The 58,853-nt window shown below is 35.1% G+C and overlaps 5 protein-coding genes and 1 pseudogene across 7 annotated transcripts; 2 read left to right on the top strand and 4 right to left on the bottom strand.

Moving 5' to 3' along the window:
* Nucleotides 1-1,564: 1,564 nt before the first annotated feature.
* LOC145586965 (uncharacterized) lies at nucleotides 1,565-13,449 on the bottom strand. Its single transcript, XM_081643956.1, has 19 exons — nucleotides 11,666-13,449; nucleotides 9,763-9,848; nucleotides 9,261-9,653; nucleotides 9,082-9,165; nucleotides 8,556-8,936; nucleotides 7,221-7,275; nucleotides 6,823-6,967; nucleotides 6,560-6,660; nucleotides 6,277-6,486; nucleotides 5,857-6,104; nucleotides 5,520-5,750; nucleotides 5,176-5,394; nucleotides 5,036-5,089; nucleotides 4,818-4,883; nucleotides 4,265-4,408; nucleotides 4,120-4,173; nucleotides 3,332-3,391; nucleotides 2,530-2,925; nucleotides 1,565-2,171 (listed from the first exon to the last, which is right to left on the bottom strand). The coding sequence occupies exons 1-19, from the start codon at nucleotides 13,029-13,031 to the stop codon at nucleotides 2,010-2,012; spliced, it is 4,455 nt and encodes a 1,484-aa protein (XP_081500082.1). The 5' UTR covers nucleotides 13,032-13,449; the 3' UTR covers nucleotides 1,565-2,009.
* Nucleotides 13,450-19,363: 5,914 nt separating this feature from the next.
* Nucleotides 19,364-22,383, top strand: LOC145586964 (small nuclear ribonucleoprotein SmD3b-like). Its single transcript, XM_081643955.1, has 5 exons — nucleotides 19,364-19,647; nucleotides 21,564-21,616; nucleotides 21,698-21,764; nucleotides 21,861-21,917; nucleotides 22,000-22,383. The coding sequence occupies exons 1-5, from the start codon at nucleotides 19,489-19,491 to the stop codon at nucleotides 22,057-22,059; spliced, it is 396 nt and encodes a 131-aa protein (XP_081500081.1). The 5' UTR covers nucleotides 19,364-19,488; the 3' UTR covers nucleotides 22,060-22,383.
* A 251-nt stretch (nucleotides 22,384-22,634) lies between these two features.
* On the bottom strand, nucleotides 22,635-30,894 carry LOC145586963 (cell division cycle 5-like protein; annotated as a pseudogene). Its single transcript, XR_014101050.1, has 4 exons — nucleotides 30,407-30,894; nucleotides 27,878-29,565; nucleotides 25,611-25,889; nucleotides 22,635-24,379 (listed from the first exon to the last, which is right to left on the bottom strand). The product of XR_014101050.1 is annotated as a cell division cycle 5-like protein (transcript).
* A 1,770-nt stretch (nucleotides 30,895-32,664) lies between these two features.
* Nucleotides 32,665-40,162, top strand: LOC145585900 (histone acetyltransferase of the MYST family 1-like). The gene is made up of 9 exons (XM_081642608.1): nucleotides 32,665-33,002; nucleotides 35,056-35,144; nucleotides 35,511-35,570; nucleotides 37,238-37,447; nucleotides 38,684-38,752; nucleotides 38,938-39,099; nucleotides 39,185-39,278; nucleotides 39,474-39,616; nucleotides 39,785-40,162. The coding sequence occupies exons 1-9, from the start codon at nucleotides 32,690-32,692 to the stop codon at nucleotides 39,986-39,988; spliced, it is 1,344 nt and encodes a 447-aa protein (XP_081498734.1). The 5' UTR covers nucleotides 32,665-32,689; the 3' UTR covers nucleotides 39,989-40,162.
* A 7,354-nt stretch (nucleotides 40,163-47,516) lies between these two features.
* Nucleotides 47,517-52,068, bottom strand: LOC145585899 (vacuolar protein sorting-associated protein 9A-like). The gene is made up of 5 exons (XM_081642607.1): nucleotides 51,644-52,068; nucleotides 50,456-50,603; nucleotides 50,180-50,350; nucleotides 49,037-49,216; nucleotides 47,517-48,657 (listed from the first exon to the last, which is right to left on the bottom strand). Exons 1-5 carry the CDS (start codon nucleotides 51,751-51,753, stop codon nucleotides 47,746-47,748), a joined length of 1,521 nt encoding a protein of 506 aa, XP_081498733.1. The 5' UTR covers nucleotides 51,754-52,068; the 3' UTR covers nucleotides 47,517-47,745.
* Nucleotides 52,069-52,459: 391 nt separating this feature from the next.
* LOC145586962 (beta-1,3-galactosyltransferase 7-like) lies at nucleotides 52,460-57,275 on the bottom strand. 2 transcript variants are annotated; one of them, XM_081643953.1, is made up of 11 exons: nucleotides 56,839-57,275; nucleotides 56,602-56,698; nucleotides 56,433-56,491; nucleotides 56,118-56,332; nucleotides 55,974-56,037; nucleotides 54,747-54,819; nucleotides 54,542-54,662; nucleotides 54,307-54,394; nucleotides 54,060-54,185; nucleotides 53,631-53,740; nucleotides 52,460-53,028 (listed from the first exon to the last, which is right to left on the bottom strand). In XM_081643953.1, exons 1-11 carry the CDS (start codon nucleotides 56,931-56,933, stop codon nucleotides 52,880-52,882), a joined length of 1,197 nt encoding a protein of 398 aa, XP_081500079.1. In that variant the 5' UTR covers nucleotides 56,934-57,275; the 3' UTR covers nucleotides 52,460-52,879. The 2 variants fall into 2 exon arrangements, with proteins under 2 accessions (XP_081500079.1, XP_081500080.1); XM_081643954.1 differs by having other exon boundaries at nucleotides 56,118-56,323; nucleotides 56,839-57,272.
* Between the last annotated feature and the right edge of the window lie 1,578 nt (nucleotides 57,276-58,853).

Genomic DNA, 58,853 nt, shown 5'->3' with positions numbered 1-58,853 from the left:
ATTTATCAACACTTGACATTTTGATTATAAAATGTTCAACAAAACCATACTAAAGCCCAAACTCGATAATCATATAACATGGGTTTTATCTTAGGCTAAGTCATTCAAATTTTACAGAAAAATTATGTTTTTAGGTGATATTGGAATGTTGTAGGATAATCACCTTGCAAGATCACAATTTGTTTCCTAGTCTTGTGGGCTAAACGTTTAAATAAAATTACCATATTATTTACATTTATATACTTATTTATATGTTGAAAAATTATTTATATAGCCAAGGGAAATTATCAATATATGTATTATTTATATTAAATAAAAGTAACAAATAATTTAGGTATTACTTATATTAACTTTACCTTCTTAATGTAAATATTGTATTACACAGGTACAACTTTTTAGAATAAAATAAATAAATAAAATATCAAACCTTAATCCCATTTTTCCATTCAAATCAAACCTTTAATACCTATTATCTTTAAAAATAACGGCCCTAATTTGTTTTGCATCCAAAAAGAAGTTTCTTATCAAGGTCATTACTCATTAGTATTTACATGTATTATTTAAAAAAAAGTGTTAACATGTTAGCATTATGCAATAATTTGCCGGCCAAAATCCACCGGAAAGACATTATTCAAATAGAAATACAAGTATAAAAGAGCATACACCGTAATAGCTCCCTAAGTATCTTTTACTTCGTACTTCCATAGGATCTCTACCAACAATAACAGAAGGCCCTTTCATAGAATTTCCATAGGATCTCTACCAACAAGTACAGAAGGCCCTTTCATAGAATCTACAGCAAAATATAGAAGTGATAACAGTAGCCGAAAATCACACAACCAAACGAACGCAACATTCCATAGGAATATGAGAGCACCCTGATCTTCCAGAGTACTCTGTATTACTCAGAAAGCCAAAGCCAAAGCAAAGCAATGCTCACACAAGTGAACTCAGGATTAAGCAATGGGAGAATTTAATAAGCGAAATCTTGAGATAGTCACCACTTAATCTCTTCCTGGTATTTCCTAAACAGCTAAACCAGAGTCGCACCAATTTTCTACATAGAAAGATTCAAAGTTAAAACATCTCTTACCAGAAGCTAACCCCAGCTACTCAGAGAACTGTAATGATCCGAGGAAACCGCTACTCAGAAAACTGTAATGATCGAGGAAACTACAGCAGTTTCTGTGCAAGTACTTCGAACTGATAGTAACATATATCTCATACAAAACCTTCAAAATAACACCACCATGGGCACCACTCTTCCAAAAAAAATGAAAGGTAAAATACATGAAGCAACTGAGCATCTCCTTTCCCAAGTCTGCGCCATTCAACAGGGGCCTTCAGATCACAAGTAGAATAAAGCCAGTAAAGAAAATTCACAAATTAGCTAGAATGCCAAGATTGAACTTACCTTGCTGATTTTATCAAGATTGAGGCTCCACAAAGATAAAACTGACACACATAGATCGATGGAAAGAGTGCATCTAATAAAAATATAAATAAACAAAAACCTATACAGGTGCAAAGAGAAACACAAATTTACTCAGATCTCGATCAACAGTGGTCAGAAAAATAATTTAATTTTTGTATTGATCTGATGTCCGAGCGATTACTTCGGAACACTGTAAGGATATATACACTAACTTTACAAAACATTAACAGCAGGTGTACCCTTCTAGCTTGCTTACAGTTACAAAGGCAAAGCAAAAGAAGCATCTTGCTATCAGGATATATCAAGGGAGGAAGCACTTGCGGCCCCATAAGACAAATCAAAGATCAAACCCTCACCCACTGTACAATTGCTCTGAGAACGAATATACAACAAATGATGCCAAAATTTCTCTAAACAAACGAGAACTTCATGTCACGAGATGAGCCCAAACCTTCATCCAGGCATCAATTTGAGGCTCATGCTAGGACAAATGCAACCACATGAGCATCAAGAACAGTGTAAACCATGATATTTCACCCAGAAGCACAAGCCATGGAGTAAAAACCTTGCCAATCTAATCATCTACTTCTTCTCTTTCAACAGAATTATGCCTGACCGGCTTCCCATTGGAGAGATAATCAATAGGAACATAGATATATCCCTTTGGTAACCGCCTATTTTTCAAAGATGCTTGGTCAGAAGTCATAACCAGCTCCTTCTCAAATGTTTCAAGGTGCTGCATACAGGCATCAAATAGATACATAAAACATTAAACATAACAGCAAATTCCTCGAAAAAGTACCACCTAGGCTCCAAGTCTTCCAAAAAAAAAAAAAAAAAAAAAAAAAAACACCAGTCTAAAACAAAATTAACTAGGCAAAAGAAATAGCTTGAGTTTTGAGGAGGATTACGATGCTAAAGATTATTATGCAGCTTTAACATAAAAGAGGAGATTTCAAAATTCAGAATATCCACAAATTAGATATTAAAAGCATTAACCATTTCTTATTAAAGTAGTTGTAAGCCAATTAACAGAACTCTCCTATAGTGAGAAAGAACAGTTGGTACAACAAAAAATAAAACAGGTTAAATACCTTTCTGGAATTTAATGAATTATCCATGCTTTGTGAGAAATCACGACTTGCCAAGGCTGCTCTAACAGGAATTTGCTTCCCAGCAAACGAACCCCTGTCTGGCGGCTTTGGTACATGATGGCGTGATGTTGAACTAACTTCAGTTTTTTGATCATTATCTATAGACCGCGGAAGCCTGATACACCGCTTTGTTGATAATGCACTATCAACAGTGATGTCATCAGATCTTTGCATTGCATCGCTGCATGACCTAGAACCATCCACATGCCCCTTAAGGGATGTGGTAGCCGAGTCGGAACTTTCATGAGATGAGAAGGGACGGTGTACAAGCATGGAGAAAACCAAAGAATCTCGTTTCGAAGCAAAAACGTCATGGTTGCAAATAACCAATTCTCGCTGCAATCCATACAACTGGTCAGGAACTCAAAATAAAACAGTCCCGGGTTACCTCTTACCAAAAAAAAAAAAAAAAAAAAAAAAAAGAAATCAAAGAAATAATCGACTATCTCAAAGAGCTCAAACAAAATAAACAAGATTCACATGCAAAACTAGTAAAAGAGACAGCAAATGCCAAATTCCAATTACTTGCATGAAATGGCTGATATTAAACCAGTAACACCCCACTATCCAACGATAATTAACTTAGTTTGAAAAACCGGACCTACGATCACAATTCATTTAAAACCATACAACTACTATCCAAGTTACTAAAATAATCTCAGGCAAAAACAACAAAAAAAAATGCAAAGCAACATAAAGGCCATGCATACTAAACAAAAAGAAAGGTGCATTCCTCAATTACCTTCAGCTTTTCCCGTTTAACAATCCTCTCACAAAGGAGACGTAATTTTTCCAGCTCAACCTGACCAAAACAAACATAATAGTTTCGTTTAGAAATTTACTTTGATTATAAAATAAAATGATCTAGTTCACATGCATTGAGGCAACATTTTTCAATCGAGATAAGTACAAAACACAAATGTGCATGAAAAAATCAGCAGTCATTGTTCCATGCCCACAAAAAGAAAATAAAGGAACCAGCTACCAAAAATTCTACCAGATATTCTAACAGAGAAAATAAAACACATCAAAAGTTTATGTTATCACGTGCAGGTATTTACAATCGCAATACCAAATATTAAGTGTTCCAAGAATGAGAAAGGAGTGCCGCATTGTATAAAATTGAATCTGCAAGGTCCTTTACAGACTCAATTGTCAAGTAATTCTAAACTGTTGAGACTAAATCATTGACCTTTGACAATGACATCATGCAATAATAACCACCAACATAGGGGTAAAAAAATCATGTCACAAACCACTTAACAAATTGCAAGGAAAGATCTAAGAGCTAAGTGAGCAAAAGACAAGGTCCATCCACACAAGAGAGAGAAACTGCAATCTGGTAAATCTAACAGGTTCAACAGATGGTGTATAAGAGCAAGAAAAAAAAAAAAAAAAAAAAAAAAAAAAAAAAAAAAAAACTACTAAAATTGCAAAATCTCCAGGAACCAATCAGTTGAGAATAGACAATATCATAACAAGCAACAAGAGCTTATGCGATAAACAATGCAAAAAACTTCCCCCACTCACCCGATGTTGCTTAACAATTTTTAGGTCTTCAACACCATGCTTCTGCGTTTCAGCCTAATTACCAAATCATGAGGAACTAGTCACGACAACATTAAAGAGCAAAACAAGTATGGAAAAGACTGAGAAATAAAAGTTAAGACTTTACTTTTGTTCTTTGCTCCAAACTATGCTTACTGCAATAAGCTTTATGCTGCATCTTGCCTCCACCAATGTATTTGGTATACATATAGTAGTCAGCAGACCTGGCACATGATGGGTGGAATGTAGACTGACAATTGCCATAATTGCACTACACAGCAAGTGTGAAAGGAAAGTCAGCTTTTAACAGCCTCCGCAAAGGTCAAAGCAATTTTTTCTACTTAAGAGCATGTTTTGATTGAAAATAATGTATCAAGGTGATAATGAAAGACAAAAATAAAGAAAGGGGTGGAAGAAGATGGTTCTAGAAGGAATGAGGTCGTAATTGTATAAGGGAGGTATGAGGGAATTATTTCCCTAATTTTGGAGTCAATGGTTACCTAAAATCACACTAGGGTAACATATCATCCCTAAAATGGGGGTAGTAGACCTAGTAGTTATCCCACCCTCATCAATTATTACCACACATCATCATTCTCAATATTGTCTTCATTACCCATTTAATATATTACTCGCAATCCTAGCGTGCCATAAAAAATTAAAAACTCATAGACATTCACCTTTATGCAGACACCAAATTTCTTATGACAGACACAGCACACGTCATTCCCCTTCGGCACTGTTTCCTGGCATCAAAAGAGTTGCAAATTTAACAAGTGCTAAAAGAAAACAAATACAAGGAATAACCTTTTATATAAAACTACAACACTGGAAACCCATTAGAAAACATAGACACGGAAGATGTCAGTAGAGCTGAATTCAAATAGTGGAGACATACCATTCCTATAACAGGAGACACCTGACCTCTTCTGAAGGTTGAATCAAACACCCACTACACAGATAAATAGCAATAGCAGAAATCCATTAGAGCCTTGTAAGAGAAACAAGCAAATGACAGCAAAAATTTTCATATTTTACCTCAGCGCAGTATGCATGGACCCATTGACCATTGCTTGATTTTCTAATCGCACCATTTGAAGCCCCACATAATCCACATTCTTCGATAGGATTTGAATTCTCCCATGAATTAACGGTAGCTCTAGAAACCTTGGACAAAGATGATTCATCACATAATTCGCAATACCAGGGACCGGTAGATTCCTTGACACTGCGATAGCAATTTAAATGAACTGCAACCTGATAAACCCCCCCAAAAAACCAAAAAAAAAAAAAAAAAAAAAAAAAAGGAAAGGAAAGGTGTCACAACAATTAAATTAATAGAATCAAGTCAACAGGTAAAATATGATTTAAATTAGGCATACCTTACAACTAGAACACACTAATATAGGATTCAGTAAACTCTCAGAGCGTCTGCATATGTCACATGATTTTGGATGTTCTTTTGGAGTCCCGGAAGAAAACTGAAACACGTCAGAGTATCCGTCTGATTTTGCCTTGGGAGCATCCAAGGTAGGGTTGGACACCTTCGTGCGTGGAACTGACAGTGATGATAGGTTTCCACGAACCCTGCCACTTTCCACCTTCAATAGATTCTGAAAGGGCAAATGATAAGACATCAATAATTACACGAGTGAAGGGAATACTGCAAAATGGCTACTACATGACAACCAACAAATAGAATGGCTTGTAATTTAAAACCTCTTGCTGTGAAGATTCATCAACCATGTCTTTCCTCAAAGATGAAACTCTAGACGAAGCAGCAGCAGCAGCAGTGGCAGCAGCCAGTACAGCTTGGGCTTCCTTGTGCCTTCTCTCCTTTCTACCCTGCTTCCTTGCTTCTTTAAGCTCATATATGTACTGGTTAACATGAACAGAATCCCATCTACGCTTCCTTACTGAATCCATTTCATTTGGCAAACTATTGACAATCTTGCAAACTAGCTGATCTGCACAAAATGATGACCAAATTAAATGACCCAGCAATTAACAAAATGAAAACAAACACTGGGAAGCAGAATCAAAAAAGGACTCGGAAGACAATGTTAATGATGAAACAATAAATCAGACATCAAATCACCCTCAAAACTAGAAGGAATACTACTGGAACAAGGAACTGACCACTCTTACGCTTCAGAGCAACAGTATTGCATAACAATTGCTGCTGAAAAAAGATTATTTCTCCTTCCAATTCATTTTCCGGGGATAGGTCAGAAACACCCATCTCATCAGCCTTCACTTCTCTTTCCCCACCCTCGCCATTACATACTGAAACTTTCTTTTCAGCATTTACAGTCTGCTTCATAGCCAAAGACTCCAGTTCTATACAACCTACAAATACAAGTAAAGTTTACATTCATCCTACTTTCAGAAATTGAGCACAGACAGAAAAATGAAACCCAACCATTAATATCAGGAGTTCTTCGACTAAGCCAACTTTGCACTTCATCTAATTTCTTCTGGATGTAAGGGTGCACAGAAGAATTGATTCCAGGTTCACTAGTTCTGCATTGTAAAATGAGATTTGCTAAACAATTCACCCCAATGAAGAGGAAAATAAATTCTAAGCCTATAACAAGCACAAATATTCTAGTAAGATGAACTCAAAGAGACATGAGAACATATATGTGAAAAACTGAAAACTAATAGTTTGACAAAAAGGCTTACCCATCACAATAGCCAAATGTATAAACAGAAGAGCAGGAAGGAGTATCCTGGTCCAAATCCAACAATGAACTCTTTCCAGAAGAAGTACCCTCTTCTGCTCCATTATAATCAATATCAAAATGGCTGTTTGGTTTCAATATAGTACCTGAACAATATGTGTGAGCCATAAAGCTAGCAGGCAATCCATACAGCACAAACAATTTTATAAATTACTAGAAATTTTTTATAAAGATTAACGCAACCAAAGTTTGAGCAACAAGATAGAGAAAACACAAATACTGAACATAGACTAACTAGTTTACCAGAAAACAATTACTTATACCAAGTGGTCTTATTCAATAATTTTGACTTATATACTAGAGTATAATTAACAATTACATTTAAAAGAAACAACATACTATCAAATGTAGGCGAAGCATCTACTGTTGGACGTTCAACATCAACAACCATAATCTGCAAAAAGATAACATAACCAATTTCAACAACGATACACTCATTGAATCTTATAATCATAAAGGTTACCACAAATTTTGAACATAAAAAAGTGATAATCAAAGTGCTGAACAAATTCAAAGTTTCGACAAAATTATAGATCAATAATGAGTACCACCAAATCCAAAAGATGAACAGAAACAAAACAAGTGTCTCTTCACGTTCCCTTAAACTTACAAATTGAGATCACGAAACATCTGGACAGGAAGCACGTGGGAAACCAATTTTAACTGATGGCAACTATGACGACAACTTTACTTTAATGCCTATAAAGAACATCCTTCACAGTAAAGAACCAAACTTTCAAAAGGTGTTGACCGATTCTTTTGCGTAGTATAGTCCTCTCAGGCACTCTCTCTTCATTTGACCCTCATATTGTTTGTCATATTCCCAATTACATTACCAACTTCTGACTAAAGAACTCCTATTAAAAGAAAAGGACTACCTCCAATCACATTTTCATTTCTCTCTCCACAATATACAATTACCAACTCTCTTTAATTACATGAAGTCAAATCTACTTTCTCTCTCAATATACATTTAATCACTCTCTTAAATCACAGGAATTTACATCTAATTCTCTCTCAATAGAAATTACCTACAATCTACTTTTTCTCTCAATCCAGTAATCTGTCTCAATTCAATTTGTGAGCCAAGCTAAACTTGTAAGCAAAAAACTGTTATGGGCTTATCAAATTAATAGATAAGTACATGTGATAGGAGATAATGGGAAAAAGAAATAATTAAATAAGAGAAGGGGTAGAGCCCTAACTTTCGGTGGTGAAAAGAGAGAATCAATATGGGAGTAAATATTAGTGGGACGATGCCATAAAATGAAGGGTGACATTTAAATTGGAACAAAAGAGGGTATAAATTGTATCACCCACATCTACTTTTAAGCTCGGATATCAAAACATAGACCCACCAAATGCTTACTAAAACACTTGAACATTCTGAATGTGTAAACTAGTTTGCACTTTGCAGAGATGACATCAAATAGCAATTTCATCACAGATCACAAGTTCACAACCCTAATGTCTTCATCAATAAGACTACATAAAGTAGGATGCAGGCTTATCATAGGATCTTGATACAAGAAAAAAAAGAAAAAGTAATAATGTTGCAAAGAAAAAAAAAAGCTAACTTAATCGACCCATAATATAATAAATCAATAACCAAACCAAAACCAGATAATACACTTAACACAGAGAAATTGACAGCAAAATGATACAAGATGTCACCTCTTCAATGCTATTTGAAATTGAATCTTTACTCGGTTTTTCATGATCATTCATATCTTCATGCTCTGTTACCTCCTTAGTTGATGCACCATTCCCCAGTCTTTTATCATTGCACAAGGATACATCTTTGTCCTCATTCAGAATTCTGATATTTCCAACTGTCCTCCTCCTAGGAGGAACTGACTTGACAGGAACATCATCTGAAATATCAAAGTGTCTCAAAGTAACAGCATCAGTCCTGTCATCAGTATTTAACTCAGCTTCTGATGGCATAAAGCAGCGAAGTTTCTCTCTCCAGTCCTTTGCTGTGGTATCCAGGTAAGAACGACCTTTAAGCCACTTTAATAGCTTGAAGTACAATTCAGGGCTTAACTGATTATCCTGCAATAACAATTTGATTGTCACACACAATGAGCATTTGATTACAAGTGTAACTTTATAGCAATGAAGATAGACAATGTATGTTAAGCTAAATTCATATTCTATCTGATCCATAAATTGTCATATAAAAAGAACTGGAAATTACAGTGAGCCTTGCTGCCAAAGAATCCTCTGAAATGCCAATTTGAGAAGCAATGTGTTCCAAACTAACTTTTCCACGATTTATTAGCTGAAAAAGGGAAGGAAAAACATGTTACAACAAATCTATGGAATACAAACAGAACCCCAACTGAGTGCTAATAAAGTGAAACTAATAGCACGCACCTTCTTAAGAACCAAGCCAAGATCAAGAAGGCGAGATGTCTTGACATCCTCACATGCGCCTCCTAAGCCTATATCACTTAACTTCTCCCCATCACCTGATCCTAATTCAAGATTTGTATTGGAGTTTGCATCTTGTCCCTGGTCCTGCCACTCTCTTTCTCCCAAATTATTAGAATCAGCATCTGCTACTCCGATTTGTAAAGTAACTTTATCTCCATTTTTACAGCCTATTTTGAGTTTCTTTATTCTATTCTCCGGCAATGAAGCTGATTCAATTGAGGAACCAAGTAAATCACTGCCAACAGCATGATTCTGTTCATGACTCTCTAAGGCAACACTGTCATCAGGATTAAAATTCCCAGAGTGTTTAGAACAAAAAGCCCGTAGTTCAATCTGTCAAGACAACAAAATAAAGCAGTTTCAGCCATCATCAAATAGGCTGAGACTTGTAGTTAATCGACAAAATATTACAATTCCAGATTCAAATGTAAAAATTGCTTACATCATCGCAGCCAAACCTTCCCCAGACCTCAAGTTTATGTTTTGCCTCCCTAGCACAAAGAGGATGGAATGCAGTTCTGCATGATCCTGCACAATAAATTGCCCCTTCAAAAATGTAAAACTGGAATACAACAGACAACATTATGACAGGAAATGTCTATGATGGTAAGACTGCAGATTAGATTACCAATCAATAGAAGTGCATGCACACTATAGAAAGCAACTATTATGCTTGGGAAAATTCAAACCAGCACAATCCAAACAATAGATAACCCAACCTACAACAGTTTATGCAGCTTAGGCATACCTCACCAGGAGACATTTTATAGTATCCAAGCATGAAAACTTTGGTACAGAAATAATTGCATTCATTCATTCATCCATCCCCTAAAATTGGTTTAGATATAAAAAATAAAATAAAAAAATAAAAATTAAGCACATTCCAGCCCTAAAAAAGCCTCGAAAAAAAAAAAAGATCTTAGTGGAGAATAAAATTGCATAGATATTAAAGACAGAAGCATCCAAGAATATAATACAAGCCTTGCTCTCTACTACCTCTCCTAGCTCACCACTCACCACGTCACCAGCATGAATTTTCAGTATGAAAAAGCAAAGATAACCTCCCCTCTAAACAGAGCAAAGTACATCCAAAGAACTCACTTGTGCTTTTAGTATCCAATTCTCAATTCAACTGTTGAAAGGCTTTCATTTTTGGTAATAAGGCATTTGATCAGAAACAAGAACAAATTAAGTAAGCAAGGTCAAACAAACAAAAGATCGGTAAACAAACAGAAAACAGAATCCAAAGAATGACAAGGGCACAATAAATGCCAACCCACCAAACAGAAAAAATTAAACAAAATCTCCGGATACTAGGTTTCCATAACATTAAATATCCATCAAAAGGCTCACCAAACTATTACATTTAATGGTATAATTGAGGAATTGAAAGGAAATTATAATAAATTAATCCAACAACTAAGCCTTTTACATGAAGCCAAAAGTATAAGCGCCAAAAACCTAAATTCCGAGTAAAGGCCACTCACACAAGTAAAGATAAATCTTTCACTATGTGAAGAGTTTTGAGAAGCACGCCAACAAAGACAAGAACCATTAACGTTTATGTCACCACTCCTCTCATTCCAAGTCTCCAAGCCCATAAAACTCATTCAGACACAAAATTGAAATGTTGTCCACTTGATATAAAGATTTATTAATGCTGATGCGCATAATCAAATAAGCATGACAATTGTTTAAAGATTAGTTTGATTTAGTGCGTCAAACATAGAAGATAGCTAGCATGACGTTCTCTCTCTCAAAGTGTAGATTTAATTTGCAGCATTACAAAGGTTCACCTGTAATTTAATTTTTAATCCATATTATCAAATGAAACAATGCTCAAAATCTAATCGCCTAGGCAAGCCTTTACTTATACTACAAGTGGCCATAAACCATACCAGTCCTGGAAATAAATGCACAGCACCAGCAATGAGTATACATTGTACAGTTGTTCATTTAACATACTAACTCTAGAAATTCAGCACAAGAAAACAGGGTGAATGAGGTAAGCTATTAGGAGCATAGTTGAACTAGGTGCTAGATAAAAATATAAATACAACTTTCTTGTCTTTTTGAGGCTTGGCAGAGTGAATATACAAGCTATCTACATAAAAGATTCTATTTGGTCCACATTTACTTGAAAAGGTAGTTAGGCTTGAGACTATATAATATGGCACCAATTCAAGTAGATATATATTGAATGAGATAATTTTTGCATCAATATGGTTTACCAAATCATCGATAACAAATCTGCATTGAAAATGATTCCATACACCATTCTATAAAAGCTTCATTATAGTGAAACAGTAACAGAGCAACATAACTAAGCAAGCTACTAAACATACCATCACTGCATCGGACACATGAACCGAGCTTCAATTTGCATAAATTACACACTAACTTCCCCCGAACATCCTTCATTCCCTGACATAAAACTGGCTCCATCAGCCTGGTGTCATCTATGTAAACCTCTGGCATCCAAATACTGCAAAACAGGTGAGTAAACTCAGCAGAGTCGTCGTTTCCCCTCCCTGCATTCTGAAAAGGTTTCAAAGCCCCTCCAGTCTTTGGACAAAAAACACATGGTCTATCACTTCCTGGGGCAGGTCCAGCTTGAGCATCAACAATGTTTTTACACCAGGAACACAGCCAAGAACCATCAATCTCTCCTTGTACCCCGTAACACTTCTGGTGAACAACAACTTTACATGAATTGCAAGAAACTAACTGGTTCAATTGGTCCCCTGAGTCTCCCATACTACAAACATGGCATAAACTGGAGCTTCCTTGACAAGGTTGAGCAACTATAAGTCTTTCCAACCCTGCATTCGAACCTAAAAGCTTTCTTTTCTTTGTAGGACGTGTTGTAGTCAACAATACCCTGTTCCTAGAACCTAAAACCCATTCTATGCTGCTACAAGACGGCAAAGTATACTCCAGCGATGGACCTTTCTCAACTACATTCAAACTTTCACTACTTCCATCCTCAATTTTAACATCCGGCAGCCTATCAATATCTTTGTCATCCTCCTCCTTACCTTGCAAACCTCCAGCATCTGGCATTGGAACATCATCATCCAAAACCACCTCCTCTTCCTCCTCCTTAATCGTAGCAGCTGCAGGAATATCAACATGCCCATTTTCCACCTTTTTGATATCATCATCATTATTACTACTACTCCTAAAACCATTTCCTAAAGCTGGAATTTTTAAGAGTGAATTACTACTATCCAATAATGAATCAAATGAAGTAGAGAATCGATGCAACCTCTCAATATCTTGCAATGTCAGCTCCCTAAAGTAATCCTCCAGCTCAGTCCACAACGCAGAGTTCTTAGACTTCTCAGTAGACCCTTTTCGAGATGACGACTTGGTTTCCGAATGTGGCCGCTTATGCTTCTTCTTACTATCAGACTGTTTCGACAACAAACCTGCCAACCCACTAGGGAGTGTGGCAACAGTTTTAGCCAAAACCTCATCAGAATCAAACGGTGACCGCTCCGACAATGCCTTCAAAGCTTGCGAATAAAAGTCTACACCTAAATTAACAGCTTCCAACTTTTCCGTCGAAGTCACCGACGCCGGCACCGGAGAACTCGCCGGCGGCGAACTCCGACTGACCGGACACGGCTTCTCCTCCGTTCCACAGCCTCCTTCGGCTCCCCTACCCATCATCTTCCCGTGTCCCTGACATCGGCTATTATCGGTCATCAAATTCCACCACCACTCGGAAATTCCATCTACAAACCCTAACCCTAACCCTAATTTTTCGCCACCTTCTCAATAACAATACAAAAAAAATCGAGATTCCTTCCACAAAAATTGAAGAGAGAGTAAGACAAAGAATGAAATCAAAGGAAGAGATTTAACGCGAAGAGGAAGACGAATAAGAGGATAAGTTTTGCGATTTAGGGTTAGGGTTTCGATTCGATTTGATTTTTATTTTTTTTGGGCGGAATATTTTGTTTTTTCTTCAGAGTTCGATTTCGCTGTCGAAAGGAAGGGCGGAGAAAATAGAGAGAGAAAGTGAGTAATTTTAGAGAGAGAAAGTAAAAGCGGGATTGAGGAGAGAGAAAGAACGGTTCGTGTTTTTTTGCGGAGGGCGGGTAGTTTCTCTCAGAGACGTTTTCTTTCAATTTTTTTATTTTTATTTATTTATTTAATTTGGGTGTGATATGATACGATGTGTTTCATGGTAAGATACGGTGTACTTTTTTATGGGAGAAATAAATTGGAGATGCTAAATTGGTACACGTGTCGTATTTAAATTGGATTAGAGGTCGTCATCTTGTAAGAGCATCTAACAGCTGGCTCTTTTTCTTTTTACCGTCGGTTTTTTTTAGTAACTAACTCACCAAGTGACTATTTCAATTGCACTATAATAAGCAACTAGTTTGGAACTCAGGCAATGGGCAATGCCCGGATTATGTTAAATACAAAATGAAAAAAATTATCTTGAGTTCAAATAATATTTTAAAACCAATATCTTAAATTTAAATAATAAAATAAAAATGGTAAAATTAGTTGGGGATAGAAAGAGAGTTGTAGTGGAATTTGTTTTACAATTAAGTAAGGAATTACATACTCGTATAATGCTTAATGAAAAGTTACTCCTCCGTCCCCAAAACTTCGACCCTTTTGGCCTATTTTTAGTCCCCAAATTATTGACCCATTTGCATCAAATACCCACCAATTTATAACAATATTTGTGCAAAATTAGCTTCCCCATGTAAAATTTTGTTTTTTCATGTATTTTTAATACTTTATCACTCTATTTTTTTACAAAACCCATATAAATTTATCTTTCCAATATGTTTTTATTTCCTTTTATTTAAGTTTCTTAATAAATGAGAAATCAATTCAAAAGGGTCGAAGTTTTGGCGACGGAGGAAATACTAATGTGTTGTTATGTCATCATATATGTGACGTTATGTCATAAATGTTATGATGACAAAGTATGACACATATCATCGATATGTTAATCCCTTAGGTTTTAATAATATTATGGTCATGGTCCACTAAAAAAAAAATTAAGGTGATGTTTTATCCGTCTTATTTTTATACTTGTGTTCAGATGAGATTTGAAAAATAAGTTCTACTACGTAATATACTTTATTATTATAGGTTTTTATTGTTAAACCAGGTTAAGTCTCGTGTCATGCACGGTCATAATTAAATTTTAAAACAGATAAATAATAAATCAGTGGCGGATTGAGGGGCATTTAGTGGGGTCCCTTGACCCCAGTTGAATATTAAAAAAAAAAATCCTTTTAATTTTTTTTTATATATAAAAATTACCTATATTTTTAACCGAAGGACCCCATAAATATTTATCAAATGCATTTTGACCCCGTTAAATATTAATTCTGGATCCGCCACTGTAATAAATAATGATAAAAAAAAATTTGTCACAAAATAACTTGAATTTTAATTAGTTTATACCAACACTAAATACGTAAAGGTTATTGAATTGGATTGTATAAATAAATAAATAAATATAGTAATAGAAACTTAGAAGCTATAAGGTTTTATATGGGAAAATTAAAATATTAGCTTAGTTTAGTGCCCATACACGAACTCATATACATTTGTCCTTAAATTGTTGACACACTTTGATCGACATAATATGAAAATTTAGTTGAGTTCATTTTACTTTAGGATAAATAGTATTCAATAATCAACTTTTTAAATATATCTTTATTGAGTAGTAGAGGTTTTTATTTTTTAAATAATCACATAAATATTTCGAATGACTAAATAATTTTCCAATATATGTTGTGTACGAAGTATACTATAACAAACTTATTTTGTTCTTGTAAATGTTACGTATAATTTTAAAATTAATACAAAGTATGCTACCAAAATGATTTTTCTTTTTTAATTAAAATAAATTTTATTATCAAATGATAAAAGTTGGAGAAAAAAAAATTGATAATGATAATATTATAATAATTTTGGAAAAGAATATATTCCAATACATTATTTTTAATTAATGTTAGTATTTTTGTAACTAAAAGTTTCCTAGTATATTTAATTGAATATAATTGGATAAAATATGTTGGCAAAATACTAAAAAGGAAAGGAAAAAAAAAAGGCGGGATAATTTTTAACCAGGAAATGACAAGTGTCATTCCTGATTTCGCCTTTAGTATAGGTTTATTTATTTATTGATGATTGATTGATATCTTTAATTTATAAATTATGATACTTACTTACTAATAGAATACATATTACTCCGTATTATGAATCTAGTAATACCTTTTAGTCGAGTCACTCAATCAAATCAAATCAGAAAAAAAAATTAAAAAAAAAAAAATAGATTATTGTGTAATAGACTAAACATCGTACCCTTTTTTTTCTCTTTTTAGATTTAGATTACCCCATCAAAAAAAGATTTAGATTACACAGTACATATATGTGGTAGAGAAGTAAATGCCACCGTAATATTACCATGCACTACACAAAGAAAAATCTAATCAATCTTTTTAATTAAAGTTCAAAAGTCAAAACATAATTTATACGAAGTATATATATTTAAAGATTATGATTGTATTTTTTTATCTAGTTCCCAAGTATGTTAAATATATCAATTGCCTCATTTTTTTATCTTAAGTAATATCTCACCAACTGGTCAATCTTTACTTCCCATAGTTATTTTTATATCTGTTATTAAAGCAAGTTTAGCCCCAAGTCTTAAAACTTGGATGTAACATTATTTTTGGTGGTCCCCATTGAAAATGATGTCATCAAATTCTTGTTAAGACTCACTAAGACTTATACAAATTTATCACTTTAGCCCTAAGACTTAAATATTTGACAGGTTATATGTAGAAAAGTGTAAAAATTAAAAAAAAAAAATAATAAAAATAAAAGTGAAGTGGGTCCCAATCTCAAGTTTTAAGTTGAGTCTTGAAATTTCAAGACTCAACTTGAAACTTGCTTGAGATTTTTGAAGAAAAATGGGAAAAGTCTTGAGCATAAGTTTTAAAACTCAAAATAATGATGTCACCCCAAATCTTAAACTTGCTCCTACTCAATTCATCATCCTCACGTTCAAGTCAGTACCTATGGATGACACTAGAAGTTTACCACCATTTATTATGTTGAGCAACACCACCAATATAACCAATCCCTCATTCAAATTTCTCTACCACTCCTTTCTATACAAAATCACATATCGAATTTGTAAACCTTGAGGGTTGGAAAAAAACTACTTTCACGTAGCCCATAGTCCATACATGTGTTCCCATTGTGCCGGAAGCGCCAAAATTCGAGTCACCTTAACCCATAGTGCCTGAAGTGCCAAAATAAAAGGTGCCAAAGATACCTGAAGTACCAAATCCCACAATATCAAAGCCTCCCAAACTTGCAATACCATAATTACCTGAGCCAAATACCCCAAAGAAACAAGAGAAGCCCACAAATGCCTTAATTAACTGCTTAGACAAAATCTTTGCTTATAGTTAGGACTTAGGAGTGCATCTTGGCGCATTACTCTTATGTGTTTTAAAAACAAAAAGGAGAGGTAAAATAGTCATTTGACATTCATAAAGATATTTTTTGATGGTTCAGTGATTTTTTTTGTACTATTATGCATGTATATTATACCATTAGACTATAGGCTGTCTTAATAGCATTGTTATATCTCACAATAGTATAATATTTGATGTATGATTTACATATACTTATTTGTACCATTAGAAAAATGTTTATATCACTGCAACATGCCAACATTTAATGGAATTATTTACCTATATGATGGTACTTTATGCTTATGTTAATATTTACAACTTAGCTATCGTATTTGTTCTAGGTGTTATGCGCCAATGTTTCTCCCATAGTTAGCATTCGATGGACCTTATTATACTTTATTATTGTTTCTTCGGTCACTAAGATGGTCCTATTTATTTTACCCGAGGGTAATCTTGTTGGGGTTTGGTGAGTCCGACTCACCGCGGAAACAAACCCAAAATCAAGATCGCACTCGCAATAAATAAAACCATAAACATAATTAACTTAATGACAAGATTAAGATAATATTTATACCTTTGACGCGTGCTTCGCCCGACCTCGAGGGGCTCTTACTTCGAAGGCTAGCCTCGAAAATACGACGACCTCCAACGGAAGTCCACCCACAACTCGAACATCGACTAGGTCTAATGCATTGGAGTTAGCAAGGCCCGACCGAAACCCGAGTAATTGAGTTCAAAGGTTTTCACAAAGGTGATGCCTTTTTCAACTCTTGAGTTCAAAGGTTTTCACTACTAGTGATGTCTTTTCCAACTCTTACTCAAGTGCTTTTCCCAATACCCCAAGTTGGGTATTTATAGGGAAATGCAAGTGTGTGAAAAGCTCTCCCATCAATGTGGGAGAATTTGATTTTTCCATTTTATTTTAAAGCTAAAATAAAATTAATAATCAAACTAGTAATAAATCAACAAGTGGCAAGCTCACAAAGAGGAGTAGGTGAGGACCATTTGGAGGAGGGGGGACCAAACTTGCCCCCCACTCTCACTCTATAACCGGCCACCTCAACCCCATAGCCCCAAATTAAATTGCGCCACGTGGCACCCACACTTGGGCACCAAGGCACCCAAGGTGGGCTGCCATGTGCTACAGCCCAGCAGGCCACGCACCAAGTGCGGGCTGCTTGGCCGAGGCTAGCTGCCAGCACGCCGCGCACAATGTGCGGGCTGCTAGCTGCTGCCTGCTAGTATGCCTCGCACATTGGTGTGGGCTACTAGTTGCCACAGCCTAGCAAGCCACGCACCAATTGTGCGGGCTGCTGGCTGCCGTATGCTAGCACAGCCACGCACACTAGTGCTGGCTGCTAGCTGCGGTATGCTAGCCTAACCCCGCACTTGGTGCGTGCTGCTAGCATTTGCCGCGCCCCTAGCACTCGGTTTTCCGATGCTAGGGGTATTTTGGTCATTGTTAATTTATTATTATTTTCAGGTCTCGTCTTTTTATTATTTTCGACTCGACTTCCGACGCTCCAAGCTCGAATTTCCGACGTCTAAATATTAATTATTCGGTCAACTTATTAATTAATTCGTCGCTTCGGCTCGTTAGTTGCTTGGGTATGATCCGAAGGGTTCAGTCAAGATTAAGCTATAATATTAATTATGCATTAATATTACTGATCGGAAGCGGCCTTCACCCAGACATTCCGATCACTTGACCATACTGAAAAATTAGCTTTCTAATAATTCCGAACCCCCTATCAGAATAATACACTTGTTCGAAGGACGCTATTCCTTTCAAATCTTACCCTTACAAGTCTATTACGGAGTAGTATCAAAGGTCTCAAAAGGCCCAAATAAACTAAATAAAGTACAAGAGCTCATTATTAGGTTTTCACATGCCACCATATGTATACCATTAGGAGCCAAGATTACTCGTACTATATAGGAGAACCACCCACCACCTCCCATCAAGTTATACATTATTTGACATCTAACTTGAGCGTTGAAAACTTTGTTTGGGGTTCATATCGGGACTCAATGTTCATATTGCAGGTTCGTATGTGACCCAGATTTGAGGCCTACAAGCAACCCTTCATGGCCACGATAGTCTTGGTGCATTTGTGGGCAAATGGGCATGGTAACCATGAAAATCCACTAATTCATGGTTATGGTATTCAACCACGAAAATGGCTCAAAAATGATAACGAATTTAGCTCCAAGATCTAATTTTCTTTGCTAACGACAGTATATACCTCAAAAAAAGAATACGAGTTATTTCTCTAAAGGTAAATTTTGAAAAAAAGACAATTTTAATTTATTCGCATATAAAAAACTACTAAAAAATTAATGTCTTGTTTAGTTAAACTTATTTTTAATTAATTTTTCTAAAAATGGTTATGATCAGAAAAAATAAGTTCAGATTAAATTTGATCAAAAAAACAAGTCAATTAAATTAAAATCAGATTAGATAAATTCAAATCAAATTAAACCAAATCAGATTAACAAAAATAAAAGGCCTAAATTAATAAAATTCCCATTATCAATTATCATACTCCGTTTTTTTTTCCTTCTTCTCCCTATTTTCCCGCTAACACTTTTCTGTAAAAAAAAAAATTCTCCCGCTAACAAACTATTTAGGGACTAAATTAGGGTTTTGGCGTCCAGAAAATATTCGCTGATTAAGAGGAAGAAGAAGACGAAAGATGAGTAGAAGCTTGGGAATTCCGGTGAAATTGATGCACGAATCCACAGGTCATGTGGTTACTGTTGAGCTCAAAAGCGGTGAACTTTATCGAGGTACCATGATTGAGTGTGAAGATAACTGGAACTGTCAACTTGATGCCATTACTTTCACTGCTAGGGTACTTCATTTTCTCTCTCCTAGGTTTTCCTTTTTTAGGGCTTTTTATAATTGCTGGCATTAATTTGTTTGTCTTTGAAAGTAGGGTTCATTGATGTTCTAATTTCATATCTTTTTATGGTTTTGGAATTTGATTATAATGTTATGCTTGATGATGGTATTTAGAATATGGTTGATTTTCATGAGAGTTGGGAGTTTGTACTTGAGTTCAAAGAAATATTGATAATGTGAGAGAATTAAGTTGAAATTAGTTTTATTTTGTACTTACATTATGTTCTAATGTGATTTGAGTGATAATTGTGTGTAGTGCATGCTAAGGTGATTGATTAAATTTGGCCTTAGAATTTTCTATATTAAGGGTGTTAATTAGATGAAAAGGCAAGTAAAAAGAATTGGAGGCTATAATCAGTAAATCAAGGAAGTTTAGAGACTGGAGACTGAATCATGACTGTGCTAGTTGTTCCGTGGAACGAGGTCTACTGTGGCTGGTATTTTAGTAATTTTACACTGGTAATTTCTGCTTAGAATAAGAGCTCGCCAATTGATTTCTTTGGAACTTTGGTTCTGATCACTCCTTCCGGTAGTCAATGTCACCATCACTTTTAATTTTAAGAATGAAGCTTTCTTTTGGGTTGGAAATGGTTGCAGGGTTAACATTCAAGATGCTTAAGAAAAACTTGGAAGTGTTCAAGAATGGGAGGGTATAATATGCGTATTAATATGATCCTAAGGTTTGGAAACTTGCTAATTGTAGTGGTTTATTGGGTCATCAAAGAACTGTTGTAGGACTCCCACTTTATCTCTGTCACTGATGAGGGCTTTTTTTATTTGTATGATTAAGAAAATGTGTCATGATCTGGTTGATAGGCTTGTGTAATTGATGCACGGATCATAACAGTTGGGCATAGCTGCTTAGCAATTGAGATAGGGGAAGGTTTGGAGAGGTTATCCTAATAGGTGCATAGATGAGTTAAAGGACGTTGAGCTGTAGGTTGTAGCCAGTACATTGAGGATTTTGGAAAAATTGGCCATGAAAAATGATTATGGACTTTCTTGTGATTGTATAGACCAAGGGCTATTGTGGCTTGATTATTATGAAGTTATATTCTAGATTTCAAATTTCCTACCAGGAATTTGTAGACCAAGGCCTACCAGGGCTGATGAATTTTCCTGCTAAAAATTTGAGTTGTGTCTGATGTTTACTACTTGCTAGGATCGTTTTTAATTGATATTTCTTTGGTAGTCCATGTCTCTAGCAGGATAATCAAGGACCAAAAAGTGGCATTTGAAGTTGTAGGTAGTTATTCAAAAAGGTTGCATTCGGGTCGTTCAGTCTGGGTCTATTTTGGTCGTTCAATTTCCAAGTCTAGTTCTAGGGGTGGTGGGGAGGGCCAAAGGGATTGCTTTATATGGGATTCATGTGAGTAATATATTTTGTAGGCTTGAAGAGTGCTTGTAACTTGAAATTGATGAAAGGAGAATGATGCTTACTTAAAGAAACGGGGCGGGGGGGGGCGCTCTGAAGTGTCTATGCCCGGTAACTTGGTCACTTGAAAAACTGTGATTAGGATTTTTATGACTTGGTTATTTATTTGTGAGAAAGTGGCTGATTATAGATGTGTGAGCTGGTATGAATAGGATTTTCTGTATTTTTTAATAGCTAAGGATGGGAATTAGTATTAGGGCATGCTAATTACTTCCATAGGTTTTAATGAATTAAGGTACAATCTTTATGCTAATTATATATTGGTTCCCTAATTTAGTTGGAAATGGTGCTGAAATATATTATTCTCATGCCACTTGTTTTAGAATGTTTATTCCCGTTTGGAATTGTTAAAATATTTTTATGTGAAGGATCGGCTGATGAATCATGGAATTTCTTCTTTCTATCATTGATATTTGTCGTTTGATCTGTAGGATGGAAAGGTCTCCCAACTTGAGCATGTATTCATTCGAGGCAGCAGAGTCAGGTGAATATCCGTCATAATTATCCCCCCTAAGGTTGTGTATTTTATATTGTGAGGCTAATCGTGATCTGGAAATTCTTTCAGGTTTATGATTATACCAGATATGCTGAAGAATGCTCCAATGTTTAAACGTCTAGATGCCAGAATTAAGGTTTTTAGCTAATTCTAGTCTATCACTCTCCTTTAATCTTAGTAATGTCTTCAATACTATATCACATAATTGATTTTCCCTTAAAATTTCTCACAGGGCAAGAGCACATCACTTGGAGTTGGTCGTGGTCGTGCTGTAGCAATGCGGGCAAAGGTAAGATTCTATTGTTATTGCCTCTCTTTTTTCCCCCAATGTTTCCATATGCTAACGTGTCTGGTCATCTTTTCTTTTGTAGGCACAGGCTACTGGCCGAGGTACTGCTGGCAGGGGAGTTGTGCCACCAGTGCGAAGGTAAAAATCTGTTGGATAGCAGGTCCAACTAGTCAACGCTCAGAGTCTTGCTGCATCAGTGTAATTATACGAGGATTTTGGTGTTCAGGCTGAAATTTCTGTTTTGTATCTGAGTATACACCTGAACCCTAGTTGTAATCTGATTTCAGAATGGCAATATCTAGCTTATTTGTTCTCAACGTTCTGAAAGTGTTTTCATTTTTCTTGAATAGTTTAATATTCATAGATGAAGGTTTCACTTGAGACATCTGTCCCACTTTTGTGTACCTCATTTTGAGCTAGTGTGCAACTCTTTCTATTGATTCATGCTGAAGGATTCTCATTTTTATTACGGAGTAACAAAAAGTGATGGGCATAATAGCATATTACAAGTGCTGCCATAGGAAAGTATGGAGTATGATAGTGAAGGAACATGCATATTCGACTTGTGATAAATGACTCACTATCAATTGGTCTGTATTACCTGACCTAAATTTGAATTGTTCACGAAATAACATAGTACTTGATCTTGCCTGACTTGAACCAACCTAAAAGCCAATGAATAATACGTTGATTAACAATGAATCCCAATCAAACCCAAACCCATTATATTACTTAGAAAAATTTGGTATTCAGTAGTTAGTACCCAGCAATGCAGCATGGGCAAGTTTTTCTAGAAGCCGAATAGTTTGTTACCCAGCAAGGCTAATTTATACAGGCAAAAGCTCTTGCATGTTGGCTTTAAGTTGCCTTATGAAAGTTCAATTGGGCAATATATAAAACATATACAGAGTCAAATGTCAGGTATTTGAGGCACTGTGATTCAAATGTGCCAAATTCTGTACCCAAAAGTTTTATGGAAGCTCTATACATCATACTGTTCACACACCTCCATAACACAGCAGGAGGAAGGGAACGAAAAGAGAAGCCAGTATCTAATGCAGTATTGTAATATCACTGCAATACATTGGCCATGGCCGGGGCTCCGACACAAGAATGTACTGGTGAATTATAACCATCATGTAGACTTATCTCCAACATTGCATTCCCGTCCCTGACTAAGTTAACAAGATGGAAAATGGAGCACAAATCACGGACAGCAAGAACAGCGCAAATTTTTGACGCTTTACACATGATAATCAACATCCTCTTGTGCATTCTTTAACGTTCGAAAGTTTTTACTTAACTACTCTTTAACGACCAATGACCATGGATCATGTATCCCCTGTAGCTTTGATCACTGCTGCTCTCACCACCACTTTCACCTGCATAACCTGATTTTTAATGGTGCTTCTGCTTTTTTCCTTTTGAGGCTCCACTATCACTGATGCTACCATTTAGAAGTGGGTCATTAATACCACGAATCACTCTCCTTGGGGGTGAAGATGTGATACCCCCACACATTCAACGTATTTCAGAGGTTTTCTAATGGCAGAAGACCAGGGAACACGCCAAATACCATGGCATGGGAGGGAAGCAAGTTCAACTGTTTAAAATCCATATTCGCTAAAGAAACAATGCACAAGCAAAAATGAAAACCCAACAAACTTCAATAGTCTCAATAGATCATCTCTTCCACATCTGCTTTAATGCCTCTTTAACGTGCAGTGGGGTCCAACAGATAGCAACAAGCCAACAACCTACTACTAAAGTTGCAAGTCGGTGTCACACTTGGTTATTACAGGCATCATCTTCCACCCTTTCTACAGGCTCGCCCACATCTCCATCCATCATAAGTTATTCCCATCTGCCTCATTGATCTGATTACTGAGCTCCCCATCTATTCCTTGTGTCTCCAGTTTAGAGGTAGAAACAGGCTCTCCATTGACAAAACCATTATTTTCAAGAGCTTCCCCTACAGGATGATCTGTATCATGCTCCTCCGCAGTTTCAGATCCTTTAGCCTCAGAAGCAAGAGAAATGCTTTGTGCATGCGCATTTGATGCCACTTCACCATCCTCCTGTGATTTTACATCATCAGAGGAATCCATTTCCATGGCGCTTACAGGCTCCGGAGTTTCATAGCTCATTAGTGAAGCCTGATTAGCTGCTTTCTCAGCCAACTCTTCTGAGTGTTTCTTAGCTTCTATTTCTTCCACATTTCTGTACTGATCCATGAGCTGCCGGATCCTCTCCAGTTCAGCAACACGATCTCCATAACGTTTCAGCAGTGTTTTCTCTACCTCTTTCTGCTTCTGGACTTCTTCCCAAAGGCCCCCGATCCTAAATGAAGCTGCCATATTTTCCTGTCTCTGCAAAGCTAGGAAGCAATCCAATTCAGTCCCAGCAGTATTCATCTGTTTGAAAGTGAGCTCGATTTGTGTCTTCAATTTATCAGCCCGCATCTGAAATAAATGAGTTACCACAGCTTACCATCATCATGGTTACAGATACTACAACTACTACTACATCTACATGTGCTCTGTATAACAAAATAACTTGTACACAAACACAAAGATGAGCAAAGGCTGGCTGTGGTCTTGACCTATAGTCAGAATGAACCAGCAAGATAATAACTAATATGGTGAACACCCCATCAGAAAGCAATAAGAATTAGAGCCATGAAGAGCATGACACCTCACATGCAAAACCATTTATATGTGATAAATCTGTTTCTATAGACACAAACAAGCTAGAAAATCAATCAATTAATCAAAGCCTTAATCCCATAAGTGGGGTTGGCTACATGAACCAAATTTAATTATTCTGTATAATCATCGACAAAGATCCTCCTCCTCCATCCCTTGCGATCCAATGCCTCATCCTCAAACTAGAAAAGCATGCCAAAAAATTGTACATTCAAATCTTGTCATAGCCATCATATCCACAATGCTACAAGAAATTCGCTGTACACTAACCCTTCACATCAAACTTTACGCATAAAAGTAGCAGCTTCACAAAGAAAGTAATGTCTTCTGTCCTAATCTCCCTAATCCATAGTACTTGACTTAGTGTAAAAACAATTCTATATACAATAAATTTCTTGAGAGGATCCAAAGAAATTGGATTACCCTGTAATTTGTCTCTTTGGTTACAATGTGAAGATACATTGTCCTCTAAAGTAATCTGTTAATTGATTTATTAATATAATACTTTTTTCTTATTTTACAAAAACGAAGTCTATGTTGATCTTTAGATGCATAACATTTTTTCATTGGTAATCAGAAACCAAACCATTTCAATAAAACCTCAAAATTCCAAGGTAAAATGAAGAACTTTGCTGTCATCATAGTTGTTTGGCATATGTAACATAAAAGAAAATGTGACACTTCACTAGGCAAGTACTACTCATAAAACAGGTCTGGGATATGGCTTAAGACAGCCAGAAAGGTGATGTTCACTATAAGTACATGAAGTAGAATGTAAGAGGTCAGTGGCTCAATGACACGGTCTTTCAACCTATATGTGATGTCATGCAAATTAAAGTATGAAGTTGCTCAACGTATGCTGTCCTTACTGAGCAACCCCAACCCCCTAACTTAACACAAAAAATAAATATAAATAAATAATTGATAAACTGAAACAAACTGTGAATACAGAAATATCATTAAATAGAAATGTAACATAACAACCAACCTTATAACCACGAGTAAGAACATCAATCTTTTTCTCAAGCCGTTGTGCCTTTTTATTATCATCATCCATCTTCCTCTTAACATTTTCAAATTCATTTAAGGCAGCAAGTTTCTCTACAGTTCCAGCAACACTGGAGAGACCATAAGCATTACGAGTGGGGAAATACATCAAATCATTTAAGCAAGTCTAGTGTGCCTCAACAAAATCATCTAAGGTCTCTTCCTGATGTCCCATTGCTACACATAGATACTGCACCTCTTCCTCAATGAATGAACCAGCCTGACATAAAAAGTACAAGCCATTAAAACAAAAGAATATGAATTATACATATTTGATAATACACACAACATTGAACATCAGCAAATGAGGAAACTCGCGCACTTCAATAATATTAGATATATGCAGCAAATCGTTTCACAAATAATTCACCTACTATAACCAATTTGCTTGAATGTGCACAGTGCATGGAGCACAAAATATAACTCATACTTGAGAATGGATAACGGGGAAGCAAGGGGAGGCTGGGAGGAATCAGCAATACAATTCCATCATCATACCTATATAAGTGATGCATATGATGCAGATTTTTTTAATTTTTTTTTTTTGAAAGAAACAGTCATTAATTCAATATAAAATCCATATCTTCTCAATGATTACAGCAATGTACTTTGGCCCCGTTTGGCAAAATGTAGTATCACAGGGGTTGCTGTTAGTTTCTCTGTAGTTGTGGCAGTAGCGGTTAACTGAAAACATGATGTTAGCTGGGAAGATTGATGATTAAAGTATGAGTGTTCAATAAAGTAGCAGTTGTTAGTTGTTACTGGTAAAAATTATCAACATCTACTTGCCGACTCTTGCTAGATAAAAGCTACTCCATAATAATTTTAGCTTTGATAAAAGCTACCTCCACCACTAAAACTGGTTACACTACCCCTGACACTACATTGCTAGACACTCAAATCTTTTATCAAGTAATGGTTTGATTTGGTCAAACCACTAAAAGCTACTCAAAAGCTAGTGCCAAACATGCCTTACCAGTTTACACAGCTTCCAAGTTGGGCATAATTAGAATACAGACCGGATCCATCCGTGTAGCATCTAGAATTTCAATTTATTGCATTGTGTTTAGCCAATTAGCCTGATTGAAAAGTAAACCTACCGCCCACAATCAATTTCAAAATATTAACTTTCTCTTCCTGGATAATACTAGACTTTCTGTCAGCCATCAATCACTGAGAACTCTCATACAGAAGTCACTAATGGGACAACAACAACACAATGTAGAACTCAATTGAAGTTATCAACAAAACAAAACAGAACAAAAAAGGGACCATATGATTCTCTCACAACTATAAGATATGAACACACATTGCTCATCTCACAAATCAAAAAAGGTAGATATTCTCTCGTACATATTAATGATATACTACGCATTAGGAAATATTGAGAATCATGTCATTTAATAGCCAAGAGAACAGATGACATGAGCTAAAAGAACACAAGTGATCAAACCATGGAAAAGGGTTGTCTCATCATCGGTAAAAGCTCTAATGTTCCAATCTATTACCATTCAAGCAGATGGCTCAAAATTTAAGAATGAGGATTTTCAAATCTAAACCCAAGATTTGAGAGTGATATACTACGTATATATCTTCTTTTTCAATTTTTTTTTTTTAAAAACTTTTCTTAGACCACTAAAAGTATAAAACAGAAACAATACTTTGTCACTTTTTATTGTGTCTCAATTCAATGAGGTGTGCCTAAGGAAATCCCTATTACCTTGGTGAACCTTAGCTGCATTGTGCACCTTCAGCTTTTTTATACATTAACCAAATCATGTACCATCTTAGGCTTTCAGCAGTTTGATCCACTATGGGGTTTGGTATAGAGGTTCCTATTTCATTTGTTCCAGAAAAAGTACCATCAATCTCGAAACTTTGCATTGATGAGCTGATTAGTGACATGGATATTTTTGGGACAAGTAAAATTCTTCGAAAGACAATAATATTTCTGGGATGGAATATTAAAGCAGCTGACTGGTAGGAAAAAAAAAAGCTTCATCAAGGTTTGTTGTGGTGGCTAAATAGTTTGTGTTATCCTTAAAGATAAAGGTAGAGAATATTGCTTCTTAATTAATAGATTTTCAATATCATTTATGAGATTCATCATCTGATTTCCATGTTGCAAAAAATTTAAATAAAACCATTGTAGACTTAACAATTCAAATGGAAATGAACAAGGAAAACGGTACATGAATAGATATGTACCTCGTTCAGCTCATCCACTTCAAAATCCTCAATGACAGGTACTGTATTAGCACTTCGCGTATGTGCTTTCTTCTGCTCTTTCTCACTAAGTGGATACTTGGGTAGCAAACTCAGCAACTCTTTTCTTACCATTTCATCTGCCTGCTCAATGTCAGTAGGAGGGACAAATGAGCTCTTGTCTTCACCAGCTCTCATCAATGAATTCTTAATGAGCTCAACAGAGGCAGAAGGAGGTCGAGGAAGCTCCCTTTGCAGCACTTTCGACCTCTTTCTGAGTAACGCCTGCAGTCTTGCTTCTTCTGCAGCCTTCTCACGGGCTAACCTATCAGGCATATCTTCTTCAATCTTCTCCTCTGGATCCTCGGAATCCTCGGGTTCTGGGCGAACAACTACTTCATACTCATTTTTGGGGTCTGGTAGACCACTTAGACCCATACGCAGGTTCTTCAGTTCAGCTTCTCTGCGAAGTTCAAGTTTTGCACTATCATGCATATCCATTTCTTCATTAATACAAAGTTCATCCCTGATCCGAGTTCCTTTTGGGGTCATACTGAAAGAATTTAAATCCCTAGAGGGAGTCATACCAATTCTCGGAGTAAGACTTGTTCCTCCAGGAGTTGCTGAAGGAGTAAGCATTGGATTAGGAGTTTGAACATCCCTTTTCTTGGAGTGACGCCAGAAAAATCTGATGGATGCAAATCTGGGTTGTCTCCTCCAAGCAATGGTGTTTGAGATTCCCTTAGTCTTGCCAAATTTTCAGCTTCCATCATGATAGCATCACCCTTCCCAGCAGGGGTTCTCTGAGGAGTACGCATGGGTGTCATCCCCTGTCGAGGTGTCTGGGAATAATTTGCAAGAAGAGCATGGGTTGCACCACTCCCATCCGCAAGTTCCTGATTTCCAGCCAATAGATCAGTAGAATAACCCATTCGTGCAATTTCTTCCAACTCCTGGTCAAAGATCTGTGGAGGAGGAAGCATCAGTTTTGACCTTTTCCTAACTGTCTCTGGATCATTAAGTTTGTTGGCTTGCATTATCGCTCCTGGAGCGTCTTGCCTCTCAGCAATCTTATTCTTTGCAATGTCTTGTTTCCTTAATCGGGCTTCCCTATCCACCCTTCTCTCTCCTTCAAGTTCATCAATTGTTGTGGGAAATTTAGGTTGCTCTACAGGTCTTTCTTCTTGAACAACATCATAAAACCCTGGTGGAGGCCTTTTCTCAAAAGGGATCTCAGCATTATAATCTATCCCTTTTCTTTTCATCTTCCTTTGCCTGACGACTATACCAGCAGCCTTGAGTTCTCTTCTTTTTTGCAAAGAAGCAAGCCTCCTCGCCTCTTCAAGTTGCTTCTCTCTAGCTTTCCTTTTAGCCTTTTTACCCCTTGTATTGGCTAATCGAGCTCTTGCTTCAGAGAGCATTTCTTTCTCATCTTCATCCATATCAACGGGATCTGGTCGTGCCGGTTTAGACTCTGAATTTGGATCAATTTCTCCAGGACGCAATTTACGCGGGTCATCTCCAGGTTCATAATTATCGTCCTTAGTACAGGCTGCATCAAGAAGCTTCTCATAACGCTCAAGACATTGTGATGGAGTCCGACCAACAATAGGTGCTATAGTTCTCCACTGAGTTGGCATAAGCTTTGCAAGATGAAGTAGCTTTTCATCTTCTTCTCTAGTCCACTCTGTCTACAAGTTTCAGGGAGATTCATATTCACTCCTAAGGCTTGTTCAAGATAATTTAAAAGAAGGGGAGAACGTAAAAAAAAGCAAAGAAAAGCTTCATTAAACCTTTCCCAATGTACTTGCTACAAAGAATGGCAGAGTAATACTGCATTCAATTTAATAAACAAACAAACTGAAAAAGGCAAACCAGATTGGAGGAGTAAAAAAGTAATATCAAGAAGGCTATCAAGAGGTTTACCAATATCAGGCGCCTCCAACAACACCCCGGCTTATGAACTACACAAAATGCGGTCACATGCTCTGGAACATCGCAACAACTAACGTGTAATGATATCCATAACCACAACAGCTTTTCAAGGTATACAAAGTAAACTTTCGAACGTCCATCACTCCCATGAAATGATTTCCACTCCCCCTCATTCTCTCTCTCCGCCCTCCAATTAGATCAATTCTTCTATTTAATCACCATCTAACTTCTGCCAGAGTGAATGTGTGATTAGCATAACTAGGTTATCAGCATACATGATGTTACGAAATGCATATAACTCCGGAATCCAAGATCAAATTTAGCTAAGTAACCACATAATTACACTCATGATAAATAGGATGAACTGAAAATCAATCCTTAAGCTTTGAAAAACTAATGAAGAAGCACATTACAATCACCATCACCCTAACACTAATTCAACTTCATAAAGCATAAAAATCACCAGAAACAGCCTTAAATTACATAAAAATTAAACCCAATTAACTTGAAAAGAGAAGATAAATTTGATGGAAAATTCATAAAAACACTGAATAATCATTCAAAAATGAAGAGAGAGAAAGTAAAGAAGATGAATACCTTCTTAATGGAAGGGTCAAGCCACTCATACCAACGAGCTTTACGCTGTTTAGCAGATTTACGAACAAGAAGAGAAGAAATTCGAGCCCATTGATTCTTCCCATATTTCATAACAGCAGCTTTGAGGATTTCATCTTCAGTGTTCTTCCAAACACCTCCTTTGATCATCATCCTCATCTTGAACCCCTTTTATTAATCGGACCACAATCAAATTTATTTATTTATTTTTTTTTTTTTGTGATTTGATTCAGCGAAGTTCGAATTGAGGAAAACAGAGAAATTGTTCGCTTTCTTAATGGGATTTTTCTGGGGATGAAGCGAATTGATGGTGGATTATTTGGGTTAATGAGCTCAGAAATTGACGGCAATGGCGGATTCAGAGGAAGGGGAGTTGGGGAAGGGAAGAGAGAAAAGAATGGTCATTTTTGGAGCTTTCGTTGGTTTATCTCTTCCCTCACCCTTCAAATCCGGAACCCGAACTCATCACAAATTCACAAGGGTAAGAAATTACTCGTACCACTTAACAAAAATGGATCGATCCGTATAAATGGGCGTGGGTCTCATGCTAAGCGTGCCATGACTATGATTTGACCCGTTACAAGTCTTACAACATAAGAGGTTTATAGATATGTTATGACTTATGAGTACAAATTTTTCTCTTAACTCCTGGTCAAGCAACATTTCATACACTCTCACCCCCTATGATGTCGTATACCCATTTCTTAACACTCATCATCAATTTATTAACCCTTATATGTATTCTTTCTTGCTCGTCCAAAATACTAACAACGATTTACAAAGATATGAGAGCAAATTGAGGGACAGCGACACCAATTTCGTGTTTTGACAGCGTGGATAGAAAGATGCACTGACAATTGTTTTATCGACGGAGAAAAGTTCAACAGGAAGCTTATAAGCATATTTTAATAGCTAGCAAATTGCAAGCCTTACTGAAGCAATTACAATTTACAATGCAAATTGCAATATTGTTGAGACAGTAATGGAGGCGGGTCAAAGGAAGTCATTGTATCAAGCTAGCGAGCTCATTAGTCACCATAACACCATGTTCTATCCTCCCACAGATCCTTGAGAAAATTCGAAACATCAAGACTCTCTTCTTTTATGAGAATAAATTTTGAAATCCAAGAGATGGGATACAAATATTCAATTGTATGCAAATGAACATAAGAAGAATGAATATTTATTACTTGTATGTGGATACTTGTTGCGAGCCTAGTCCGTTAATTTATTGCAAATTATTATCCAATGAAGGCATTTAAAAAAACTGTTATGCGAAGTAATATGATTTTATTATTTTAGGAAAGTTAAAATAATACTTGTAATCCATAATCATTACGCAGTATTTTAGGGTGTGCATAGTCCGCAAGTTTATACTTGAATTTGCATTCAAATAAAACCAAATTATGAAATTCTACATCAGTTTTACGTTCCCGAAAAAACCCCAATGTGAGGTTTCTATTCCAATTTGACCCATATATTTAAAAAATTTATTTTTACAAGGAGTAATTTTTATAATTAGGCCCTGTTCACTTCACCTTATTTTTGCTGAACTGAAATTATTTTTACTGAAACAAAATTATATTTGCTGAACTTAAATTATTTTTACTGAACTTAAATTAATTTTACTGAACTGAAATTATTTTTGCTGAACTGAAATTATTTTTACTGATTTTCTATTATAATTCTTCTTTAAGAGAACTGGATTTTACTGAACTGAACTTATTTTTACCTAACATAAATTATTTTTACTAAACTGAAATTAATTTTACTGAACTGAACTTATTTTTACTGAAGTGAAATTAATTTTACTAAATTAAACTTATTTTTACTTAATATTATTTTTTAAGGTGAAGTGAAGAAGGCCTTACAGTGCAAGAGATTTAAAAGTATAAATACTCCGTAATAAACTATGTAAGGCCCTGTTCACTTCACCTTAAAAAAATAATATTAAGTAAACATAATTTCAGTTCAGTAAAAATAAGTTCAGTGAAAATAATTTTAGTTCAGTAAAAGTAAGTTCAGTTCAATAAAATTTAGTTTTGTTAAAGAAGAATTATAATAGAAAATCGGTAAAAATAATTTCACTTCAGTAAAAATAATTTTGTTTCAATAAAACAATTTCGGTTAAGCAAAAATAAGGTGAAGAAAACAGGGCCTAAATCCCACGATTGAAAAAAAAAAAAATCAATTAAAATAACTATCTAGACAAAATTTAGAGCGATAAACCGTTTATTGAGCCTTGACTGAAAGAGGAAAAAGAAAATGGGGTCCTTAGATCCACCCTCAAATGCACAAGGCGGCAAAACCCTAATTCACGACGATGTCGACGATAATCAGCAATCCACCGCCGATGTTCGACCGGTGCTTTCTCCGGCGGCTAACGAAGACGTCGGAAGTCCACCGGAAAACGAATGTTTGAAGAGAAGGAAGGTTGGAGTGCTTCCTTTGGAGGTCGGCACTCGCGTCATGTGCCGTTGGCGCGACTCCAAATATCATCCTATCAAGGTCATTGAGCGCCGGAAAGTGTCTTCCGGTGGTCCTAACGATTACGAGTACTATGTTCATTATACTGAATGTATGATTTCTCTCTCATTTGCTTTTGAATTCTTATTTTAATTTAATTTTTGGGCGTTAATTTGTTGATTGTGGTTGAAATTAGTGTTCGATGATAGTTGATTGTTCTTTGAGTGTTAAATTTTCATGACAATTGAGGTTTGTTTGGGTTGGTGCTGAATCTTGTAGTTATTTGAGTATACAATTTTTTATACGAAGCAGCTAATTTATTGTTGATTCGTTGTTTAGCTTAAGAATATCGAAGACTAGCATCGCGAATGCGAATTTGAATGAAACCATGTATTGGACTGCTGAGTTGAAATTGATTAATGTGACTTATATGGATTATTCTCTTAATTATTTTGCTATTGTTTTTAACTCCTGTATAGAAAGAAGCTAGTATGCCTGTTTGTAATGAAAATACGATCATGCATTGTAATTGCTCATAGTATTTGCCCAAAAAAAAAAAAGAAAAAAGAAAAAAAAATGAATATGTTCAAACTACAGAAGCAGATGATAATCACATACTCCTTTCACCAGGAAATAGATGTCATGTTTCTACTCTTCATCGATAGGTATACGCAACTAGACTTAAATAGGCATGGAATCCAATCATTTAAATCACGAATCATAATTATGTGTATGTCCTAGAAAAAGTGTCAAATCTTTATGACATCTTGAAATGGTAAATATGTTATTTACAAACAGAGAAGCATTTATAAACCTTCCATGGACCGGATCTATATTTATAACGCTTGGATATAAACACAGCTAACAACCTTTTTGGATAGCTTAATGGAAACATTAAAAAGGGAAAGAATTTAAGAGAGGGATTTTGGTTGTTTTGTATTATGTAAAAGTACGGAGTCTTGTTTTCTTGTTTTTTTTTTTTTTTTTTTTTTCCTAATTGAAAGTGAAAGAAATGAAAAGTCTGTCCTTACTCTCTATTTTCAATCATATTTCATTCTTCACTATTGTTTCCATATCCTCTTTTCCCCTCTCACCCATCCTCAGTCATTTGCCACCCACCTCAACCCTCATATCTGCCGCTGACTTATTCCCTTGCTTACATTGGCAAAGAATGGAAATTGAAGTTCATTGGTAGCAAACTGGAGGATAAATTTGACCTAAAGTTCAAACTTAAAACCAAATGACATGAATTTGTTTCTCTTCCCTTGATTTGGTTAGTAGGCAAGTTTTGACCGACATGACTGTATGTTTGTAGTTTGGGGCAGGTGGAGGGGAGGAGGGTTGCATGGTAGTTTTGTCTTGGAGACATTTAAGGTGATTGTTTTTGTTGTGAGAAACTGAGAGGAGTTGAGGTTGTGTTGTTTTTGGTGTGAGAGACTCTGAGGGATCAAGGCCTTTGCTTTTGTTGATGAAGGGGATGAGTATGTTGGCATCAGGTTGTGGGGGGCCTGATTATGAACTGTGGCTAGGCGCTTTTGGGTGTTCAGTGGCTTATGGAATGACCGGACAAGGGGAATTGGAGCTAGTGGTTTTGGGAATTATTAGAACGTCGCAATTTTTATAAAAAGGCTAACTAGCTCGTCTCCACAAATCCTATTTACGCTAGGTAACTGAAAACTCAAAAAGAGTGCTGAGTGGCTGCTCTTCTTGAACAGGGGTTCATAAGTAAGCAAGTAAACTGCCCTGTTTGTGGCTAAAAATCTATTGACTAGTAAACCTGGCTTAATGAAGGAGACATCAAAGCTATCTTAGATGTGTAATTGGCTTTGTGTTGGTGTTGTGAGCAAGGGGGAGGAGTTGGAATTCATTGGATGGGTTGGCTGGGGAATGTGGTTAGGGACTGTATAAAGAGTGCGAAGCACTAAGAAAATAAGCTGATCCCTGATTATGTCACTTCTTACCAAGCAGCACCTAGTTTGCACTTCCTTTTAGGATTTGGTGGGTGGAGTGGTGGTTGGGTAGTGTGTTGTTAATATATTGTGGAACAAGAATACATGGAATGTGCTTGAAATGGACTGCTTTCAGAGATCATTTCATCACGATTATCATACTGTCTACCTTTGATGAAGGTTGCTAATAGCATGGTCTTTTGTCATTCTTATCAGTTAATAGGAGGCTTGATGAGTGGGTTAAGCTTGATCAACTTGATCTTGATTCAGTGGAGGCTGTTGTTGATGAGAAGGTAGAAGATAAGGTAAGTCTATTTGGATACCGCTTTTATGTATTATTGCTGTAATAGAATGATGAATTTTGCTTACCTAAAGCTTCTTAAGCACTGCATAAGCTCTATCTCTGCTTAATGTTCTTTAGTCCTATGAAGGGTTATATCATCTTTAGCTGATTATTTCCTGGCAAGCCCCCTTGTTTTTCCACTGAATTTTCTTTATCTATATACCTGCTATTCTTGTCCTTTCTCCTCCTTGGTTTTTTCCCCTTTTATTGTTCCTCTTTCTCTAAAATGTTCTTTTTATCACATGTAATATATTTTGGCTTGGAATCTATTGCCTACCCTCCCCTTTTACCATGTTGAGGGGATTTTCTAACAAAGGGTTTCTCCTAGGTTACAAGCTTGAAGATGACTCGCCATCAGAAACGTAAAATTGATGAGATCCATGTGGAGGTATGTTTGATTACTGTATCTGCTTGAAGATGACTCCCTATATGTTATCTATGGTTAGTAGGATTGACTTGTTCACATATGATTACGATAGAGAAGTTGAACTTAGTGAGGATATGAACATGACTGAAGTGCAGCAACATTGTTCTAACTCTTTTCATGTCCATATTTCTGCAAATACTGCTGCTTTGATGTGCAAACTTTGTGCTCTCTGTAGCAATGATATATTGATATCTTATGTCTATGTAAAAATAGGCAACCTAGAGGGAGTAGTGATAGGTGAACTTGGTTTGCTTATATTTTCCTCATTATTTTCTATTTTGTTATGACGTTTGTATATCTGTTAAACTTACCATTGCCTTGAATCTTGAATGAAATGTGAAGTTCCTTTAAATCTTAAGATTGTATGTTAGGAAAAGCATATAAATGTGTCACGCTATATATTAGATTTACTAATTTGGGAGGTTCTCTATCAAGTTGGGTTTTACTTGGGGTGGGGTGGGGGAACTATTTTATTTGGTTGCAACCGAGGCTTTATCAGTTTGTGCCGAGTTATATCTCACTTTAATGGCTAGACTTAGTAGGATTTATTGGCTTTGGGATGTTCTTGGATCAGTAGGAGGTGTTTTGAGGGCTGTTCCATACTGTCAATTGTGGATTTGGCCTTTTGGGTGAGTTTTCTGTCAAATTGGTGGCCATGGAGAACCACAAGGGTACTGTGTTTCAATCTGAACTGACGTTTGGTGGCTGTGCTTGTTACCACAGTCGTGGTCAACCCTTAGTAATCAAATTGGGCCTTTTAGTCCTGAACATGGGTGTCTGTGTTCAAAGTTTAAATTATCTGCCACTTAAATTTGTTTGAAAACATTACAGACGGGTCCCTTCCTATATATATATGCTGATAAAATTATTGTATTGCTATTTCCGTTCATCAAAATTAGTTGTTGCTTGTCTTAGCAACTTGTTAGTTGGACTTTATGATTAAAATCTACATTGTACTTGCCAGTTTTCTTGTATCATTATAGCTATCCCATACAAATTGTTCTTTTGGTTTCCTCCTATTTTCTTTTAGAACCACATAGTTACGTCAAGGCCCCCTCACGTGTATTACATTTTACATACTATGTGATGCTGCATGCAATATCCTTCAGACTTTTCATCTTCGTGCTTGTCAACATTAAGGAATCGATATATCTATTGGGTTTAGTTTATATAGTATGCGATTTATCTTACTATGTAGTTTATAACTTTATATAGTGTGTGATTTATCTCACTATGTTTATGGGATAACCTAAAACTTAACAACGTTATGAAGTTGTTGTAGAGACCGGACTTAAATTTACATGTAAATACTGTGCTTTGATGGCCTGTCCTGTGTAGGTCTGTACTTGATACTAGCCAGTGAGTGTTAGAATTGTTTGGAGGAATTGAATTTTACCAGCTCAGCATATAAAATCTTGAGCAGTGAGTAGTATCATTAGTTATGGTGACATGTATTCAGAATTTTTTTTTTTGATCTCCACCATTGGTCAGTGGAGTTTAGGATGAATTGTTTGCCATAATAAGAATTTTTTTCCTAGTGATTTAGATGTCAGCTCTCATGCCTGGGTTTAAATATTTTCTGCTCAAGGTAGGTTGTGCTTATGAGGCTTTCAATACTTAATGTTCAGGGTCATGAGGAGCTTGATGCGGCAAGTTTACGTGAGCATGAGGAATTTACAAAAGTAAAAAATATAGCAACTATTGAACTTGGTAGATATGAGATTGAGACTTGGTACTTCTCTCCCTTTCCACCGGAGTACAATGATTGCGTGAAGCTGTACTTTTGTGAATTCTGCCTCAATTTCATGAAGCATAAAGAACAATTGCAGAGGCACATGGTAAGCTTTTTCCTACTCACTTTCGGTTTTTATGTCACTAGAGAAGTGATTGCAGGATTGGAATTGGTTTGTTTGTTTTACTTTGATTTAAATAGAAGAGTCAGCCTTCGATATGGTGTTTAATAATTTTGAAGAATTTTGCATTTATACCCATGACCTTACACGGGTATGGCTGTATGGAAAGATAAACGAAGGTATACAACAACATAGTTCTGGTTTTTTGGAGGATAGATTGTGTGTCTGTGTTTTGCTTGCTCTTTTCCTTTTGTTCCCATCCAACCAAAAAAACCCAGGTCATTGGCAATATAATCATATACCTCCTCTGTTCGAGTAATATTGTAACAAGGATGAAATTACGCATCCCAAAGCACATTTTGTATGTTAAATATCTGTAATTATATAAAAGTTGATATTATGAAAGTATAATACGAGACGAATATAGCAAGACCCTACAAGACATATTTTTCTTAACATACGAATAATAATAATATGTGGTCAAGCAAGAGTGATGAATAGTGCAAAAGTCCAATTGTTGCAAAATTACTAAAATGGTGGAAGTATACTTAAACGTTGAGCTGGTCTGATGTTTCTTTTGTTAATGTATAACGATTTTAAGGGTTTATTCTTATGATTGGTTGGAAGCTCATTGGGAATTTATTTAATATATTATGATTGTACATTTGGTAACTTCTGATCTGTGCTTTCTTTTGTTATTTGCTGAATTGTTGAAATTTTCTTTTATTACGTGTTTCCCATCTTCTGCAAATTACTTACAAGTACCAACAGTGGGGATGTTACCTGGATATCAGTTATCATGGTTTGTGCTTGGCTTGGAAGTCTTTCTAATTTATCATATAAGACCATACGTTCATGGCAAAGTTAGTTTAGGTCATGGTCACCTGGATATCACTTTAAGTCATGGTCACCATGATATTCAAGGTCGAATGTGTTTGATGACTGACTGGTCAGTCCTTAGTTTCTGAATTCATGATCGGTTTGGTTCTGCAATTTTTTTTTTTTTTTGATTCCAATTTACTCATATTTGTTTATAATCATTTTCATTCATGGACTAATTCAGTATCTAATTTGCTGCTGTTTTAATCTGAGATACATGTGAAAATATTAATGTTAAAATCCCCTAAAATGCCATTCCCTAATGTTTTTTGATCCGACCTTTTTTTTCTGGCAATATCAATCTTGTGCTCTAAATGTCTGATAATATATTTCTGATTGCAGAGAAAATGTGATCTTAAGCACCCCCCTGGCGATGAGATTTACCGGAGTGGAACTTTGTCAATGTTTGAGGTCTCTCTCTCTTCCCCTCCCCTCTGTAGTCTCTCCTTCTCTCCCTGTTTTGGTTTCCTTCTCTTGGGTAAGGGAGAGTGGAATTGAAGAGATTAAGAACTTTGGTTAAGTGAGATTTTAGTATCTTAATTCTTTCTACACAACTTGTGTTCTGATTTTCACATCATTTTCGATGCTTTATACAGATTGATGGCAAGAAAAACAAGGTTTATGGGCAGAATCTTTGTTATTTGGCAAAGTTATTTCTTGATCACAAGACGCTTTATTATGATGTCGACCTTTTTCTATTTTATGTTCTCTGTGAATGTGATGATCGAGGTTGTCACATGGTTGGCTATTTTTCAAAGGTAATGCTTTGCTATTTTATTTGTAACTGTTAGGAAGCTTCTTTTGAGACCCTCTAATCTTTGGCTTCACTTGCTAACTATGTAGGAAAAACACTCAGAGGAATCCTATAATTTGGCTTGTATTCTTACTCTTCCTCCTTACCAGAGGAAAGGCTACGGCAAATTCCTTATTGCATTTTGTAAGCCTCTGCCCTTATCAATTTCTCTAGTAATTTTTGCTCTTTTAGCCATATCCGGTTCATTGCTTCTAAAGTTGCAGTGCAGGAAGGGCTGTTACGGTCTTATTCACAATAGGGAATCTATACTTGGCATTTTGCTAATTTATGCATAGCCATTTTACACTTTTTTGCTAACATCAGCTGTGGATGCAACAGCTTATGAACTTTCTAAGAAAGAAGGTAAAGTGGGCACACCTGAAAGGCCACTCTCAGATCTGGGGCTGTTGAGCTACAGGGGATACTGGACACGTGTTCTTCTGGATATCTTGAAGAAGCACAAGGGAAACATATCTATTAAGGTTTGTAGAATGAAAACCTTTTTTTATCTCATTGTTTTGTAGACTTGAAACTTCTTAGGATCCCTGTACCTATTTTAGCGATAACCTATTTTAGTGATTTTGGCTAAAACTTTTGCACTTTTGTTTTCCTGCTCAATTGTGACGAATATTTGGTTTCTTGTTCTGCAGGAGCTCAGTGACACGACAGCCATCAAAGCAGAGGATATTTTATCTACTCTCCAGAGTCTGGAGCTGATCCAATATCGCAAAGGGCAACATGTTATATGTGCAGATCCGAAGGTTTTGGATCGTCATTTAAAAGCTGCTGGACGTGGTGGTTTGGATGTGGATGTTTCCAAGCTGATCTGGACTCCTTATAAGGAGCAAGGCTGATGGCTTCTCTTCATTGCCCCCCCTCCTAGCTAATGTAAATGTTCAATTAAAGTTCAACTAGTAGGAACTTAGAGATCGAGCTTAGTTGTTTTACTACTGACCCATGTAATATAGGTTCGAATAATGTATGTAAAATTGTATTTTGCTGATAATCCATCTGTTGCAGTGCTTTCAGATTCAATATAATCTGTTTGCCCAAGTTCCATTTTTTTTTTTCCAGTTTAGATTATATCATCACTCGATTAAACTGTCTCAGATCAGTCATTTTCCCCATTGATTATGTTCCTATCAACTGACATTCGCTATACGGAAAAATTACCCTGTGCAATTTATTTCCCAACAGATTTGCAGATCTGCATTACTAGTACATAATAATTGATGACATGTTTGAAAAATAAATGGTACTCCCTCCGTCCTTTTATTACATGCCTATTTCTCATTTTGCACGGGAATTAAAAAAGTTAAAGATTCCTTAAAATTAAAAATTGATAGTATAAATGTGCATGTGGGGTTAGAGAGAAATAGAGAAAAAGGAAAAGGTGGTTGAGAATTAGGAGAGAAAAAGTATTGGGAATTGATGTAAAGTACAAAAAAAAAAGAGAAAAATAATGACAAATCATCAAAACAAGAATAATATTGGCAAAAAGTACAACCTATAAATGGAAATGGGCACTTAATTTTGGTCACCCCAAAAAGGAATACAGGCATGTAATAAAGGGACGGAGGGAGTACATATTAAAGAGCACTGCATTACTAAAAAAAACTTGAATCAGTACTTTCGGTAAACTATATATTGCATAAGAGCAAAACCTATTCAAATTAAAGGGGAAAAAATCAACCAACTATTGCATTTACAACTTTATATCAATCCAAATTTTTGTTTCTCTCATAAGTCATACAGTAGTTGACTGAAGTAATAAAGTACAACTCTGTTGAGAAACTTGAAGCTGTAAACCCTTCAATGGAGCTCCACCTGATCTTCTCTTCCACAAACTCGCATTTTCGCCATTATTATTCTCCTGCTGCTGCTTCTGCTTCACTACTGGCAATGGCGGATCCAACTCTACCAAATTTACCAAACAACCCTTATCATTTTCATTATTACTATGATTATTACCACAATTCCCTACATTCTTGGATCTAGGTATTATAATACCATGATCATCTTTTACACTTCTAGCATTTAACCTTGTTCCTCTACTCCTAATACTATTATTACTACTATTATTACTATTTATAGTACTTCTTCCTGCAACGATCTTCCCTTTCCTAGGCACGGCAGCAGCGGCGATGGCGGTTTTTGGGCTGCTAGTGAGGCTTTTAGTAGAGAAGAATCTTATAAGGTTATGATACTTGACAATACTATTGCTGCTGCTGTAGTTGCTGCTGATCTGATCACTTTTCATGTTGTTACTAGGACTACTAGTATTACTAGTACTAAAACCACTAACAAAACTCATATTTGGAAATCCAACCACTTTGTTGTTCCTCTTCACTTGGCCCATGCACCCAACTCTAGGAGACAAAGGTTCATCAGAAACAGTGGAGGACGAGGAGGAAGAGGTGGAGGCGGTACGACGGTGCGAAAGCTTAATGACTTGTTTGGTTGATGAAGAGCATAACATTGGCAAGAATTTGCTCCTTTGATGGTGATGTTGTTGTTCATGTTCTTGTTGAAGTTGTTGGTGTTGGTTGTATTTGTTTCTCATTATGCTTGATTTTTTTTTTTTTTTTTTTTGAATGTTATCAAACAAATTGGAAAAACCAATTTATATGAATATATTGATGAGGTTTTTTGTCAAAATTTGTTGTTTCTCTAATCTAATCTTTGAATAAGAGAGGAAGAATGAAAGAAAAAAAAAGAGGGTAGAGAGAGATTGTGAAAATGGTGGGATTTGAAGAAAAAGGGTGTAAAGGTGAGCGAATTAGATGTGAAACAGTGAATGGAAAAGTGGGGGCCAGCTGATAAGGGGAGACAAGGTAACCCATTTAATAATACAATGAATTAGTCAATCTCGCTAATCTCTAACGGCCACTGTTACATTGCTGTTAATTAATTGGGCTGACCCTCTGACCGCGTTCATTTTTCAAATCATAATCAACCATTTTTTTTTTTTTTTTAATTCATGAATAACGATTAGTCGATTGCCTCCTTGTTTAATATGTGTCCCATTTGGCCTTTTACATCTTTTTCACAAATTTATTAAAAAAATAAATAAATAAAAAATGACTCGACTAGTTTTTAGTTTCTACTACATATAACAATAAGCTATTTTAAGTCTGTTGAATGATAAATCTCAACGTGTTCCTCTTAAAACATTAATGATTATAAGATTGTCTGACTAATAATTATTGATGTTATAAAGTAGGAGTAACTTTTTTATTTTTATTTTTGTGATATATGTTTTACTAAATTTTATTTTTTGAATGTTTTGGACACTGACACCAATTTACTAATTATCCAAAATGATGAAAGAGTAGCCATGAAGGCCCATAATCCATGATATAATAAAAGAAAATTAAAAACAGAATTAATCCATGATCTAATTAAACAGACACGGTAAAAGTAAAAAATTGAAAGTAAGGGACCATGACGTTGGAGACTGCATTAATTTGCCTGACTGCCAAATACTTGTGGCAATAAGCAAATGGTAAAAATGTAGCATCTCCCTAAAAATTCTTTTTTCTGGAGATTAACATGACATGAAGCAATCAAATTTTAACACTGTCATTAATGCTTGAAATAAACAATTAAATGGTGTAACAGCAAAGGTAAAATTTGTTTTACATATACTTGGAAAAAAGATTCAATTTTTAACTGGTACTTTAATAATGTACTTGTAGTGTTTTTTTACTGCTCTGCTCTCTTTGTTGCAGGGAACGTACGCATGGCCTGCAGCATGATGCCATCACAAATAATTTAATGTACTGGCCTACTACTACTATTATGCTAAATTATATGCCATCAAAATTAGATCAAAATTTTTAAAATTCAAAGTTTTTGGGAATTTGTAATGGAATGCCAAGCCCACCTTATGAGAAGTTTTAATCATAGCGTTAAATTTTGTGTGTCTTATTTTATGGGGCATCTGTCATTATGTAACACCAAACTCCGATCTTATTACGCATATGTTTCACTATGAATTGCTTATTGGTAAAACAATATAAAATAAAATTATGGACTACTATCTTCGTTTCTTTTTATTACATATATTATATTTGATGTTTTTTTATGCACTGAAGCAATTAAAATGAGAAAAATCTAAATAAAATTTATGTTGATTTATATTTACGTAGTATATTTTTAAGGATAATTATTATTCTTGTAATAGTAAACATCGAAAATCATTATTGTTATTGTTTTAACAATGATTGACACGCGAGTTAAACATAGATTATCGCTCTTAAATCTTTATTGAATAATTTGTGATGATATGCTTAGCTACATACCTTTGAATGAAGTTTAGCCCTTGTGACAATTGTTTTTTCCTGTTATGTTATCAAATGTTATAGACTATGGAGGGTGTATATTTTCACCCTTATCTTTTTTTTTTTTGACACTTTTTTCACCCTTATCATCAAGCATATAAAACTACACTCGTTAATTGAAAAAAGGCGACTTAATTTGAATGTAGAAGTTGAATTTAGTACAATAATATATATTACTCGTAAAAGATGTTGTGTCTATCTCTTAAAACAGTGTAACATAAATATTAAATAATAAAAACGGTAGATGGCTATTACGTATGAGAGAAAATCAAGGGAAGAAGAGAGAAAAAAAAGGTTTGATCATATGTCAATTTTAGCAAGTCTTGCCATTTCTCACTAATCTTGGTTGCCTATTCATACATACGAGTAATCAATAAATAACGTGATAAAATTTCGTAAAGTAGGTGAATACCTACCCTTTTCGACTTTAGTTAGTCTACGATAATGATATATATATTTGCCTTGATTGTTGACTGAATGGAGCAAATTACACGTTTATTTCAAATTTATTTCTTGTTTTTGGTGAATATATATGTTTAGTGACTGAGCTTGCTGAAAATGATGTAAGTCATGAAAATGTTCAAGAGTAAATAAGGGGTTTAACTTATGCCTTGAATGATTCATGAGCAATGATATGGACCAAATCAAATTTAATAAAGTATGTGTTTGTATCTAAACAACAACAAATAAGTGCGTCCAATTGATTGGTTTAGGATAATGATTATCAGTATTAGTAAGTCTCTCTTAAGAAGTCCATTGCTTTGTCTTATCTTTTGTGAATTAGTTGTTAGGTCAATTTATATAATCTTACTTTAATTTGTACATAGAGTGTAGTTTGATGGATATAGCTTTTGTATTAGGGAAAAAGGTAATTTAAGGAGTACATCCAATCCCTTAATAGTTAAATAGTTAATCTATAATAGCTTGTTACTTTGTTAGCGATGAATCTAATGAATGATGCATGAGTAATGATATAGGATGCATCATATATTCGATTTAAACTTTATTAATTCTGTCTCAATCATACCGTATACTATTTTTTTGAAAACAAAAATTGACTTATTATACGCAATTATTTCACTATTTTTATATGAAAAAATATTTAACCAATGTAGTTTTTATTAATTAACATCTTAGTGACAATCTCTACCAAAGCATGCATGATCTCAGCATGATGAGTTGTAATATGGAAACATTATAATTTTTAGCTTGCTATATTTGAAATCCAGTCAAATATTTTGAGACAATATGTAATAGAATTGTGGTCTATACATCATTGTAAGACAATATTACTAAATGCTTTCATAGAATACCAATTGAATATTTGAATTCTTCTATGAGACATTTACTACAATTAAACTCATAGTATTGTACCTATATAGTCTATACTTCTACAGTATATCAACATGCATGTGTAATGTGTACGCATATAGAAGGCTAAGACATAAAATCAATTTGATCTCCACACACCAGTGTGTAAACCACATCTCGTGTTTATTGGCTTGTACAAACTAGCAAGAGCACAGAGTCTTAATTCAACATATACAGTATCATTGAATTGCCGTTTCTTTAAGATATAATCAATATTTCACTAAGGTAGCTACGTACGAAATTCATGTTACGTTCATAAATTGGAAACTATAGATTATATAAAGTAAACGAGTTTGGAAAAAAAGTAGGAAACAAACTAAAAAAGAGAGTTGGTTGCATTGTATTGTAGTAAGTTTTAGTGGTTGCGAAATGTAAAGGCCATGGTTGGTGGAACAATGCACATGCAAAAGTACGCCGGTGTTATTTGATGTTTTGATTTCAGATATGTTCACATCTTCCCCGACCTTCTTCACATGGCTCATTCCTCCTTTCTTCTTGTTTATTTCTTATTTTATTATTGCTTCATTTTTCTAAGACCAACAATTAATTACAACTGCTCATCACTTACTTTAATTAATTACATGTTTATTGGGGTTTAAACTTTGACGTAATTTATATGCATGTTGACATGTTGTTCTCCAATTTCTAGCTTATTTACATTTATTGGCTTGAAGAATCTAGATCTATATACCAATTCAAGTTGATTATTATTTCCATCTTTTTTATACTACTATAATTGTTGTTATACCATGCTATTTTTTAATTTATAATCATGCCAAACTTCTCATAGTGTTAAGGATCAGATTATAACTTTCAACCTTAAGATGTGGATATCTACCTCATTATAATAGGGGCACTCTGAAAATAGAAATAATCATATACATTAGCTTTCACTTTACCCTACATATGTCTTGCCCGCTAACTTGAGCTAGGTTAGACCATACAATTAGCTAAGATAGCATGATGAATTGAATTAAAAAAAAAAAAAAAACAATGAATGTAGGGATAATGGGATGATTCAACAACATTAGATTCCACCTGAGAAACACAGATGGAGTGATTAAATGCAAAGTAAAGTGATAATTAGTTGTTAAGATACTGTCAATGGTTAAGTATTGAGTATCAAACAGTAATGCTGTGTTTGTCGGCCTCTTTTGTCACCCTAGGGCATCCCCTACTACATTAGGTTAGATTTATTTATACCATTTCATTCTAATAACGCATATTTGTAGGGTTAATTGTAATAAATAACAACCATAAGGTATAAATTATAGTAAATTAAATAAACTACCAATTAATTGCATGAGTTTGAATATTATATTATATGATCAACCATTGTTATGTATTTATGTGTCTCGAGGGATAATGTGACATGCTTTTTTCGTAGTATGTCAACATATGATGCTCCTAGCTACATACTTCTACCTTTTAATTATCTTTTTCTAAAGTTAATTTTATGTATTCAAGTCTACAACCTTTATTTTTAAGGAAATGAATTATGTACGTTTAGAGTCTAAACCTTCTAAGAACTCGCAAATTTTATATATGCAATCCTTGTAGCCTTCAAGAAATCAATTAGGCTTGATCAGTAGACCATTTGCCTATACATCTCGTGGCCTAAAGTTAAGTTTGACATACACTAGCTTTGACCAGTTCATGATCACCTCTAAAATAAAACATAACTTTTAACACTATTTATTAGTCGACTTTTTGTTTATTTAAAACCACATTCTACATAGCTGTTAATTAAGATCATTGGCCCAAACAAAACATTTGGATGTTCATTACATTCATACAGCTAGCTATTGTTTAGCGTTTGCTTAGTCGACTATAACGGCGCACGCATATGCTAATTAAGCATAAAAATATGTAATGAAGCTCAAAAAAATTGAAGTATTGCGATGTATTCTGTTACAATAGTACACCAAGGCAGCAACCAAAAGTAAAGTGGCAAACAAAAAAAAAAAGGATAATTGAAAGAATAAAATAAGAATAATGAAGTAATGAGACAAACGAATGAAACAAAGCTTGTTAGAAGACGATCAAGGAAAGCTCCTGTAGATTGAATATGGACAGCTTATGCAATCGAACATCATTTGTCCTCTTTCTCTTTGTCTCTTAACATTATTGTTATCTATAATGTTTGTGAATTGAATTTGTTTTTAAGATAATTTATCTTAGGCTTAATGATTGAATCTCTTTTCAATTATTCAATTTTTAAATTTATTGTCTTCTCCTTCTCACACTCATACACTTTTCTCATGTAGGAGAGATGAGAAAAGTGTATGATTTTCTTTACTTGTTCTTATATATGCTGCCTTAATTAAATACAACACTGTATATGGTGAAAATTTTACTCTGTATCAAAAGATAAAAGTTTAGCTATCTTTGGTGCAAGATTGAGCACCTCGTGTACAATACTCACGGTGTACCTAATAATGATTTTGCCCATAGACATGCTGATAAATGAAGATGTGACCTTGTAACCACGACCCAGATTTAAAAAAAAATAAAAAATTGTGTTAGTTTTGGAATCTAAATTTCTCTTTGGGCACCAACTCATGCATGTATGAGCTTACAAGCTATTGTATAATGTTCTGAAGGTTATGTTGCTAGGAGTTAAGCGATTGCTAGGAGTTCAATGTGGTCTTGAACAATTAGCTTCTGGCATAACCTAAGGTATAGTTACGAATTTCATGGTACCTTACATACTATCAGTCTCTCAGACCTAAACAAAATTCAATAATGATAGTCATAGGAGAGATTTAGAACAATTAAACTATAACTTACCATTCGTGCAAAGTAGTTTCAGGAGAAGATGGTCTTAATGTACATCTGACAACATTTTGCAAGTATATCAAAGAATTATCATTGTACATCATTTTGTGGTTCTTTGGTTAGTGGTGCAGCAGAATCCTTTTGTTGCTCCTTGTCGAATCTTCTTTAGGTGAAACCAAATCTTCATTTCTTTCTTCTTCCTGCGGAGAAGCATCAGCATCCTCATGTGGTGACTTGGATTCAGAAATTACCATGTCTGAGTGTGAGCTTTCATCAGCGCTATCAGGTTTTCTAGCTTGATGTTCATCAGTTTCTATTTCTTTCCCAGGACCTGTTTCAATTTCTTTACTGGGCTCAGATCCTTTCACAGTTTCTACAAGGCTCTGATCCAGTGCTTGTGAAAATGAAGAGGTTGACAGTGATGGTGCAACGCCCTTTCCCTTGGCAAGGCAAACATACTTGAATACAAGCTGTTTATAATTATTAAGTAAATCTTCAACATCACGCAACGTTAGATCCCCAACACTAGCAAATACATATGGGAACTCCTGAAAAACATTGTCAATACTTTGATCTTTTTTCAAAATCATAGTTGCACCTTTCTCCTCAAGATCAGAGATGGACATATTTTTTGTCATTGGTGATTGATCCTTACTAGGTGGATCCTCCAGGTGGCTAGATTTTGAAGCAGAAGAATCCAAGGGTGTTGGTGATTGTTTTGTGGAGTCACTATTAGAAGAAAAAGTTTGCTGAAATTCTTCCATGGGGGGTTTTGAGCTGGAAGTATTGTCGACAGTATTCGTTGTAGTCTGAAAATCAGACGTCAGCCCAGATAGAAGTGCTTGAGCAGAGTCCATATTCCTTTCAAATTCATTTTTATCCATTGAAAGAGCTTGCGCATCAATGTTTGAGATGAAGGATACAGCTGAAAGGATGTTTGTGAAGTAGTAAGCTGTTTCTGAAACTAATCGAGACTCACGCCTATAACGCTGTATATATTGCAAATTCAAATGCAGCTGGGGAGGATTTGCCTACATAAATGCCATGTAAGATTGCGTAAGTTTGTATTGGACCAACGAAAGTTATAAGGATGCAGCACCCTAGATTTTTAGGTGAATGCTTCAAGCATAGAAGTAAAGAAAACGCAATAATCACAAAATTGAATGGTGTTGTAAAGAGTTTGCCTTCCCGTTGTTATAAAATAAACCTATTAAAGGTAAACTTTGTTTTCGAACCAAATTAAGAACTTCTGATTTCATTGCAAGTGAATGTAACACAATTGAAAGCATAGTAGAATCAAAAGTGGTTTTTCTTTTTTGACATACAAATAAAGAAACTAGACATGCAAAGTCACACCAGCACATGCAAGGAGGCGGAAGCAGATATTACTTGCAATAATGCAGTACTGACCTTTATAGTGACATAAATAAGAACTGGAAGAAATTCATCAGCTCCAGGGGTATCCTCATTTGCAGTGACAGCAGCATTGTGCAACAAATTAGTTATGACTTTGCAACAGTTAAGAATACAGGCAAGCTTTTCCCTAGGTGCCTTGTACATATTAATCTTTTGCAGCTCCTTTTGTGCAAGCTGCCAACATTAAGATAGCGCATAAAGCTTGAGAAATACTCCCTGTGTCTCAAGATGGTAGCTGCATTCAATTTAGTACCGTTTCAAAGCAAAAAAAAATATGTTCTATAATACTATATGATTTAGATTTCATTCATTTTACTTAATATTCTCATGCAATTTCAATAATTTCCTGTTCTACTTATATGCATTTCATGAAGAAATTGATACTATGACCACAAATGGCGAAAAAAAAAACCCCAAGAAAGTGATGGAAAAGTAATATGGAAACAAAAACCTCAAGATTTTTTTGAAATTACAATAACTGAAAACTGGCATATTTTTCAAAAGTGCAAACACTCAAGAGAGTATTTTGTAAATAGTCCAGAAGTCCAAAATTGCAGTAAACTTGTAAACAATAGATGGAGTGATGTTTCCATTCTAGCAAAACTTTTCTTATTCCTGATTTTGAGACTGTACTTTGTTGGATGCGTGATTGTCCATTCTGCCATATCAATAAGTATTTGGATGCCTCATTTATAAACTTATGACCTGAGACAGCTTAAATACCTCGAAAACTAAAAGAATAATAATCCCTCTCTAGTTGTCTTACTTAATGACGACACTTTTGGTCGTAGGTTATTTTTAAAATTTTGGCTCAATATACCATAATTATCCTAGATAAGATATGTAATCATTGAGAGCAAGCATTTTTTTTTCAATTTGCGATGCATAAAATCCAAAATTTAGTCAGATATGGGAATTTCATAAGTTAGCTTTGTAGATAGGAAGAGTGAGATGGAAGGAGTTTTTAATTTTAACTGCAATGAGATACAGTCAAATTTGATGCAACTCTAAATGAGGAGAGCTGAAATTTAACACACTAGTAAAAACTACAAGTCATTCTATTCCAAAGATGCAGTTCAAGCTGTAACAGATACAATAATATTAAAAAAATAATAAGTATCAACTTTTTATACTAACCAGCCATGATGACTCATTTTGAAAGGGTGGCTTGATATCCAAATTTTCTGGCCGGATGAATTGTTGAACTAAAGCAATCTTTTCAGTAAGCTGCTCATCAATCTTTACATCGTCAGGAAATGAAGCAAAAACACGAGGAAATAATTTTGTCATGACATATTTCTCCAGTCCCTGCAAGTGAAAATTGGGCAGGTAAAATGCAATGTACCCATCATTGAATCAAGATTGCGTGTAGGGGAGAAAGAGCGCCTACAGCAAAGAAGCAAGTTAACTCACTTCACCAGCACTTTCAAGCTCCTCTTCTGAACAACCATTCCAAAGTGGATGAGCCCGGAAGGCAGCTTCCATTTTGGCAAAGAATTGCTGTACCGCAGCACTATCCTTTTCTGGATCTGGAGAATTGTTCGAGAAGGAGACAATGAAACTGCCACAAGCAGATGCACCACTTAAAGTTTAACATTCAAAGACAACTAATTACAAACAAGGAAACCCTTGTTGACAGATCAAAATGCAAACTCAACCAATACTGTGATTTAGGCATGACAGAACAAGTCTGGAAGAACATCATATTAGTTGATAGTTGGAAATGATAGTAAGATAATGTATAATTAGTCAATTTCTCAAAACCAAAATGCTTCAAAGGGGGGTCCAAACCCACCAATTCTGAAAACTCAAAACCTTTCCAGATATCATAAGGTTGTCGTATTTTATAATTATCACTTGTTTGATGTAGATAACTGATATAGATTTTTGTAGCTTTATAACTAAATCCAGAATTCAAGGGCCCCTTAAAATTTTTCATTAAATTATGCACCAAACTACAAAAGGCCAACAAAGTACTCCCATGAAAAGCTCAATCATGATTGATAATCATAAAAGCCTTTCTAAGCAGAAAAATCAAATATGCATTACATGAAAACACATACTCAATATCTTACAACTTCATGAGATTCACAATGACAGGTAATGGCAACAATTGCAAGAGTGAGTGTTCAAGAAGCTAATATGTTCCACTATCACATCATCTAACAGCATCTAATTACCTAAAAATTTCACATAATACCAATTTTAGATAAAATTATAGTTAAGACATTTGAACTAATTAACTAAAAAAAACAGTCAAACGTATTACTTAAAATTTTCAATTCATCAAATTAACTGACAGTTCATGTCTTGATATATCATTAAATTCACTCATCAATAAATTAATTGAAGGAAAAACCCTGAAAATCCACACAAATCAGTATTATTTCTTAATTTCTAAGATTAAACAATAAAAGGGGTTAGCAAATGCAGCTAGAAAAACACATCTCATAATAACAAACAGTTAATTTTGTAACAAAAGTCTCAATTCTAGGGATTAAAAACCCTTGAAACATTGCAATTGCAGAATATTAAACAACAAATTCAGTAAATTTAAGAAACTGGGAAACAATCCCCAACAAAAAGTATTAAAAATCAAACCTTTTAATGGCTTTGACAAATTCAGCGGCGGAAGGTTGACGCATCCGGTCTAGAAAGTCGTGCCAAGTGTGTTGCACCGTCGATGAGCCAAACATCTCACTGTTCTCCATTGAAGCTAAAACCCCTCTTTTGATCGATCAAATGCTGTAAATATTGATCAACAAATTCAAGCAATTGATAGAGAAAGAGAAAAAGGAAGAGAACTCAATGCATAAGATGGTTTTGATTGATTTTGGTATGGGTTTTCAGTTTCTTCTTTTCCGTTGTCAGTTCCCACTTTTTGTGTTTGTTCCTTCCCTTCTTGTATGAGCGCATATTAGGCTGGGCTCGCTTTGCGTTGTCATCAGACTTCACGCCTCTAAGGTCTGATGTGAATCGTGTTCGTCTGTTTTGGTCGGGTCTGATCTAATCTAATAATTTCGCGATATAACTGAGATTTCCCTGTAACCCTTTTCGGTCGGGTTATTTTGGCAAAATTCCAAATTCTGGTCAGAAAAAGTGAGCAAGCATGGAGCCTTTGATATGGCATCTTATACGGGTACTACGTATTATTATTATGACTACTATAAGTAACACGGGTAACAAATATAATCATGTGAAATCTTATTATAGTTTAGTAGTAATGAGTTATGAATAGTATTTTGAAATGAGATCTTTAATGGATACTATTGCTCAATCCATAGATTTGAAGGGTAGAGATCACATTCTCAACCACTAATTCATAAAGAAGTGTAGTTGAATGTACGGTAAGAAATTTCACTCTCTTAAATAGTGAAGCAAGACTGACATAGTAAACTACCAAACCATTAGATTAGAAAATTTCATCATCAATAAATGCAATTACAATGCAGCTAAGAATATCAAGTAAACAGACATGTAGTTTGCCTATACGGGGCGCTTTAAAAGAGAAACAACATGCTAAATATAGCAATGCCTAAAGCATGCCCCTGCCTATACAGATAACCAAAACTGTTTTACACTCGAGGAAACAATTACATGTCAGCAATTACGTGTTGCACATATTCGTGCACATTCAACACCCTAGATAGACAAGGTGTAGGTCTTCCAGAAATCTGTTATCCATCCATTGTACAAGGTGAGCCAAATCCTTGTTCAAGCTTCATGCCCAAATCTAACTCGTCTCTGCCACTCTGGTAACACATACTATTCTATCCATATCTCAAAACTCCAGAATGGTAATCTTGGCCCTTGCTTGAAATTAAGTAGTAGTTTTCATTACAATGAGACACCCCAAATCCCTTCATCTCCTTCACCGCATTTTTCATGGACAAATTTCATCTTCTCTACTGATTGGCAAATTCCACTGCAGCTCCAATCAAATGATGCTACACAGACATTACCTGCTTGTGCCTTCCATTCACAGTCTGTAAAGCCAAAAAAATAAAAAAAGGGAGTGAGAGCAGGCAGGCTTTGATAGGTATTAAATTTCGAGACAATATGAAATGAGCCTGGGCGACCCGAACAAGGAGGAGGAGAGTTTGATCCACAAACTAGGCTTAGAAGCTTCCATACTAAAACCAATTGGCAATAGTAGGAGTTACTCCTCTACCTTATAAAGTGGAACCATCTCTCCTCTTTCTCCAATGTAGAACACTCACAAGTGGGCTACAATGGGTTTCAACAATAGGACATTGTTGGCAGTTTAAGCTTTGCAGCTTCAGTCCTAAAGGCATCTCATTTGGATGTCTTGATTTGGGACTTCAGATCAGAGTCCAACCAAAGTGATAGAGAATATGGCAAGGAAATTAAATGTTTGGATGATTAAAACCTTAGATAGAAACTTCATGTTGCCATCCAATCATCAGATTCAAATATTACTTGATAAAGTGTCTCCAAGTGATCATGTCAAGAGTTCAGATATTTCAACCAAAGCATACATAATTCACTTAGGTCTGATCCTTATTATTGTGTTCCAACACATTTCCATGTAGCCTATGATTGCAACAAAAAATGACAATGAAAATACCTGGGGGAGTTCCACAGCACATGCTACGCTCATCAATATGCTCCACATCAAGACCAATAAACCATGAACCAAGGGACACATCTTCATTTGCAAATTTGTGCAGTATAGGCCTGTTATTGCAACATAAAAGTACCATTTAATGACGATTATTGAGCAAAGCATTACTAAGAAAAATGTGTCACATGACCTCATAGGTATACCCTAGAATGTTCAACATTTTAGCTGTAAATGTCAAATTTCATTACTGCACCAGTATATTGAGTTTGGAAAATGCTTAGCAAACATATAACTCATGTAATAATAAATCCTATAGCCTTAAGTAAATTGTGAATATGTATTCAACCCAAATGAGATGAGAAGCATAACGAGGTTAAAAAATGCATTCAATATAAAAGAAACACGTTAGGATAAAAGAAGAATATAACTCACTGATTAATTGAAATATATGTTGCCAAATCCTTGGAGATGGCATAGATCTGTCCAGTTGCATGGCGAAAATACTTGTTTCCTTCTTCCCCGAATTTCCAGAATTCTGGCTCATGGTATTTAACATTCCTATGAAACAAAGTACATGTATGAGTGGGGCATAAAAAATCATGGCACGAGTAGTCGAGTACTCCCAAACAACAAATAAAAACAAATGGATGACCAATATACTGAGGTCCTGGAGTCTTACTTTTCAGCGAGAACGGGACCAGATTTCATACAACCAATATACACTCTTGGTTTTGATCGATAATGAGCAAGAGTTGATGCAAAAACTCCTGCAATTTTAAAACAAAGATAATTAAGAAAAAAAACAGGCAGAGAAAGTGGAAATCATGGTGGTGAAGGACAACATGTGCCAGATGCAGAATATCAGAAATGGCCTGAAATGAGTAAGACTCTGTAGGATAGTTTTATAGATGTACCTAAATTTAAGTGGACATCGTCATCCACCTTGACATAAAAATCAGCATCCCACATCGCAACTGCTGTGGTAAAGAATATCTTTGTTTTTGCAGACAATTCATGATATCCTTCAATATGCTCCTGAAATTATTTTGGGATAAGATTCTCACAATGACCACAAAGTTAAGCAGTACAGTCATATAAAATCGGGGATTATGATATTACCAGCCTAAGAAAGTCATTATGTTGAGCCTCCTCTGAATCAATAGCTCGATCTAATATGCTGTTTGATGTAGCACTATTTCAAGAATGCATATTTTAGTCAGTGCACATTTCACAATCACAACAAAACTATCTTCTACCAGTCATATGAAAATATTTCTAAATTGTTAGAATATAGATGAGTTCACCACCATAGTCAATGTCCTTTTCTGGACCACTGCAGGCAATAAAATCCTAGTTCAATTTTCTAAACCAGGCAAATCACAACAAGCTCCATGCCAGTTGCATAAATGTTTCTATATACGTAGTATTAAGTGTGTATATCAAACATACTTTATTTGTAGGCTTTTCAAGTTTAAACCCTTTAGGAACTCAAATGTTTAAATGTACAACTCCCCTGAATACCAACGATTCTAAATTTTTAATGAATCTTTGTCACCCTTAGTCCCTAGTTATTGCATAAAAACTTATATTCTGATTGCAATCAAACTACACCAAGCAATTTACATTAAATTATTTTGAAAAACATATCACCAGAATTCTGAGCATTACACTAATAAATCAGTAGACTAACGGAAGTGACCTCTTTGCAATTATAGGGGTAAGGCTAATAGAGCATCAGCGCAAATATATGATGAAGGTACGTACATCTGAAACTCACCCCCACCCCACCAAAACAAAAGAAACTACCCTAATTGAGATCAGCAATAGAGGCATAGAAAAATGGCATTTTTTTTTTTACATTACTCCGTATAAACTATAAACTAGTAGTGGATTTAGTTAAAGCTTGACTTCGTGATCTCCAATGATCAACAGGAACTTTGGACAAAATAAGAGATTCAAACAATGGCAATATTATAGAGTTGATGGCCTGTTTACATGCATAGCTGCATAAGACAATCTGTTATCTTTTGTCAATGTGTAGACTGTAGACAGGTATCCATTCTACTTGTACACCGAGCGTTAACCAACTCATATATAGTAGACTTCAGATTACAAATTACACACACTACACATAAGATGAGGCTCCACATGGACCACACCCACATATATTTACATAATAACTCCCCAATCTTTAAATGCAAAAATCACATGAAACCAAAAAATGATATCCTCATTTTCAACAATAAATGTTATTTTTCAGTAAAATGAGCAAAATCCTTTCAAATCAAATAAATTGAGCATGAGATGAAGGAATAAGGAATCATTATGAAGCAATAATCAACAAACCTGTGACCAATCATAAATCGTATAACAATCCCTTTATCTTTTTCCAACTTTCGCAATTTTTCTCCTGAAGACAAAACAACCGCGGTGAGTATAATGCACACAATTAAGTTCAATGCAAACACAGCAATGAAATAAACCCAATACCTTGAGGCATCCAAGTCTCCCTCACCGAATCACGGCGCCTCCTACTACTAAAAGCAGTATTAACCCCAATTACAACAAAAGCCTTTTTCTTAGGTTTCCCATTTTGAGTTGTGACCCCTACAGACTCTCTAGGGTGAATTAGCTCATTAGAACTTCTTGAAGCAGCCAATTCCATTTGAAGCATTGAAATTGACTTGTCCAAAGACCTAAGCATTCTCCCAATTATCAACACAATTGCAAAGCTTGTTAAAATCTATTCAAAACTAACCAGAATTAGGCAATTAGCTTCATAAAAAACCATATAATTATACTCACTTGATTGAATCATGGGTTTTTTGTACTTCATCCATTACATCTGTATCTTCTCTGGGTTTCTGCATCAAATCAAAAGCTCATTTTTTTTCCCAGATTTCCATTTCCAAAGCTGAATTTCTTTTCCCCAAAAATTTTAAAAAGTGGGAATAAAATCTGAAAATTTTCATACCTTTTTCGTCCCACAATCTTCACAAATCACTTTGAGCTCTTCATTCCGTTGATGGCTTGAAATCAGCTTATTATCAGATTCTGGTGGTTCCCACAACCTTTATTTATCAAAAAATTTGAATCAAATTCGCATCTTATCAGCTAACACAACTCAAATTTAGCAAAAGCTAATAACTTTTACAAGATCAAATCAAATTAAATACAAACACCCAGAAACGAAAAAGAGCAGAAATCAAACCTGTTAGTAAAGAGCATTCCAATGAAGAAGAAAGAGATGCAAAAAAATGGAATCCATTTTGTAGAGATTTTACCACTACCTCGATTCTTCATCATTTGGGAAATTTCAACCCCAAAAAAACTGAAAAAAAACAGCTCAAAATACTTGAAAATGGGTGTTAATGAGCTAAGTTAACAGTGATTAATAGTAGAAGAAACTGAAAATGGGGGCGTGTTTTTTTTTTTTTTTTTGTGTCAAGAAGTTAGGCGTAAAGTTGACAAAAGCGTCAATGGGGTTTAATTTGAAGAAAAGGGAATAAATTTCCAAAGAATTTCTGGGTAGATGTGAATTAGCCGCCGATCAAATTAGTCTTCCTGCAATTACAATTGAATAGACTAATTTAGTATTGGTCAATTTTCTAGCGAATACGAGTATGACTTTTTTTGTGTTCTAAAATTAAAAATCTTTACTCTCACATTCTAATGATTTTATGTCTCACTTCCTCTCATCTTCTTTTGTTGATTGTGGATTTGGACCAAAATAAAATGATGTGTTTGTTTATTCTAGGTTTTTAGGGCCTTGGAGCCTTTTTTTTCTTTGATGATCCTTGGGCCTTGATTGAAGTAACGTGATTGACATGTCTATATCAATTATCATGATAAAAGTGCTACTTCGTGTTCATTTTCTAAGTACTATATACGTACTTTGGATGTACGTCGTTAATGAATAATACAATGCTCCGTATGATAAGGAGATGTATTAATGTGTCGTATTAACCGTATTGGATTGAGATTTGAGAAGTTGATTTCAATAAATTTTTTATTACTTGAAAAATAATAAGTATAGAGTAAATGTGTTTAAGGAGAAAAGAGATACGAAAAGTGAAAAAATATGATTTAGTTTTTTTTTTTTTTTCTTAAATAATTTTTATAATAAATCTACATTTAGTGATTGGCAAGTGGGAACAACCGCTAAGGCACTAACCAATGTGTAAGCCTAGCTAGCTCCTTGATGAGTACCATTACCATTCACGTTGATAAATTCGATTGCCAAATTAGTGGCAGTCATTGAAATTTGATAATCTTTTATAAATTCATGGATCAATCAAAATTATTGCCCATACATTAAAGTTGAGAACTACTAGTGTCTTTTGGGCGTAATTCCTCATATCCCCACGTATTTTCTAAATTCATGCATTCTCCCTCCTTTATGCCTTTCTTCTTACCAAAAACTTTTTTTGCATCATTCTTCAATAAATACAAAATGGATCTTTACTAGTTCCAACTTCCAAGTACATTTGTATTTGTATTGTGTAGCTCTTTTCACAAAGAGTCTTTGCTTTGAGGAAATTTTATTAATTGTAATAAAATGCATGTTTTGTTTTCCCTTCAGAAAAGGGGAAAAAAAAAAAAATATTTTATTTTATGTGCAACATATTACAGCGTACATTTTTTTTTAAAAACTATTACAATGTACATATAGTATGTCTCTTTTTGAGAGTGGAAAATAAGAAAAAATTTACCAAAATTTTTAAAGACAAGTACTTCTTATGTACTCCCTCCATTTTTAAATACTTACTCCGCTTTCCTTTTGCGGCCGTTTTTAAATACTTGCTTCATTTCCTTTTTTAAAAAGCTTTTATAATATTTAATTCATTTCCTCTCAACTAATGAGACTCAATTTTATTACTTTTAGATTATCTCTCCCCTGCTTTACCTTCCACTAACACCATTACCTTTATATTTTACTCCCTCCGTCCCTTTTTTACATTCTTGCTTTCTTTTTTGGGTATTTTAAAATTACATTCATACTTTCCTTTTTTGGTAAGTAAATTTTTACCAAATATCCCAAATTATCCCTATTTTTCTATTTTGTAATTAATGCTTTCTTTATTTTCTCACTCTTATTTTCTAATTCTCACTCTTATTTTCAGAATCCATGTGCATCAATTTAAATGAATATGATTGGTCCTTTTTTTTCCACCAAAAAATATTAGTGGTCCTTTTTCTTTTCAAAGGATTGATGACATATGCAGT

The sequence above is a fragment of the Chenopodium album genome, chromosome 16 (genome assembly GCF_948465745.1).
Source record: "Chenopodium album chromosome 16, dcCheAlbu1.1, whole genome shotgun sequence".
Taxonomy (NCBI): domain Eukaryota; kingdom Viridiplantae; phylum Streptophyta; class Magnoliopsida; order Caryophyllales; family Amaranthaceae; genus Chenopodium; species Chenopodium album.
The sequence above is the reverse complement of the archived record's forward strand: the minus strand, read 5'-3'. Positions and strand labels throughout refer to the sequence as shown.

Bases quoted from the DNA above. Each gene is read 5' to 3' on its own strand.
- LOC145586965 (XM_081643956.1), bottom strand. From the start codon at position 13,031: ATGACCGATAATAGCCGATGTCAGGGACACGGGAAGATGATGGGTAGG. The intron at 8,937-9,081 runs GTAATTTCCAGT...TTGTTATTGCAG, and splicing joins CTTTGGCAGCAAGGCTCACT to GATAATCAGTTAAGCCCTGA. The intron at 6,487-6,559 runs GTTGGGTTTCAT...TTGTATTTGTAG, and splicing joins AAGAACTCCTGATATTAATG to GTTGTATAGAACTGGAGTCT.
- LOC145585899 (XM_081642607.1), bottom strand. From the start codon at position 51,753: ATGGAGAACAGTGAGATGTTTGGCTCATCGACGGTGCAACACACTTGG. The intron at 50,604-51,643 runs GTTTGATTTTTA...TGCTTGTGGCAG, and splicing joins TTTGTCAAAGCCATTAAAAG to TTTCATTGTCTCCTTCTCGA. The intron at 50,351-50,455 runs GTGAGTTAACTT...TTTCACTTGCAG, and splicing joins AGCTTGAAAGTGCTGGTGAA to GGACTGGAGAAATATGTCAT.
- LOC145585900 (XM_081642608.1), top strand. From the start codon at position 32,690: ATGGGGTCCTTAGATCCACCCTCAAATGCACAAGGCGGCAAAACCCTA. The intron at 35,145-35,510 runs GTAAGTCTATTT...GGTTTCTCCTAG, and splicing joins ATGAGAAGGTAGAAGATAAG to GTTACAAGCTTGAAGATGAC. The intron at 39,617-39,784 runs GTTTGTAGAATG...CTTGTTCTGCAG, and splicing joins AGGGAAACATATCTATTAAG to GAGCTCAGTGACACGACAGC.
- LOC145586964 (XM_081643955.1), top strand. From the start codon at position 19,489: ATGAGTAGAAGCTTGGGAATTCCGGTGAAATTGATGCACGAATCCACA. The intron at 21,765-21,860 runs GTTTTTAGCTAA...AATTTCTCACAG, and splicing joins GTCTAGATGCCAGAATTAAG to GGCAAGAGCACATCACTTGG. The intron at 21,918-21,999 runs GTAAGATTCTAT...TTTCTTTTGTAG, and splicing joins CTGTAGCAATGCGGGCAAAG to GCACAGGCTACTGGCCGAGG.
- LOC145586962 (XM_081643953.1), bottom strand. From the start codon at position 56,933: ATGATGAAGAATCGAGGTAGTGGTAAAATCTCTACAAAATGGATTCCA. The intron at 54,820-55,973 runs GTTTGTTGATTA...TTCTTGAAATAG, and splicing joins CGATTTATGATTGGTCACAG to TGCTACATCAAACAGCATAT. The intron at 53,741-54,059 runs GTGAGTTATATT...TTGCAATAACAG, and splicing joins ACATATATTTCAATTAATCA to GCCTATACTGCACAAATTTG.